Source organism: Microcebus murinus, chromosome X (genome assembly GCF_040939455.1).
Source record: "Microcebus murinus isolate Inina chromosome X, M.murinus_Inina_mat1.0, whole genome shotgun sequence".
NCBI lineage: Eukaryota > Metazoa > Chordata > Mammalia > Primates > Cheirogaleidae > Microcebus > Microcebus murinus.
The window spans coordinates 98253880-98325968 of NC_134136.1; the positions used below are offsets into that span (position 1 = coordinate 98253880).

At 40.6% G+C, this 72089-nt stretch overlaps 1 protein-coding gene across 1 annotated transcript; it reads left to right on the top strand.

Moving 5' to 3' along the window:
* Window positions 1-701: 701 nt before the first annotated feature.
* PTCHD1 (patched domain containing 1) lies at window positions 702-56835 on the top strand. The gene is made up of 3 exons (XM_012784610.3): window positions 702-1295; window positions 39261-39921; window positions 51396-56835. Exons 1-3 carry the CDS (start codon window positions 945-947, stop codon window positions 53048-53050), a joined length of 2667 nt encoding a protein of 888 aa, XP_012640064.1. The 5' UTR covers window positions 702-944; the 3' UTR covers window positions 53051-56835.
* The last annotated feature ends 15254 nt before the right edge of the window (window positions 56836-72089 follow it).

The window sequence follows — 72089 nt, forward strand, 5'->3', positions numbered from 1 at the left end:
TTTTGAGTGGACGTGCTCCAGACGCACACCCGGACCCTGTGGTCCCGCCGAAGCTGCAGTGTTGGGGGGTATTTTAAATGGCTCTTACTTGGGAGGAGGCGTGATTTCCACGTTCGAGCGTCTTCGCTCCCCACCCCCTCTCGGCACCAGCCAGTGCGCGCCACCACCTGAGCCTGGCGAGAGCCGGGGCGCACGCAGTCTTCAGCCAGCTCCTTTCCGCCGCTGGGGAGACTTGGCTCTCAGCGGGCCCGCCCGACGCCCCCCGCCCCCCTGGGAGAACTCTTTACTTTTTGTTTGGAAAATCGGGGCCATTTCTTTATTTATCTCTGGGTCTCCCAGGAAGAGGACAGAGGAGGGGAGCGTGAGCTCGGCGGGCCGGGACGGGGGAGGGGAGCGAGATGAGGGGAGGGGACTGGGTGTAGCCTGGAATTCTCCGTCCTCGTGTTCCTGGGCTGGCGCGCAGAGTCTCCCGGCGGTAGCGCCGCGGCCGCCGCCGCTCCCCGCGCCACCCCGTCGTTGGCCTCGGGGGTCGGGTGAGTGGGGTCATGACGCGCCGCGGGGGCTGGCCCGGGCCCCGCCCGCACTGAGAGGGGACGCGGCGGCGCGGCGCGGAGCCCCCCTGGCGGGGAGGCGGCGGGGGTTGGGGAGGGCGCACGGGGTAGGGCGGAGTGGGGGCGGCGCGGAGGCAGCCAAGCTGGGGGGCTCTCTGGGAGGGCGCGGCCCCGGGCAGGAGGGCGTGTCTCCGGCCCGAGGGGACCCTCCCGAGGCGCGGCGCGGGACTCCCCGATGGTGGTGCCGCGGCTCCGGGAGAGCTCAGGGTCTCGCCTCCGCCGCCGCCGCCGCCGCCGCCGCCGCGGGAGCCACCGCCGCCGCCGCCGCCGCCGCCGCCCGAGCCCGCGCCGAGCGTGCGCCTCGCCCTCCTCCCGCGCCCGCTCTGCTCTAGGATGCTGCGGCAGGTTCTGCACAGGGGCTTGAGGACGTGTTTCTCCCGGCTCGGCCACTTCATTGCCAGTCACCCGGTCTTCTTCGCCTCGGCGCCGGTGCTCATCTCCATCCTGCTCGGCGCCAGCTTCAGCCGCTACCAGGTCGAGGAGAGCGTGGAGCACCTGCTGGCGCCCCAGCACAGCCTGGCCAAGATCGAGCGCAACCTCGTCAACAGCCTCTTCCCGGTCAACCGCTCCAAGCACCGGCTCTACTCGGACCTGCAGACCCCTGGGCGCTACGGCCGGGTCATCGTCACCTCCTTCCAAAAAGCCAACATGCTGGACCAGCATCACACAGACCTGATCTTAAAGGTGAGATGAGGGGGGCGCGGGTGCCGGCAGCCTCCGCCGGCGCGGCAGCCGCGGCTGGGCTGGCTCTGCGCTGGGGTCCCAGCTGAGAGCGCCGCCTCTCCTATCCCAGGCGGTTGCCGCAGGGGCTCCCCTGCACCGCGCGCCCCAAGGCGGTCGAGCGGAGCCTCCCAGACTCCTGAGAAGGGAGCGTCCGGTCCGGGTCCGGCCCAGCCCTGGCCCTGTCCGCGTCGCCTCCGCCGCCACCCCGCAGTTGCTGCAACAGTTGGGGCGGCGGCGGCCACGGTGCTGTGCTCGGTGCGCTTGTTTTGGTCACAGTGGGCCTGGGGGGCGGGGAGGCTTTGGGTAACTGGGCCAGGAAGGAGCAGAACTAGAGAAGACATTCTAGAAAGTCCTGCTACTTGAGAACAAAATACTATGCCTGGAGGGGATCCTGAGATACCCTTCCCTGTCCCAGTTTTTTTTTTTCTCCCTCCCTCTGGTCCCCGGAGTGTTTGGGGAAAGGCTGCTGGGGCGGGTGGCGGTTGGAGGGTGAAAAGGAAGCTGAGGCGACATGGTGAGGAAAATGCCTCCCACCCACCCAGAAAGAAGTCCGGTCTGTGCCAAAGACAGGGGGGTGTCCTGCTGCCCTGTTCCCCCTGAACGAGGTAGCAATCTCTGTCTTCTGGGGTAGGAAATGATGTCTGTAATTCGCAGATATTTCATCTTTCACAGTAGCTCCTCTGCTCTGAAATGCAAAAACTTTGGGAAAAGAAGGAACTGATCCACTTTGATTTAGGTGCATTTGAGCGAGGGGGTGAGGGGAAGAGCCAGAGGGTGCGAACAGAAGCCATGCTGTATGGCCCAGAGAAACGCGCCGGAAACCAGCGCAGCTAGTTACAGAAACCGGTTGTGCCTTCAGCCGCCGCAGCGGGAGGTGGGAATTTGTTGTGAAAAGTGGGGTTAATGGTGGTATAACTTTCGGGAAGTTCCTAAGAAAAGCAGAGGAGTGAGGACTAGAGATGGAAAAGTGGAGATCCCAGGAGAGAAAAGTAAAAATAGGTGAGAATGTTCCAGCTGAACCCCCGTGGGGATTGTGGGGCATGTTTACTTAATGTTCTCTTTTGGGGAGGGCAGACGGAACGAGCCCGAGCTGGGACCCTCGGGCAGAGGCATGGAAGGTGCTGGTTTTGTGTGGTTCTCTGTCCGGATCTGGGAGTAGAGGACAGTTACATTTCTAGTGTACTTAACCCAAGGGGAATCTACCAGTGGACGCGGGGAACACTTTCCTCTTCTTTTCCTCTACAGGTAACAGTCTATCCCTAGAGACAAGCTAATTTTCCTCTATTATTTCCCTACCTCTGTTTGTTGACATGTTATCAATCAGCAATTAGTAATGAGGGGAATCTGACTAGGGACTCGATGGAATTAGGACCTTTTTACATTAAGTGGCTCATGATATTTTTAATGGCATACAAATCATCACACATTCACTTATCGCGGAACCTTAGTAACGTTAATCCTGAGATGTTTGCTTTTCTAATAATTTCACTTCCAACATCAGAGTGGTTTTTTTTCAGTACTTCAGTGACTGTATTTTGACACACAGATAAACTGTTCCAAATGCTTTCCCAAGAAAACATGTAGTGGATTCATTACAGGCTTAAGGAAACTATAATTTAGCCAGTCCTGACAGTTGGAAATGCCCCATCTTTTGATGGACGACCTACTAAATGACGTTTCTCTTTGTATTTTTTTTTTTAAAGTGATGTTTCCACTGGCTTTCCCCACCCGGCAGTCACCAGTTACATTCATTCTCAAGGTTAATGAGACATCAACAGGCACATTAAATCTCTTTTCAACTGGATTCCTTTTCCCCTATTAGATTTTGATCAGTTCAGGACAGAAAACACTATTATAAGTGAAGGCTGGAACTGGAGAGAGAGGCTGGCTTTGCCTCTGTGCCTAAAGGCAACTTTAAAGGACAGTGGTTTAATCAGTGGGTTCTTTTAAGAAATGAGATGGTTTTTCATGTTCTAGGTGTCTGGGTAAAATCAAAACCAAGCCTAATAGTGGTCGGAACTCATTTGTAGCTGATGACTCTGGTCAAATGAGTTCATACAGCTTATAAAAACCTTAACTTATGAAACCAGGGAAATTGCCTTTGCTTTTAAATTACATATCCATTTTTTCTTTCTGCATCCAACCCCTATTTTTGGTAGGTATATAGCCTAGGGCCAGGAAAATGGACCTTCAGTAGTCATGGCACTGTAAAGTGTGGGAGTAATTGCATCATTTTTTTTTTCATTTAGAGACATGATGACTTGTCTTTTACAAAAGGTGTCAGGAGTGAAAGAGTCACTGTTACTGCCGTTACTAGCGTTTTTCTGCCACTTCATTACTGGCATCGAGGAAAGCACTGACAGTTAACACTGTACACAACACCAAACAGACTCTGCCTGTTTTATGGCACTGCATTTGAAGTGAAGTGGACAGAGCTTAAGCAGGGTTTGAGGTTTTCTCAGGCGCCACTACAAAACTGGAGGAAGTAACTTGTAGGGTTATGTAGGGTGCTGCTTCAAGCATGAAGAATAGACCCATTCTTTCCTTATAATGTTTTGGGGTTGTACCTGTTCAGTAAAGGAGATCTTTCTTGGGATATTAGTCCAGCTACTTGCTGACCAAAAATAAACCAGGAAGGAGGGGTGATGACAAAAAATGAAAAAACAGTTTGACTTTTTAAAAATGTAATTGAGAGTATTACGGAAAAAAATTCTATGCTACAAAGTATTGTAATCACATCACTTGCACAAATTGTAATTTTAAGCAAAAGTGGGTGGGACCTAATGGTGGTAAGGGCTCAACCATTAATTTCTGAACCTCTTTAAATAAATGCTGCTCTTCAAAAGTTTTCATTTCACTAGAAAATTAAATTAAATTTAGCTCATTGTCTCTTTTAACGGAAAATCTACGATGTTCATCTCAGAGCATATTTCAAAGTAAGGCCTCACAAGCTTTTATAGATATGTTTCTTCGTGATCACCCAAATTGAAGTATAAGAAGTGATCCAGGCTATGACCAAAACAATACTTTATTTATTTATTTATTCCAATATCATCTGTATAGTGAAGAATCAGTATAGCCCAGTCATTATGATAATGATATCCCCTTTATGGCACTTTGTAAGTCAAAAAATACAGTATGTTTAAATACAATAAACTGGGAAAAAGTACTGTTATCCCATTTTATTGATGAGAAGACTGCTCCTTAGAAGTTAACTGACTTGTCCTTGGAAAAAACACAAGGACAGAAAGAACCAGAACTGGGACCCAGGGCTTTAGGTTCCAAGTCCAGTGCCCTATAATTTACTTTCATATGATAAACTACTTGAAAGATTTAAAATGTACATTTTTTTATCCAAATGAAGTATATTTGACCAAAGTCCCATCTCATACTGTTGTTCTAACAGTGGCAATTGGATCATAAGGACATTTTCTTGACTGATTCTGTCTGGTGTCAATTAAAATCTACATATAGAAACTCCAAATGCCAAAAGTAAACCATAAGATATTTGTAATTAGCAATATACAAAGATAGAAGATTTTACTGGAAAAGTCTCTGGATGGTTGAGTGTAACTGCTTCCTGTTTGAGTGCTGTTCATTGGCAGGCTGCAGGTAGATTCAACTCTACTGCCTCACACAGTCCGTGGTGCACAATAGCCTCTCAAAAATTACTTGTTGAATGGACTGTCCCTAGTTTACTCAGACATTTATGCGACGGGTAAGGAAAATTCCATAGAAACTACTTTGAAATGTATTTTTTAATAGCATTTTTATTTTTACAACTTTACCAGCAGTTTCTAAGCTTCTTTTGTGCAAGATACCATTCTTCCATCCTTGATAACCTCTGTGGTCATAGCAAAGCTTATCTCAGTTTTAAAATTGGGTAGGGGCACTTCCTTTGTACATCTGCTTCTTCAAAGGAAACTCAAGATGTTATATGCCAAACCAAGGCAAGGACATGTCCTCACTAAGCAAGCCTTCTTCCATTTACTAGGTAATCTCATTTTGTTCAAATATTGAGTCTGTTTAATTTAAACATTTTATGTTTAAATACATTAAGTTGCAGCTGGGCACCGTGTGATCCCAGCACTTTGGGAGGTCAAGGCGAGAGGATTGCTCGAGGCCAGGAGTTTGAGACCAGCCTATGCAAGAGCAAGACCCTGTCTCTATAAAAAGTAGAAAAATTAGCTGGGTGTGGTGTAGCTCTAACTACTTGGGAGGCTGAGGCAGGAGAATTGCTTGAGCCCAGGAGCTTGAGGTTGCTATGAGCTATGGTGCTTATTGCACTCTAGCCCAGGTGACCAGAGGGAGACCCTGTCTCAAAAAAAAAAAAAAAAAAGAATTAAGTTGCAAACAAGATGAATAAAATCTAACTTGGAGTTATTTACTTCAAGTTTTCCAAGAAGGGCAGCATAACTGCTAGCTCAGGATCACAACGACCCGATAGCTGAATCAAGATCCCAGTTTTTCCAAATACTGTCTCAACACTTTCAATCATTGCAGGAATCACCATCATTTCTTCCTCTACAATCTAAAGATAAGCAAATTTCAGCCTATTTTTGAGCTTAGAATGCATTTTTTACATTTTTAAAAGATTGTAAACAAAATAAAACAAAAACCAAGAAGACTATGCAGCAGAGACTGTATGTGGCTCACAACGCCTAAAATATTTAGTGTTCTTTACATTAAAAGTTCCTACACTGTATTCCAAAATTGAATTATTAGAGCAATTTTTAGAAAGTTAATACTATAAAGCAGTAGGTCTCAACCGGGGGTGACTGTACCCCCCAAGAAACATCTAGCAATGCCTGGAGACATTTTTGTTTATCGCAACTGGGGAGGGGGCATGAGCTACTGGCATCTAGTGGGCAGAGGCTGGGGTTGGTGCTAAACATTTTATAGTGCACAGTATAGTCCCCACATTGAAGAATTATCTGGCCCCAAATGTCAGTAGTGCCAAGGTGAAGAAATTCTCCACTTTATGTGTGGGGTTTTTTTTGGTTTGTTTTTAGGATTTTGTTTTAGCTAAACTGATTATGTAAAATTTTTAAAAATGTCAAAGAGAAGTTCATATCCAAAAATCTTATAGAACTTTCACTGGGGACAAATATTACAACTTCTGAGGTGATGCTCTTTTGGACAGTTGGGCAGGAGACCAGATTATCCAGTGTCATCTTTCCCAAGATGCAGTTATCTTGCTCTCTCCTATAGCTCTGTCCCCTGCCACCCACTGTAGAGGAACCCAAGAAACTGAATGCATTATAACTGCTTGAATGACAATACTGCTAAATTGACACTGGCCTTTGAGGCTTGTCAATTAGTTAAGTGCCATTATTGGCATGCCTGAAGCCCCAATCTGTAGCAGTTGCCCACTTAGGCCAGGGTACTTGTGACAGTTAGTGGTGACCTGCCGAGGAGGCAGGAGGCAGTGCTTTGTTGCCTATTCCAGCTGCTCTGCTTTTCTGAGTGTAAAATGACAATAGAAGAGCTTGCATCCAAGGAACATGGAATCAAAGAACCTTGGGTTTAAAAGGCTCCTTAAAGGTCATCTCCGCAGATGCTAATGCTAGAATCTGCTTTTAGCATCTCAGGGTGCTTTGTCTAGTGACAGGTGCTATGAAGCCTTGGGCAGTCCAGTCCCTTCTGTGAGTTATCCAAGTGGCAGAAACTCTTAGAAAAGATTGAGCCCAGGCCTGAAAGGGCAGCATTTATGCATTTGCTGGACCAGTCAATTGCTTTTTACACTTTATTTTTGCACTAGAGGAAAATTAAGGAGAGATTGAGATTGCTTTTCATTCTCCTTTCATTTCATAGGTTTGCATCCAAATAATCTAAATACAATCTCATTCTAAGGTTATCTCACTTTTAAGCATGTTTCATTTCTGTGACTAGTATGTCCAAATGCCCACCCTACTTGTCTCATTTAGATCTGGGGAACCAATCTTTTACTTCCCCATTCAGGTACACATTTGGGACAAGCTTTAGTTAAACTTCTAATTTAAGCTGAAATTTAAATATAAAGCCATAATGTGAGAGGAAGCCCACCTAATGACTCATGGTATCTTGATAGATGCCATATTAGAGTTAGGGAAGGATGATTATTTTTTTAAATGAACACAAAAACTGAACCTCTCAGGATTCACCAGACCTATAAACCTCAAAAAAACAGTTGAGCATTGAATTGGTGACTCCTTGAGAAGTAAGAGAAGGAGAAGTAAGCTAACAGAAGTTATTTGTTTTCTACCTGAGTGGTTGTAGCATCCTCTGGTACCAGAGCTAGGGAAATTCGACACCAGTGAGCTGATCAACTTTCACTTTGTGGAATGTGCCATCTGGTACCTAACTTTCGGGCTCAGTGTGAGCCCCAACTGATACTTGAGATAGGCTTAAAGCAGACCTTTGAAGTCACCTGCTTGGTAGCACATCGCAGCAAGCAGGCCTGCCTGCAGCACTGCCTGTGTCACCACGACATACCCAGAAGGCCACAGAAGTACTAAGGAATCCTGCCAGACTGATTTAATGACCAGCAGGGGGGGTGAGTAATCTCTAACCTTTAAAAGACAAGAAAAGAAAAAAAGGAAATCAACACCAGTTGTTATTTCATATGGGAAACCCTGAATAATAAGTCATGCTTTCAACTTCAGAATTCATATTTTGAACAAAAGGAGGCAATGAGGGAATAGAGAAGCTATTTTTATCTTCTTGCTCTCTAAGAAATCCTCTCAAGAATATTGTTTCTGGTATTTTGAAAGATCCCCATTGTTAGGTCTTCCACTTTAGGATTAACTCATGGGCTGCAAGTACAGTGTGATGCAGATTTACTCAAATGCAGTCAGTTATCTTGGGAGGTGATATTAGAAAGGTTAGTAGGGGAGTGTGGAAGTAAAGAGACTAGCAGGAAGCCAATCAGAGGAGTATTTATCAGGCAAGTGTCCATTGTGGGCAGCCTGGGCTCAGTCTCACTGGAGAACCCTGGGAGACACTGTAGAATATGTGTTCAAGAAATCTCAACTGTGGGTAAAGAAGCTGGATATTAATTCCCCAACTCTAGCCATCATTGGTTGATCCGGCTGCATATGGGAGTATTAAATCTCTGTCATTTTTCATATGCTATACTTGTCCCACAACTAGAATTTTTTTTTGAAAAAGAAAAAGCCTTGGGCACAGAGCTACCGGTGTTTGTATTAATAGTAAGTGACCTTGGCATGTAGAGGTAAGTATGAGCTGAGACTATATATGGGTGGGACCCTGAAAGCATCAACCCTAAGTGTCTTATACTCATCCCGAGTTATACATCTAGCAATTTAGGGATCAGATTTCTAGGAGATATTTATTCCTTCACTCAACAAGATGGCCATGACCTTGTCTGCATGAAGGTTACAGTCAAAAATGATCCAGCACAGATGTTTAGTTATTCTTGAGTTTGACAAGCACCACTGGATGCTGGTAAAGATGATTCCAAACAGGGCCTAGATGCCACCAGGAGGTGTGGTTTTAGATGCCAAACGTCCACATTTGAGTGGCACATATCCAACCATTCTTTCTTTTATGATTATGGAAGTCTGCAGGCCTCCATCTAATAGCCTCCATCTTTACACATCTACTTCTGTTGTTCTTCTCAGTAGAAATACCCTCCCTCCTTCCTTTAAGGTTCAACTTACATGCCTCCTACTTTATGAGGCTTTCTCAGATTCAGGGCTTCTTCTCTTCCTTAAGTCTATCTGGATTTCATTGGTATCCACATTGTTTAATGCTTAACTGTAGGCTCTTATATAATTTGCTATATTGTCATGTGATAATTTCTCTCCAGCAAGATCATGAACTCTTCAAGGGCATGAACAGTGTCCAATACTGCCACATCTCTCCTGGAGCCTAGCATAATGTGTAGTGTACAGCAGGTGCTTAATAAATTATTGCTGGTTAATGGCTTATAAGATAGGAAATGTACTGTCCCTCCGTACTGATTTGTTTTGGTCAAATATAATTTTGCCTGGTAGCATGATCATGTGATTTCTTTATATCTATCCTCATTTTTCATCCTTGACAAATCTTGGTTTCAAACTTGTCGATAAGCAATAAGCATCCATTCTGCTTCCAGATCTTGCCACTTACTTTACATGAGGAAAAATTCTTAGAAAACCAAACCCCTTGGGAAGGCGTGAAGTTGGCCTCAGTCCCCATTCAGTAGCACATTTCCACGTGGGAGGGTGAAGCACTCTGCATTTTCCAGCGAGCACCCTGGAAGTCAGCTCTCTACAGTACACATGGTCTTATTTGCTTGAAGTAAAGTCTCAAAACATTGTCCATACCCATACCCAAATGCAAACATGAAACACACTTTTAAAAAATAAAAAACAAGGCATTTTCCTGACCATAGCACCAGTGTTCAAGACCATTCTGATGTTACTTAGCCCCTGTCTTCTTAAGACGGAGCCCATGGTAATAGAAAGTATTGTTCAAAAAGGTGAACTTAAAAAAAATGATACTGGTACAAAATCAGCATGTTTCGGTGAATTTAATGAAAACACTAAAACTGCTAATTTTTTAGTATTAAAGGTGGAGATTCCTTTGCCCATTCTTTCTTGAGGCTCTCCTGCTGTCACTAACACCATGGCTTTGTCAGTTCTTTCTAAGTGTTTCAAGGAAAATACGCATCTCTGCTACAGAGCCATCATTATAAGCACTCAAAAAATGTTTGTGATATTTAGTAACCTTAGTTTTGTGAGGTTTGAACAGTTGGCTTTTGTTTTGTTCTTATTGTGGTATAGCACCTAGGCAAGTAGTCATACTGAGTAATGTTTGATTGCTCTCAGACTTTTTAACATGCACACACATCACCTGGGCATCTTGTTAAATACAGATTCTCATTCAGTGGATCTGGGATGGGACCAACAAGTCTACATTTCTAAACAACCTTTCAGGTGATGCTGATGCTACTGGTCATCAAGCCTCACTTTTTGAGTATCAAGGCTCATATTTAGCTGTTGTAAAGAGAACATTGGATTTGGAATTCAGAAAGCCAAGCTCAAGTCCCCATTCTTCTAAGTATGTGACTTTGGGCAAGTCACCCAACCTCTCTGAAAACCAGATTCCTCATTTGCACTGAGTGTAATAGCATCTCCTTCACCCACTTAAGATAAAGATACAATGAGATAAGGTATATGAAGGCACTGTGTAACCATAGTTTTCTGTAAGGTGTGTTATCATTATTACTATTTACTTTGAAAATTACTGTTATTTCCTCATGTGTGCCAGCTCTTTTGGAGCCATTATTGCCTGTTGAGTAAATACACATGTAGGCATTTTTTCTTCTTTGATCCAACAGGCAATAATGGGTGCTCAACCTACATTCTCAATACTCAGATTGCCAATTTGTTGGTCTTTAATGACTCTGTCTGAGTCATTATAGATGATTGGATTTATCCTACTGCTGAGCATCAGCTCCTCTTCTCGCAGAAAGTTCTTAGGCAGGCAGAGTTGTGGATAAGGATGGGTGCATTGCATTCCAGCTCATCAAGGTTGCTTCTCTGGGCTCAGAGCCTCATCTTCATGCTTGACAGGGTTTTGCACACAAAGGAAGCCTTCACTTCCTGCTCAGGGAAGTGCCTTTGGGATTAAAAGTTATGGGATCATGTGGGCTCTGGTTTCAAGATTCTATTCACCACATGGCACAGCACAGCATACCAAAAAGGGATTCTCCAGCAATTTAAGTGACAGAGTCAACAATTTTCTTTTCTTATTTAATTTACATGACTACAGTGTTTCCCTGGGAAAAATCTTGCCCACATAAGTAGATCTGCAAGCACTTGACAGGGAAGAGTGTCATCAGATCAGAACCATGCAAAGTGATAATTGTAAAGCCCTCGGAAATTGAAATATAAAATTTTGCTGACTGGGGATTTTGATGATTTAGATCAGTGTGTTTCCCCAACCACTCCTTCCCAAAATTTCTTTTTATAGGGTCCTAAAAGAAATCTATGATTATTTAGGCTCCACATCAAATCCACCAAAGAAGATTCCTCTGCCTACCTGGTTCTCTATGCCTGATCTCATCAAACAAAACTAACATCGGTGTAAGTAAAGGTTAGCAGGGCTTCTCAAACTTGACTGTGCTTCTGAATTCCCTGGGAATTTTTATTAACATGCAAATTCTGATTCAGTAGGTCTGGGCAGCATCGCTGAGATTCTGCACTTCTAACGAGCTCCCAGGGATGCTGATGCTGTTGGTCTGCAGACCACACTTTCGGTAGAGCAGTGGATTAGTGGACCTGAGGAACCTTGCTAAAACTTCGTGCATCCTGACTAATTATTCAATGCTACTTAATTGCCTCTATAAGCTAAAGCACTGGCTCTCCAACTTGAGAGGATAGCTCCTGGATGGCTTGTTCAGACACAGACTGTAGGCTCCACCCCCAGAGTTTCTGTGTCAGTAGGTCTGGGGTGGACCCTGAGAATTTGCATTTCTAACAGGTTGCCAAGGTGATGCTGTTCTTGCTAGTCCAGGGACAATACTTTGAGAGCCACTGCTATAAAGCATCCTAGCAATTAGCTGCCAGGACTAATTCCAAAAAATGCAGTCTCTCCCCATAGAAGCTGGACAACAGATACAAACAGGGTGCAAAAGTTATTTGTTCAGCAGTTATTTCTGAATGATGCTATCATGGCATATTTGAAGTTTGCAGTATAAGGCAGGCATATTGGACAGAAGGGTCTGCTCCACTGCCTGTCTCCACGTTTTTGAGTTCAGGAGAAAGGGGACGAGTGGAGGAAAGGACACCCTGAGGTGGAGATATCCTCCCTATATGCACACACTCACTATGAATTTTGTTGCTATTGTCACCACATACATGATTTCCAAAGCTTCTTTTCTTCCAACTATTTCCCATACAGGGTCATCTGCCATTTGCCTTTGCAGAAACTTCCTTTAAAGCAAACCAGAAAGCACAGCAGGCACAAATAGGAGCTACATGCTGCGTTTCTGAGACAGGGCCTCAGCTCTGTGGTTGTGTTAAAGAAAAAAATTACTCATAAGACTTGTTAAAGAATGGTAAGGCAGAGTTTATTCAGGGGGAACCAATGAGAGAGGTATAGGGACTACTGCAATGGGATTTTGCAGTAGGGAAGAGAGATCAGGCTCAATTCTGAATACAGTAAGGAAAAGTGGGAATTTATAGCTAAGGAGTAGGGTGGGGTCAGTGAATGGAAAATTACTAAGAAGAAACATCAAGGGTAAAGGGGGATTCTGGCTAAACTGACCTGACAGGATTCTTGCTGATGGCAGGCCAGAGTGATCAGATATCAACTGGGGCATGATGAGAGATGAGGAATTTGGTGAGATATCTTCAGTAATCAGACCCAAAGAGTAGGGGATTCTGGCTAAGTGCACTTACCAGAAGTCTTGCTAAAACTGGGTGATGCAAAGACAGATAAGGAAGTCTGAATGCCAAAGTGTACTTGGAAAAAAGGTTCAGAGGACCCTGACTACAGTTTGGTCAAGGAGAGTCTCTCTCAGTTGCGATGCATGAAGTGTCCACAGGGAGGGCCCTGGCAGCTATTGTTCAGTCTCAAATACTGTTTATATCAGTGCTGTTGAAGAGAGGTGAAGGAAAGCTGCAGCTAAAGTTCAGTAAGTACTGGTTTTAGCATAGTGGAATGAGCATTGCTTCAGAACCCCAAAGTTTTCTGTTTGAGGCTGTGAACTATTAATGTATTCTTGATCAAGTCACTTAACCTCTGTGAGGGTCTCAATTTCCTCATCTATAAAATGAGATCAGGAGTTATTATCATTGTAAAATCCACCCAGTCTTCTCCATAACAAAATCTGCCTCTCCAGGGGAATGGACTTACCAGAGCAAAATTCTGAAACTTTATCTTAGGTTCCTCCCCACTGTATCCCCTTTCAGCCTTCCTATCTTGCCTAAGGGTTTTAGGGGAGTCAACAAAGGCCAGAGATTCAGTGAAATATATTTAGAGCACTACAGCCAGGGAAGGGAGTAGAGGAGAGGGAGAAAAGACTATACTACTAGAGAAATACTTGTGAAGGTCACAGCCCCAAGGCACAGGTCCACTAAAAGACTAAGGTTTCACTGGCAGATTATATAGCATTTCATCTTTCCACATTTTACCACCACATCAACATGGCTCCAGTATAACAATAGTGGATCGCAGCTGAAAGAGTAATAAGACACTGACTCTCTCTGAGGAAGGGTATGACGGGAAGTCCAGAGTCAACAGGAGAGACAAAAATAAGGACAGTAGAGGAATTTGAAGCTTCTGGTACTACAATAAGTATTAAATATATATCAACTCCTAGATTAACAGAAATCCTCCCTGTCAAGTCCTCTTTACCTCAGTTCCTATTAACTGATACAACATGTCCAACTTTGGGGAAAAGAAAATTACAAGACATGCCAAAAGAAAAAATATATGTTGTCCGAAGAGACAAAGGAAGTATCAGAAACAGATTCAGATATGACACAAATTTGGAATTATCAGACAAGGAAATTAAAGTAACTATGATTAATATGGTAAGGGCTTTAGTGGAAAAAGTAGACAACATCAGGAATACACAGGTAATGTAAGTGGAGAGATGGAAACTCTCAGGATGAGTCAAAAGGAGATGCTAGATATTTAAAAAGCACTAACAGAAATGAAGAATGGCTTTGATGAACTTATAGCTGAGGAAAGAATCAGTAAGCTTAAATATAAGGTGATAGAAACTTTACAAATTGAAACACAGTTAAAAGTGTAAAAATAAAAACAAACAAACAGAACATCCAAGAATTGTGGGACTATATTATCAAAAGGTACAATATACATATAATTGGAATACCAGAAGGAAGAGAGGGAATGAAGCAGAAGACATATTTAAAGTAATAATGGACAAAAACTTTCCAAAATTAAAGACACCAAACCACAGATCCAGATAGCTCAAAGAACACAGAAAAGGATAAATATTCATAAAACTGCAATTAGAAATAGCATATTCAAGCTATAGAAAACCAAAGACAAAGAGAAAATCTTAAAGAAGCTAGAGGGAGGGAAAGAGCTTACATATAGAGGAACAAGGATAAGAATTACATTAGACATATCAGAAAAAAATACAAGTGAGAATAGAGAGAAACATATAAAGTGTTCAAAGGGAAAAAAAAACCTACTAACCTAAAATTCTATATCCAGCAAAAGTATGCTTCAAAGTGACGAAGATATAAAGACTTTCTCAGGTAAAAACTGAAGAGAATTCATTGTCAACAGACCTGTCCTGCAAGAAATGTTAAAAGAAGTTTGTTCAGGTAAAAGGAAATTGATGTAGGTCAGAAACTCAGATCTACATAAAGAAGAATGTTGGAGATGGAATAAATGAAGGTAAAATATTTCTATTTTTCTTATTCTTACTTAATCTAAAAGGTAACTATTCATTTAAATCAGTAATAGTAATCATATATTATATGATTATAACACAGATAAGTGAAATGTATGGCAGCCGTGTAACAAGGGATGTGAGGGAGAAATTGGGAATACTCTCTTATAATTGAACTACATGTGAAGCAATACAGTATTATTTTAAAGTGAACTTAGATTAGGTATAAATGTATATTGTAAGTGCTGGGGCAAACACTAAAATTTTTTTAAAAAGAGGCACAACTGATATACTAAGAGAGGATATTAAAAGCTCAATTAAAACCAGAGAAGGCAAAAAAAAGGGGGGGAAGAAACAAATGCAGGCTGGGCGCGGTGGCTCATGCCTGTAATCCTAGCACTCTGGGAGCCCCAGGCAGGCAGATAGTTTGAGCTCAGGAGTCCAAGACCAGCCTGAGCAAGAGCAAGACCTCGTCTCTACCAAAAATAGAAAAAATTGGCCGGGCATTGTGGCACATGCCTGTAGTCCCAGCTACTCGGGAGGCTGAGGCAGGAGGATGGCTTGAGCCCAGAAGTTTGAGGTTGTTGTGAGCTAGGCTGATGCCACGGCACTCTAGCCGGGGCAACAGAGTGAGACTCTGTCTCAAAAAAAGAAAAGAAAAGAAAAGAATGCAAAAAACCAGAAAACAGTTACCACTGCAGTAGATATTAATTCAGTTGTATCAGTAACCCCTTTAAATGTGAATGGTATAAATATAGCAAGTCAAAGACAGTGATTGTCAGAGTGGATTATGAAAAGACAAGACCCAACCTTATACTGTCTACAAGAAACTCACTTTAAATATAAAGATTCACATAAGTTGAAATTGAAGGGATGGAGAAAGATACCCCATGCAAATACTACTAATCAAAAGAAAGCTAGAGTAGCTATATTAATTTCAGACAAAGCTAACTTCAGAACAAGGAAAATTATCAAGAATAAAGAGGGGCGTTACATAGTGATAAAGGGATCAATTTTCCACGAAGAAACAATACTGACCATGTATGTTCCTAACAACAAAACATCAAAACACACAAGGCAAGAACTGGTAGATTTGACAGGAGAAATATACAAATCCAATATTCTAGTTGGATACTTCAACATTCTTCAGTCAGCAATTGATAGAATAAGCAAGCTAAAAATAAGTAAGGATATAGATGACCTTGACAGAGTAACGGAAATGATGTCTACTACTCTGGGAAGATTCATGATCAAAATTTATAAGAAGTGGCTTTACAGATGTGTAGAGATTAAACTAAAGAAGCAAAACATTGCAGACAGGAGACCCCTTTCTGCACTGGGGAAGCTGTTGTAAATCTGTAAGCAAGAGGTTTGGAATAGGACAGCTGCAGAAGGAGAAGGAAGGAGATAAGTTAGACCACCATTTTCCAAAATGTGTTCTGGGAAGATTCCCTTTGGTGCTGAAAAAAAAAAATCGAGCTATATGGCCAAGTAACTTTGGCATATAATACCAAATAATATAATATCCCCATATCAGATCCCCATATTGAATGTGCATTATCATATTAAAGGCTCTAAAAAATTCCTCTGTAAAGAAACCTATTTAACTCTATCCAGTTTAGCATTTTTCATATCCATTTGATATGGATACTTTTTACCTTTTTGATGACCCCTGTTAACATCCCAAGAAATTAATGTGCTTCAGAACAAACACTAAAATACTGACCCAAAAATATGGAGATGGAATCAGTATGACTTGAGGATCACTGGAAGTGGGAATAAATGAAGGGAAAAGGATGATGTTGGCTTAGGAGTTTCCCACTGGGTGAGTAGAAAGAGGATGATGCCGTTTAACAGCATGGTTACCATTACAGGAAACAGGTGGAAGAACAAATTTGGAGGATAAGATTCAGCTGTTGGATGTATACCAGTTGAAATACTGCCATAGCATTTATTTACAAATCTTCAGAAGGCATATGGAAATTCAGATCTGGAGTTTGAAAGAGGTGAAGTATTGATGTGAACTAGAGATTGGTCAGCATAAAGGTGACAAGTCAAACCATGGTGGTGTAATTTATTGCCCATGAAGAATTTATTATAATATGACAAGATCAGAAGTGCCAGAGACAGAGTCTTAAGTAATACCACATTTACAAATATGGAGAAGTAGAGGAGTCAGATAGACACTTAAAGCTAGGTCAAGAGGTAGGAGGAGAGGAGAGAGTCAAAATCATGAAAACATTATGGGAGAGAGAAAAGGTTTTGGTCAAACTACAGATATTTACTCAACATCTTTGTTTGCCAGGCACACATTAGGGAATGCATCAGTGAAGAAATCATGTCCATGCCTTAATGGAACCCACTGTATTCCCATAAAAATCTCAACATGCTTAACCATCTCAGATATTTTAAGTACTCCTTTGACGGTTTTTTTTTGTTTTTTTTTTTTTGTTTTTTTTTTTTTGAGACAGAGTCTCGCTTTGTTGCCTAGGCTAGAGTGAGTGCCATGGCGTCAGCCTAGCTCACAGCAACCTCAACCTCATGGGCTCAAGCGATCCTTCTGTCTCAGCCTCCCGAGTAGCTGGGACTACAGGCATGAGCCACCATGCCCGGCTAATTTTTTTATATATATTAGTTGGCCTATTAGTTTCTTTCTATTTATAGTAGAGACGGGGTCTCGCTCTTGCTCAGGCTGGTTTCAAACTCCCGACCTCGAGCAATCCACCCGCCTCAGCCTCCCAGAGAGCTAGGATTACAGGCGTGAGCCACCGCGCCCGGCTCCTTTGACTTTTTATTATTAACTTTAACTCTGCTTAGAGTTTAAGAAGATGAGGATTAAAAAGTAGCCATTGGCTATATCCTCTTAGAAGTCATTGTTGAGTTTCGGTTGAGCTAGGATAGATTCTAGACTGTAGTGGTTTGAGAAGTGAGTGGGAGGTGAGGAAATAAAGCTAGCAAGCATGAATTACTCTTTGAAGTATAGAGACAACAAATGTAAATGGTTCTTTAAAGAAGGGGAGATATGGCAGAAGTTGGAAGGGACGTGGGGTTAATGAGCCTTTTAAAAAAATACAGTATAGACATGAGCATATTAAAATTTAAAAGGCCAATGGGAAAGAATTAATAGCAAGAGTTTGGGATATAGGAGAAGAGGAGATAAACTATACTAGGAAGAAGGAGAGGAAAGGCAGAACCCAATGAAAGCAATTGACCTTAGAGAAAGGGAGAGTCATGACCTTGATTTTCAGAGGAGGGGAAGATGGGAACAGATACAGTTATTTATATGGGGACAGCAAGTTGAAGATAATTCCCATCTGATGACTTGGGTTTTCTCTGCAAGATAGAAAGCAAAGTCAGCAGCAGAAAGTGAATCTTGTCAAACGCTAGAGAAAGAACATTCTAATGTCTGTGGGCTTGGTGACCAATTGACAGGGAATGAGAAGAGACAAGGTACTGAAGTGGAAGCAATCTCATTTATGGAATTTGAGTACGAAAGGAAAGGGACAGTCTCTCTTTCCCATTTGTCTCAAGGTGGGAAACGTATAGAGAAGAACTTGAAGTGAGGCAAGTTGAGAGAGTTCACGCAGGATATATTTACATTTCAGAAGAAGAATATGGATTATAAGGAAGGAAAGTGTTAACTACAAGAGTTGTTTGACATTTGAACAGCTCATCAGAGGAGACCAAAATGACCTAGAATGGTTTAATAAATGTTAGGATGGTGTGACCCCCAAGGACCACACAACATTCAAATTCTATCACATATTTTAGTAGTTCTCAACCATGGGTACATATTGGAATCACCAGAGTAACTCAAACATAACCATGCCCAGGCCTCAAACCCATAGATTATCATTTCAGTGGTCTAAAACCAGGATGGACTACTCCAAATGTGGTCCACAGACTGGCAGCATCATCTTTGTAGATATCCACTGGGACCCTGTTAGAACTGCAGACTCTCAGGCTCCACACAGACCTACTAAATCAGAATCTGCATTTTAACAAGATCCTCAGTTGATTCGTATACACATTAAAGTCTCAGAAGTGCTGAACTAACCCATGGTCTAGAGTGGGGCCCAAACATGGGTATTTTTTTTTTTGAAGCTCCCTTAGGTAATTCTAATGTGCAATCAGTGTTGAGAACCACTGCCGGACAGACAAACAGATCATTTTTAAACTGTATTAAGCTCATGTGATAAAATCTCATCATATTCTACATGCACACAAAAAAGTGCCTGTAAAAACTGGTGAAATCCAAATAAGGCCCCCATAGTTAATAGTATTGTACCAAAGTCAGTTTTGTGGTTTTGATAATATACTATAGTTATGCAAGATGTTATCATTAGGGGAAGCTGGGTGAAGGGTACATGGGAGCTCTGAACTATATTTGCAACTTCTCATGAGTCTTAAATTATTTTAAAATAAAAAGTTAAAAAAACATTTTAAGCTAATAGAGAGCCTGCCTTAGCATGAGGAGCAGCTGTTCTCCATCATCATCTAAGAAGTAAACAGATTCCATCATTCTTTCAGAGGAGATTCATTGGAGGATTTAAAGCAGAGGGTGTTTCAGAAAAATAAATCTGGTGGCAGTAGACTGAAAGAAAGGAAAAAAAAGAAAAAAGGTAAGTTAGGAAGCTGTTTCTATCATCCAGGTAGATTATGAAGGCTAGAACCAAATCAGAAGCAATGAAAATGTAGGAGAGGATGGATTTGAGAGATTTTGGAGGTGCAATTGACAAGACTTGATGAGGGTTGTCAAGCGTTCTCAACCTTGGGTGTGTGTTATAGTCCCCTGGGTAGATTTTTAAAATACAAATGGCTAAAAGTCTGATATTAATCACCAAGAGATTCTGATTTAATGGTGTGAGGGTGGACCAAGGCATCTGAGCTTGTAAAGTTCCACAGGTGGTTCAAATGGGCAGGGTTGGGTGGGGCTGGATCAGAGGCTCAGGCTGAGGAAGTGAGAAGTGCAGAGCAAGCCTCACAGATTTTCAGTCAAGTGTGTCAGCAACCAGGATGAGAAGGAGGCAGCAAAAGTACAGCCAGGAGAAATTAGGGAAACAGTCCTTTCTCTTCCATTTGTTTGATGTTGGGAAAAATCACAAAACTTTGAGTTAAAATGTGTAAAGCCATAATCCTTGCAACCTAGCTATCTTCCCATGGCTTCCCATGGCTTATCTAAACAAATATATTTTAAAAGGAAATAAAACAGGTCAGTGGTTTGTGCCATCTAAACATAACTTCAGCTTATTTAAAGAAACACACAAACAACTTTCTTAACCCCAAATTTTGAAGTATATTACAAGGAAATCTTCAGCAGGAGGCTGGGCTAGAATGGGTTGGGAACACGGTGAAAAACTTTCTTTTTACCACTGTTAGCCACTGTGGGTATTCCGGAAAGCTGGAAAGCCCTTCCCAACTTGTCTTCTAACTGTTCCCATCTTCCTCCGCTAAATTCTTGTTTAGGGTTGGTTTGTTTTTGCTCCTGTAAGGCTTTTTTTTTTTTTTTTTTTTGGAATCCAGCCAAATGCTGCAACAGGTGCAGATTGCAGGAGTTCCTGCTGCCCTGCTGCAGCAAAGCTTCCTCAGCACTCACTGCTAATGACTGCTAATAGACCCCAAGATTCCATGGAAGGTGTTCTGAGAGCATGCACCCCGCCCTCAGACTCACAAGTGGGAAGTGGCCAATGGTTGATAGACTTTTACAGGGTGCTCTGCCAAAGCCACCATTCTCCGCCTCGTAAAAACAATCTGAGGCTTCCCTACGGAAAGCTGTTTATGCTGCCTGTTGGGATCTCTCTTTAGAAAGTTGTGTACAAAGCACCGTGAAAATGTTTCCACTTCAAAATGGTCTGCTCTTTAGCATTTCAGTTTTCCCCTTTAAGGACATTTTTGTTCTCCATTTTTTTTTTTAACTTAGAAAAGTTACGGGCCGGGCGCTGTGGCTCACGCCTGTAATCCTAGCTCTTGAGAGGCCGAGGCGGGCGGATTGCTCAAGATCAGGAGTTCAAAACCAGCCTGAGCAAGAGCGAGACCCCGTCTCTACTATAAATAGAAAGAAATTAATTGGCCAACTGATATATATATAAAAAATTAGCCGGGCATGGTGGCGCATGCCTGTAGTCCCAGCTACTCGGGAGGCTGAGGCAGAAGGATCACTCAAGCCCAGGAGTTTGAGGTTGCTGTGAGCTAGGCTGACGCCACGGCACTCACTCTAGCCTGGACAACAAAGCGAGACTCTGTCTCAAAAAAAAAAAAAAAAAAAAAGTTACGAAGCCCACTAGTACCCATTATGCATAAACACTTCATAATAGATGCTAGGGCCATCACAGATTTTAACAATTATTTTAAGTGGTTAATATGAGATGGAAAACATTAAGGTGGCATTTACAGAAATACTGCTGTTTCAGGTTCTTCTATTACATTATGTCTCAGCTTTCTCCTAGCTATGTTATTTACAAGGTAACAGAGTAACCCCTAAGCTCATCCATTTCTTAAACGAATCCAAACTTAGTTTGAGATCTGCAGGCTGGTTTATATTGCTTCTGATGAAGCTACTTCAGTCTGGAAAAGGAGAGAAGAAATGATAGACTGAGAATCTTAAAATCTCTTTATTCCTAACCCCAATATGCTATTCTTTCTAGAAATACATGTATTAATATATGCCTGTGTATTCCCTTGAGAGCTGGGCCAGAAAAGCATTGTCATACTGTTTTGTTTTTAAATTTCTACAGTATCTTTACTTTTATAGGCATAAAAGTACATGTACCCATTTTAACAATCATCTAATTCCTACATGTTCTTGTTCCTCATGTTTGTTTGTTTGCTTTTTTGATTGTCTTATTTTGCTTTTTTTATTCCCTGAGTCTCTGAGAACTAGCTAGTACTTTTGCTTAATCACTTCTCAATATTTAACTAGGTTTCAGGACATTCAAGGGGAAGCTGTTTAATGCATGCTAGTGATGCCAAGAAGATTGTACAAGAGTATGTTGGCATGTCCAGAACGTTTCTATCTTGAGTTTTGTGTGCCTACTCTTTGCGTGCACTGTGCTGGGAGTGGGGATGTAACAAAGAACAAGACTCAGTTCCTTCCTTCAAAGAGCTGAAAGAAGATGCCGTTATAATATGGCAAGTGATGAAACAGATGTGTCCACACACAGGGGATCAGGGCCTAATTTGTGTTGCCAGGGCAGGCTTCCTGGAGGAATGACACCTAAGCTGAGCCCATCATTTCTCACAAGTCCAAACTCTTAGAAGAGAGAGTGGGGGACTGCAACTTAGCTGCTCACTCTGCAGCCCTTTCTGAAACAGCCTGTTTCTTATTAGTGCTAATTTGCAACAGCCTCTCCCCCAAAATAGAAGACAGGGCTCTAAAAAGTACCCTATAGATCCTTCCTGCCTCACATCAAGTAAGTTACAGCAGAATCAGCAGAATATCAGATCTGGTAAACCTTGCTGTTGTACCTCCCACAAAAAGAGAAGTGCTACTTCTCACAAAGAATGCAATCCTCATATCAAAAGAAGAGGCACTTGCTCTATGACAATAACACCACTAGACAGCCAGGAAGAATATTGCATTTCTAGGTATTAAATTAAAACCATCATGCACTTCATGAATAGCAACTCCTGGGTGAAGGCGCCAACTACATTTTCTGATTGAGACGAGGAAATATTTCTCAGTAGACAAAAGAGTGCTGGGCACCTGTGATGGGCTTTTCTTCCAGGCATTTTATCTATATTGTCTCATTCAGGAATCAACAACACTACAAGACAGTAATCCCATTTTGATGATGGGGAAACTGAGGCTCCAGAAGGGTGATTTGCTCAGAGTCATCAGGAAGTGACTAACTTAGTTGGTTATGAACACAGATCTGTACGACTCCAGTGTCAGGCTCTTTCTAGCATGCCAGGCTGCCTCTGGAGCTCTTCTCTCTTGCAGTGTTTACAGTCACTCTCACTGATCTTGAATTTAGATATTCTTCTACAAATCAGTAAGGAAAAGTCAATACAGCCTAATATCCAAAGGAGCAAAAGGCTTGAATAGGCGCTTTGGAAAAGAAGATAGCCACAGGGCTAATAAGCTTGTTTAAAGGTGCTTAGTTTTAGTCATCATGGAAATGCAAATTAAAACCAAAATGTGCTATCAGTATTCAACCACCAGAATGATAAAATTAAAAAGACTGATAATACCAATTGTTGCTGGGGATATCGGGCATCTAGAACTCTCATACATTGCTAGTGGAACTGTAAAATGGTATAATCACTTTGGAAAACTTAAACTAACTATATGCCTACTCTATGATCCCAAAATTCCACCCCTGGGTCTATATACCCATTGGTGTGCTGGGGCTGCTTCTTACAGGCTCCTTAAAAAATGATTGGGTACATCTCTTCCTAACTCACATCCCCTTGGTAGCCTGCGACTAACCATGGTAGGAGTACGTACAAACATTTATAAACCAGAGCTATTTTTGTTAGGGAATTGATTGTTAAACATTTACCAACACAACACTGTATATACTAGAGAGAAATGAGTGCATATGTCCACCAAAGGCTATGTACAAGAATGTCCATAGTCATTTTATTTCTAAAACCCCCAAACTAGAAACAACCCAAAAGGCCCATCAACGGAGAATGGAAAAATAAATTGTGGGATATCTTCACACAATGGAATATTACACAGCAAAAATAAATAAAAATAACAAACTACAACAACATGGATGAATCGCACAGGGCACTGGTTGAATGAAAGACAGCAGACACAAAGGAGTACATACTACATGATTCCATTTATAGGAAGCTCAAGAACAAGCAAAACTAATTGAAGTTGACAGAGTCAGAAAAGCTTTCTTCTTGGGGGTGGAGGGGTATTGACTGGAAAAGGATATGGAGAGAACTTCTGGGTGCTGTAGATATTCTGTGTCCTGATCTGAGCAATATTTATGGGCATGTACATATAAAAATTCATTAAACTGTACACGTAAGATTTGTATATTTTACTGTATACAGATTTTATACCTTAATATCGAAGAGCATAGACACATAACACATGCACATTCTAGTCAGCCACCCTGTTAGTAAGGTGGAAGAGTCAGACTACCATCCTAGCAGTGCAGAGCATCCAACGATGGTGAGTACCAACAAGAAGAAAGGCAGCCTGAATCTTGGCAGACAAATCCGCTCAGTTTTACTGACATCCAACACACTGCCATCATGGAGACTTTCAACACCTGTACTGGCAGCAGTGCCGATGCAAGGAGAATTTGTCTCCATCAGCACATACTCCCCAGGCACATCACTGCCTGGGAAAGAATCCAGTGAACACATCAGCTGTCTCTCCCACACACCTACTGCCATAACAGCAGAAATCCAAAAATGTAAAGATAGGGACTCTCGTCCAACTTGGGCAATATTCCAGCATTTGCTGTCAACAGGGAACACTGAAGCCTGAGACCTTACCTGCTGAGATGTTCCAGAAGGATGCAAAGAGGCTTCTAACTATGTCTCTGAGCTTTTTTTTTTTCCCAAATAAAGTAAAAGCCAAAGAAACGCCTGTTTCCTTTATCATCAGCAAGAAGAAAAATGAGAGATCATGTCATCTCACAGTCCTCCATTCCTGGCAGGATGCAGACCTAAGCCCTTCTTGAGGAGTTATGTGTATTCTTGTCATCAATATACCCGGGACCCAATATGTGATTAGCTTTAAGCCTTAATGAAAAGATTGGACTATGTCCCAAATGAGAGGAAAGTACAGTTGATAGCATCAGGCCATCTATATTCATGAACTTATCAGGGCTTCTTGGAGAAATATTTATTGCATGCCTACTGTGTACATCATCAGAAAAATGTGTCCACCATCAAAAGATTGAGTATGAAGAGAAGCTCACAAAATCCTAATTTTACTCCCTAGGGGTTAAATTTTGTTTTATTTCCACATAAGACATGTGGAAGTTGGTTTTAGAATGCTTTAATGTTTTGAGAACATTAGGATACTCACACTTTTGAGTATTATTGGACATTGTCTTAATTTGGGTTTCCCCAGAAGCCAACCCTGAAACAAAAAAAAAAAAAACAAACAAACAAAAACAGTTTATTTGGGAGGTGAAGGGCAACAAGAAAGGGAGCAAGACAGAAAGGAGACAGAGCCTAAGAGGGCATATAATTAAGCAGGCCACTGCTGTGGGCAACTGGAGCACAATCCTATTGGGGACACTGTGAGAACCAGTTTAATACACGCTCACCTCAGAGTGATCCCACCCATGGGGAGGGAGCTGGGTATTTATAGGCCAACTTCCATCTGTCATTGGTTGAGGGATGCTCCCAAGAGGTGTTAATTCCCCAGCACTTCTGGCCTGCCAAGCAGATGGCAAAGTAGGCTCTCTGACAAAGAAGTGTGGGTGCTGGCATTTGAAGTCGGGCAGGTGTGCTCTCAAGAGATAAGGGCTATGAACAGGGTGCCAACCACATCTGCTACAGAGGAACTTGAAGCAATTGGCCAGGAACTTCTGTGCTTGTATGATCTATGACTGCACTTTAGAAGTGCACATACAGAAAAGGGAAAGGCCACACATAAGCTAAATCTGTGCATCTATAAATCTGCGATTGATAGCACATTAAGACCCAACCCTGGGAAATGCAGCCCAAATGTTTAATCAGTACCATGGAGCTGAAACTTGTCATCCAATTCTACTACCTGGCTTACTCCCTGGGCTAAGCTGTCCAGATCTATAAAAAACTAGAGACATAAACCTTTTGCTTCCTTCAAGCTAGCATGCCACTGTGGTTTAGACCTTTGCACCAGTGAACTAGTTATTGCATTAGTGTTTTGTTCCATCTCCCTGCCTCCACTCCCTTCACCCTTCCCAATCCAGCTACCCCACTTCAGGCAGAGTGATCTTCCCAAGACACAATTCTAATCATCCCCGGTCTAAAACCTTTCATTGGCTCCCACTTGCCTGCAGGAAAAAAAATCTGTCTTCCAAGTTCAATAAACAAGGCCTTGTGTGATTTGGACCTTGCTTGCCTCTCTGACTTTGCTCTCAGTTTATTTCCATTTCCCCAGACATGGTTTTTGTGCCCCTGAAATTTTGCCCATGTCATAGTTTCTGCCTAAAATACTCTCTCCTTCAGTTCCACACCCCTGGCCAAGCCTCTGCCCATAATTAACTTTTCCTCATTCTTAGGTCCTGATTTAGAAGTTGGTTCCTCCTAGACGTCTTCCCTGATGATCGCAAGGCCAGTGTGGGTACCCTTCCCTTAATACCCTCCACTTCTCCTATCTTAGAACTCCACACAGATTTTGTAATTGCCTCATTGCTTGTCTTTATCTCCCTTAGTTTGAATGCTCTGTGAGGGAAGAGCCCTATCTGTCTTGTTCACATGGATTGAGGTAAGATTCACTAATAGGTACTAATAAATTTCATTGAATGGATGAATGAGAAAAATCTTCCCTCATCTGGCTCCTGTCTCCTGTCCAACTTTGTATTTCATTGCACTCTTGTCGCTGCTACACACACCCCTACACCCCCCTCACCTACACACACACACATCCTACACACCAGCGTACTAGACTCTCCCTGTACCACAATGCACCCTATAGCTACTCCTATCATAGCACTATAATACTTTGCTTTGTGATTTGCCTGTGCTAACCAATTCTGAGATTCTGCCTGAAGTTCCTCCACTAGACTCTACGTTTCTTGAGGGTAAAATTATGTCTTAATGTTCTTTATCTATAAATTTCCAGGGCTATATTTCCCCAGGGCTATAATTCCCAGCACACTGTGGACACTTAATACATGTTGAGTAAATGGTTCATTGCTATAATTGGTGATGAGGTACAAAAGACTTTATCCGCATGACCTCTAATTCTCAACAAAGCAAAAAAGCTCTGGCCTTCCTACCTGCCTGGTGTCTGAGACCCATCATAGACTTCATATCTGTGAGCCTTGAAAATTTTCATTAGCCAAGTCAGCGAGCCACTGTCAGCATTAGAGCAAGATAGAATCATCCAGAGTGACATCTTTGGACATGAAAGCAATCTTGGCTCCTGGCTGAGCAGTCCACTTCCAGAAGCCACATGTCAGTGAGACAGCTGAGTGGAAGCCATCTGTCAATTTCAGTAGAGCTGGTGTGCTCAGGGAAGGTAGATGAAATGTTCTAAGGGTCCTATGCATGCACCCCACCTCTGTAGTAGCAAGTAAAACTGAGCTGTAGGATAGCTGAATCCTACAAAACATCAGAGCCTTGACATGGAAGAATATTGCAATGGTGGGAAGGTAATGTGGCTGGAAATGGTTAGAGACAAAGGAGTTTTTCCAAATTATTTTCCTGGAGGCCTTTATGATGACAAGGTAGTGTCAGGTGCAATATTCTAGGCTTCATCAGTAGTGATGGGGCTGCAAACCAAAGGATTGTCATCTTAGGTCCACTGTGAGGCATGAACAGATGAAGTTATATGAGTGCTTGCATCTTCTTAGACATCCATGGATAGAGGGACAGTAAATATCCTAGTTTGCTTGGGTTGGTTCCATTTTATGCTTGCTGTTCCTATAAGATTAACAGTGCCCTCTTGCGCTTTTCAAAAGTGTTTTCAGTTTGGATGATAAATTATATGGTCACACTACCCATCAACAACCTTAATAGCAGAAGCAAAATCTTCAAATAGACATGACATTGGATGATAGGTACACGAGATTTTTCATATTAGTCTCTAGACTTCTGTATTTAAAAAAAAAGCTTTTCAAATAAAAAAGAAACCCCCAAAAAACAAATACACATGAAAAATTCAAACTACCCTATAATTAAGTATAGCACATAATTATTTTAGTCCCCAATTGCCTACCTAAATTGTTTCTCTGCTCTTACATTTTTTAGATTATAGTCTAACCATATTCATTTGTCTAATGAGACCAACCAGTTGTCTGCAGCATGTAAGCAACAGGATCAAATTCAATGTCATCTGTTTATTTAAGATGTAAATTATATGCATGTAGCACGGTGGCCTTTGGGTACAAATGAAATATCATTCAATGTCACCAGAGAAAATATAAATCAGCAAGAAGGAACAAACACTGAGGGTTCAGTCAGTACATCTTTGTTGGGCTCCCTTCATGTGCCAGGCACTACTAGGTGCTTAGGATACAGGATTGAGTGAAACAGACAAAGTCCCTATCCTCATGAGCATATATATTCTAGTGTTAAACTGCCTTTGGGGAGGGATTATACCCAAGTCCTGTAACACCCCCAACTTCAATCTGATCTTTTCAGTAAATCCACACACTGCCAGGCCTTTTTACTAATATTTTCTGTAAATGTTTGTTTTGTTTTTTCTTTTCCCTTGTGTGTAAGTCTGGGTGGGGCGAGGTTAACACAGGAAACATACGTGATGCAAAGGATGCTATCTGGACTGATGAAAGTCTTGTCTCTTTTCACATCTGTTTTCTTTGGCTCTAGCTGGTTGAGCATGCTTGTCATTGGTAATGGGGTTGTGGCTTCTCTCTGAGGTTTATGTTGTAAATATCTGGCATTCACTGGGCTTCACTATTCAATACAGGTCAGAGTCTTGTTGCTTTTCCTAGGCTGCATTGTCACGTTTGACCCCTATGCTGTGGGCTGCCCATGCTTAAGCTTCATACCAGAAAGCAAATTTATCAATATTGAAATGCCCAAAGCAGAGAGATTAGAGGATTTTACCAAAGGAACTCCCACTGGGGGACAATCTTCTGAGCCTAGGATTTAAATCTGGGCTGATCCACTTACTAAATTTGTGACCTTGGGCAAGTTATTAAAGCTTCTTGAGGCTCAGTTTCCTTACCCAGAAATGGGAGTATGATATCTACCTCTCTTAGTTGCTGTAAGGATTAAATGAGAGGATAGATGTAGCATTTTTTGCACAATGTCCAACACTTAGTAGGCACTTAATACTTTTTGGTTTCCTTCTTTTACTCCCACCATCTTTACCTGCCTGCACTGGATTCCTTTACTTGTTGTGCATGGTAATCTAACTAGGGGGCTAACCTGAAGAAGATGGGATCGTTTTTTAGGCTGGGAGCTTATACTGGAATTAGGAAGTGCCAACTTTTAAGCACATACTATCCTATCCAGCTATTCTCTTCAAATATTTATACTGATGCATGCTTCTAACCCCACTTTACCCATAGTCTCTCATCAAAGATGTGAGCAAAAATCTGTCACCTTTACATTTTATTGAATATACTTTTCAAGAACAACTGAGGAAGTTCCATTATTTAAATGTAAAAAAAGTTGGGGTGGAACAAGGCAAAACAGAAGATAGAAGCGGGGTTTTCTGTTTATTTATTTATTTATTTATTTATTTTGCTATCAAACACTTACTAGGTAAATGTTATGTGTCAGAGACTACCAAGCAGTTTACATTCAATTTTTCTTGTATCCTCCAACAATCCTAATGAGATAGTACTATCATTGTCCCCATTTTACAGATGAGGAAACTGAGGCACGGAGATAGCCATTAAATAACAGCTTCGTGTCCAAGATTATTCATCTGCTAGGTGCCAAAGCTGGGATTTGAGTCAGGCAGTCTGTCCCCACAATGCCAAACTATGTCACCAACATCAGCATCTCCCAGAAGGGTCAAGGCCTTAGCAAGCTGAATCACAGAAACTATCACAGCTTGACCTTTTGCTCTCTATAAGACCTCTCTTTAGAACAGGAAATGGAGGGCAGTGGCTGAAATGCTGATATGATTTTTAAGGGCAGTAGCTTTGTATGAGAACCTTGAGAACACAGAAAAATTATTGTTGGGAAAAATGCACTATCAGGTATTAACGCTCTTTTATGAATGACGTCAAGTACTCATTCTTATAAGGCTCATGGTCCATCATTCGGGAGAGCCATTACCATGTCATTAGGTGGAACTTGTTTCTTGTTTTGTTTTTTTTTCCATCAGCCATAATTTTCATTATTCTCAAGCTCAGTGCCCATAAGAAGCTTAGAAAATCCTTTCAAGGAAAAAAAATTGCCAAAGAGCTCATCTGGTGGAGACACATATTCATAATTTTTTAGATTTAATGGCGTTATTAATTATTCACAGTTTCAGATATTTCACAGATATGGCTTATATGGCATTTTGACTTTTGGTTTCTTTTCTTAAGCTGGAACTACTAAAAGCATGAATTACAATTGCATGTGGGAGCTTATACCCAAACGTGTGCAGCTCTGTTTTTGTTTGTGGAAAAGGGAATAACTGGATAGATTTGTGAGCTCCTTCCTAGCCCAAAAACTGCTGTCTGTTTTCTACAAGTCTTCCCTGGTACCAACAAATTATCTCTTGGAAACCAAAAAATGTTTCTGATACCCACTTAGGTTCTGACAAGAATATTGGGGAGGAGGGGCCAAGAGAGGGAAAGAACAAACAGTCATTGAAGGTCAATTAGGTAAACCACATGAAACTGCCACTATTGAACCACTTTGTAACCTAAAGAAATGGCAATTTTATTTTATTTATTTATTTTTAAAAAAATTTTGTTTTTTGAGACAGTGTCTCACTCTGTTGCCCGGGCTAGAGTGCCATGGCGTCAGCCTAGCTCACAACAACCTCAAACTCCTGGGCTCAAGCCATCCTCCTGCCTCAGCCTCCCGAGTTGCTGAGACTACAAGCACAGGCCACCATGCCTGGCCAATTTTTTCTATATTTTTAGTTGGCCAATTAATTTCTTTCTATTTTTAGTAGAGACGGGGGTCTCGCTCTTGCTCAGGCTGGTTTCGAACTCCTGACCTTGAGCGATCCTCCCACGTTGGCCTCCCAGAGTGCTAGGATTACAGATGTGAACCACTGCGACCAGCCAGAAATGGCAATTTTATACGGTTTGGCCTAATACTAAATGGCAGGCCAGACACCTTTTATCTTATCATAATGACCCTATGTGGTAAGGATTATCCCCATTTTACAGATAATGAAACTGAATTAAATGCCTAAAGTCATTGGCTCAATTTGGATTCCCCCAGAAGCTGACCTGGAGTCAAAGACTCCATGAAAGTGGTATATTTGGAAGACAATCCCAGGAAGCACTGGGAAGAGAATGGCAGCATGAGATAGGGAAGGGAAGCAGTCAGTTATGGGGACATTGTCAAGCCATTTGCCCTGTGGGCAACTGGAGCCTAATCCTGTTAGGGAACTCTGGGAAATAGTGAGAAATACATGCTGCAGGGTTACCCACCTGGGGCGACATGTGAGCTGTTTATACACAGACTGTCTTTAGCCATAGGTCCAGGCTGCTTGGGACTGAGATAGTATGTTAATACCCCAGTATTTCCACAGCAGACTGGAAATAGGGCTGGTGAGCTAAAGTGATAAGGGCAAAGGAATGTAGGCAGGGCCCAGCTGTGTCTGCTACAGTCCCACAGCTAGTACTAACAGAGGTAGGATTTGAACTTGTGGCATTCTAATGTCACGACCCACAACCTTTCCAATAAAGCACAAGATGTTGTCAAATTGGGAAAGATCTGGGGTCCAGGGCAATCAGGAATCAACTCTAGGTTATGTTTGGACAGCCGTAAGACCACTAACCAGAGGAGATATTATCCATGCTTCCTGCTATATGATAACATAATTACATTTGTGTAGGCCTCCGGAGTTTACAAAAGGCATGCATATCCGTCATCTCATTTGGCCCTCATCATGCCCATGAGACAGACTAAAGTCCATTCACTCATGAGATTATTATGTTCATGTGTTTAACCCACAGCTAACTTGGTATGTGTTCCAGGCACTGTTCTAGGTAACAGAGACGTAGAGGTGGACCAAACAGACACAAGTTCCACCACAGCAGAACTCATATTCTAGTGGGGACAGCAGAATAAAGAAACAACGATCAGTACTTTCTTCCCAGTGTTCAATAACCATCTTGTATCATTACATGTACTCTTTAAGAATTTGGAACTAATTGATGGGCACAGAAAGAAATAAAAATCATTGGAAGTCAAGAAGGGGGGCGTGGCCGGGCGTGGTGGCTCACGCCTGTAATCCTAGCACTCTGGGAGGCTGAGGCAGGCGGATTGCTCGAGGTTAGGAGTTCGAAACCAGCCTGAGCAAGACCCTGTCTCTACTAAAAATAGAAAGAAATTAATTGACCAACTGAAATATATATATACAAAAAATTAGCCGGGCATGGTGGTGCATGCCTGTAGGCCCAGCTGCTCGGGAGGCTGAGGCAGGAGGATTGCTTGAGCCCAGGAGTTTGAGGTTGCTGTGAGCTAGGCTAATGCCACGGCACTCACTCTAGACTGGGCAACAAAGTGAGACTCTGTCTCAAAAAAAAAAAAAAAAGAAGGGGGGATGGGGAGAGGAGGAAGGGAGGAATAAAAACCTACCTAACAGGTATAGTGAACAATGTTCAGGTGAAGAGCACACTTATAGCCCTGACTAAAGCATTATAAAGCTATCTATCTAACAAAAACATGTATACATTTATACCCCCTTAATATTCTGAAATAAAAATATTTTTTTTAAAAAAGGAAACAAGGAAACCTTTGATAATGTCCTATCGTGATCGGGGCCATGAGAAAATTAGAACAAGAAAAGATGATGGTGATGCCAAGGACTGCTACTTTTTTTAAAAAAAAATTAGGGATGCAGTCAGGGAAGATGATTGCATTGATGCAGGGAAGTAAACGAAGTGAGGACACAAGTTTTATAGGTGACTGAAGGAACAACATTCTAGGCAGAATCAAAAGCCAGACAAGCAGTGTGATGTGAGAATCGTAAGACACTAGTCCGGAGAGGTCAGCAAGTACACTTTCTCACGTCATTGGCCATAGTCAACACTTGAGTTTTTGCTCTGAGCATAATGGGGAAGCCTTGGGAGATTTAGAGCAGAGAAGTGGCATGTTTTCATAGATTAATTTTTTGTTTATCTCTAAGTCACATGACCATCAAGACCCAGAACCAGGGCTAAAATTGAAGCCTTCTGACTCCTGATGCAGTGCTCCTCCCACTCGGGTCATTCTCTAGACCTAAATGTCCTTGGCATCCTGCTTTTCCTGTTCTTTGCAATGGCTATTTGTGTTCTCCTAACCAAATCTTAAGACAACTGTTGCCTGTTCCCTGCATACTTGGCACTTTCCTTTGCAGTTTGGCCCCTCAGTCAGCTTTAACATTCTCCCATTTCTCTGAGCATCCAGTCCTCTTAGAGCTAGCCAGCAAAACTCATCACCCACAAACTTGCTCAACTAAAGTTTAAGCTTGACCATGAAATCAAGTGAGAATTTAGAGAATTAAAAAATAACCACTATAATCAGAAAGTTTAACTTTACAGATTCCCAGGCATCTTCACGATCTCAAGGATTTTTAAAAAATCAAGACCAAGTGAGATTTTCTCCCAGACCATGGAAATAAAGACATTATTGGACCTGTGGTTCACTGTATTGTCTTTCTCATCTGGACCAATATGGAATGAGGCAGAAGTTGCAATGAGATATCGCTATTGCATTTTCTTTCACCATCATTATTTTTTGTTTCTAAAATCTGAAATTTATCTGCTTCAAATCCAAAGCTGCTTTGTTTTTTCAGCCAAGGCTGCAAAGACAAACTCAGCTTGTTTGGGGAATTACAATGTGGGGCTGCCTTGGCTGCTTTTCAGTGTCAACACCCCCAAGAAGAGTGTTTACCCCCCTGTAAGAATAAGGAGCAAAACAGAAGCAGTCCACTCCCCCAGACTCGCACTGGCATTGCAGTATTGACAGAGGTGACCATTTGTCTTTTGTCACTGGAGCAGGTCAGCATGACACCAGGCACACTTGTGCAGAGGAAGCGTGTGGATAGATAGTCACTTGTTTGGCTACATCCACAGCTTAAATTTGGTGTCCTCTGAAAATGTAATGTTTCAAAGGCAGAATGATATTTCTGTTCACTTATTAAGGGATGACTAACTTGCTTTTGGCTGCACTACAAATGAATCATGGTAACAATCCCCAACTTGCGACTTCTGGTGTTCTGATGTAATGCATTTCTATTAAAAGAAGAGGAAAGAGAGTGGGTGAGAGTGAGATCATGCAAAGGCAGAACATAATACCAAAGGAGTTAGCGTAATTTATGAACTGCAGCGGCCAGATCCATCCACTTCAAGGTATTTTCTTGTGTCCTGGGTGAGGATACCTTGCCAGTTAGTACCTAGCCATTTACAGTTGCAAAATATAGATAGACCCAGAACAAGACCTGGGATTTGGAGGGATTCAGTGAAGAAAACATTTCATTTAGGGGTGAAAAACAGATATTCCTTGAAAGCATTCTTAAGCAATTTTGATGTAGTGTCACTTGGAAGGTAATATTTGGGGGCAAATGATATAAGTTAGGAAGGCAAACCACAGTCTCCTTTTTTACATTTTTAAAATGTATGCAGCTTCTTTGGGAGTAGCAGAAGCGGAGGTGGGAATGTGAGACAAGGAAGGGAAGGCAGCCCATAAAGGGGGCATCATCAGGCTAACTCCCACTGGAGGTGACTGGAGCTCCATCCTGCTGGAACCTGGGGAACCCACACCTTCTCCGAGTCTTCCCTAGCACATGAGATTCCTGGGGACTGCTTGAGACTCTTCCCAGAGAGTATTAATTGCCCTGCATGGGCAGAGTGGCCATCCTGCCTTCCCTCTTCTCTTTTCAACAAGAAACAAATACAAAAGAGCTGAAAGGTATTGTATAAGATCCTCTAAACCCACAGGTATTTTTCCTATGTTAGTCACCACTCAGGAGCAGAGACTTCCTTCCTCCCAGATCCCTTCTGTACTCTCCTCTGCAAGGTGTCCCTGCTGTCTTCTGAGGAAGATCTGAGTGTGCCAAGGAGAGGCAGAGAGGAAATTAGACTCTGGCCTGTCGTGACCGGCAGCCCACACTGGCTTTGTCCCAGGCTCTGGCAGAAGGGGATTATAAGAGCCAGTGCCTCCCCAGAACGAGAAATCACTCAGAGAAGGGAATCTTTTTTTTTTTTTTTTTTTTTTTTTTTTTTTTAGGAAACCTATTTTCTTTACCCTATTTTCCATCTGGGTTTCATCACTATCAGGTCTGTCGTTGTCCTAAAAAGAACGTCAATGTTTTGGAAAAGCATACCTCAAGCAGCTGTAATAAAATCTTAAACTGATATTTATAAAGTTAACTTTCTCACCCAGTATCTGATTGCATAGTTTGTGAATGTCACTCATCTTACAGTTATGTAGTGTTAGACCTGGAAGGGTTTGTCCTTAAAGATGAGCTAGATCAATACCTCTTTTTTACTGATAAATCTGAGACCTGAAGTCTCAGACCTAAAGAAGTAGAGTGACATTCCTAAGGTCTCTGACACTTCAAAGGTAAGTAGCAGAAGCCATACTGGAAGCCACAACTTATTACTGGATTCGTTGTATCCATGGCCTTTTTTCTTAGTAAGCCTGTCTTTGAAATGGTTTAGTTAGTAATTTAAGAGGCTGGATGGTGATTAAGAAAAATCAATAAACTCAAAATCTATCCCCTTCATTACCTATTAATATTATCATATAATATTGCCATCTGGAGATGTGGTTTGGCTGTTTGGATTATTTCTGGTCTCTCTTATTGGATCCCACACCTCCACATGTGACCGTCCCACGGCTCAGTCATACCTACCACTAGTTATTTGAACCAGGCAGGCTGACTCTTCTCTAAATTCTCTATGTCCTCACTACTGAATTTGTGTTGGTCCAGGATAAGTGTCCTGCTGTGGCGTAAGACCTGATTTAGGATCCTGCATCTGCCTTTTACTTAAACTCGGTCGTCATAGGTGAGTGATTAAAATTCTTTAGGCCTCAGTTGCACCAGCTGTAAATTGAAGACAATCATTTAACCATTTTCATAGAGTCTTTGCATTGAATAAATTTTTACAACTGTACAGAAAGTCCTACTATTATCATTATCATTCTCAAACTGAAGGGTGATGAGAGCAAAGCAGCTAATAATTTAAATGATATGTTCAGGGCTTTGGAATGAATCTCAATTTAACGTTCGGTCTGGCCTCTTTCACAGCAAGTACAATAATAATCAAAACTGTTCTGATCAGAATTGACATTGGATTGGGCTTTACTAGTACAAAATGCTTGGCATTGTTTACTGTTAGGATATTTCCTTTGTTTTGGACATTGTACCTCATGATTCTTCCATGCAAGAGTGCAAGCACACTAAATTCAGGGAAATTATCCTATTATTGGCAACATAGAGGATTTGATGAGTACTTGTTGAATGTGTGTTGGGTGAATCATCTAAAATCTATACATAGTGATAGAAACACGGATTATATGTTGATTTGCATGACAGATTCAGACCGCACCAAGGGTGAGGACTATTACTTTGTGTCATTTTTCCCTTTTTTTGAGAAGAGAGTCTCTTACCTAGTTCAATATTAAACTTGTGTGGATTGTGGTTGTCCATTTTGCGTATTATCTGAAGCATAGCTTTGATCTCTGGCTTCCTTTTTCCCCTGTGAATATATCTGGTACCATAGTTTAGAACATCTACTAATGTTTCTACTATCCTGAGTGGGGCTCCTGTAGGAAAGTCAGGGCTTTCTAAAACCCTATATGGGTAGATGTTCGGGTAGCATGTGCAGTCTGTCTGTCCATGACTTTGTGGATGTCCAAGAGTGGACTGTGTGTGTACTAGATATAGAGTCATAAGAACCAAAAATCAGAACGGAGCTATCTCAGATGTCACAGAAGGGAGTACGTCTTAACTCTCCTTTCCCATGCCTCTTATTATCCTTTCACCTCTTATCCCACAGTAGAATCCCACAGGCTCCCCCTGCCAGGTGGGTGGCCTCAGACAACACTCCCTCTCTGACTGCTTTGTCACTCTGTATCACCCTGCCACTCAGAAGCAAGAGTGACACATGTTCTGCCCACCACTCCATCAGAAAGTCAAGGCAGGCGTATCTTACAGCAGCTCTGGTGTTAAGAAACCTTCCCTCTCTCAGACTTCAATAAGGTTCTCATTCTCCTATGGTCTGGTGGTACAGGGGTTAACATGGTGTCTGTTTTCTTCAATGTATGGTCTCAGGGGTCATAGCAGTAGATCTGCAGAGTTGGCAGATCACTAAATAGTTTACAACTCCCCACCCAGCAGGGCATGGTCAACTTAGAGAATGGATGGAAAATATCCCCTTGCTATAATTGGGTTCAGCCCTGTGGCTTAACACCATCTTATTTGGCAATCTTTTTCTCTTGACATATTTAGTAATCACTCTAAGGAAGATTTATTACACTGCTCATGGGAACAAACAATGCACTAAATATTACACATATGCATGCTTTCAATACCACTCCTTTTCTAGCCTCTTTTGAATCTTTCCCCAAAGTCTTTCTTTCATCTCTTATCAAAACTCTCTTGTCTTTAAATTCCTTAGTTCTTCTCCTGTCCAAAATAACCTTTTACATTTTGGAAAATTTTTGTAGTTAGGAGTTCTTTTAATCAAAATTCACTGGACCATGCTTAGAAAAGAATGGATAAAAGCACACTTTCACAGCTTAAAACCATTGAAGACATTTTGCTCACCATTAGTCCCAAAGCATCAAAACAAACGATTAGCATATGTTTAGGGTTGTGAAAATAGCCCCTTAGGTCTCCTTGTGTGTGTAGCTATATATTAATATATATGAAAGAACTCAAAATATTTCAGCCAAACATAATACAGTAAAATGTTTTATGAACCTAAATGTTGGTACCCATGAAGAGATGTGAGGGAAAGAGGCACTAAAAATTAGGATTAACAACTCATGCTCTGTGCTAACAAAAAAATTTTGACAGCCGGTGCCCTTCAGATATATTTTTAAAAGCATAATATCCCACTTGCCCAGGCACGTGCAGAGCAAAATGTCTTAACAAATAATCTATCTAGAACAGAAATCTGAGAAAATTTATCAGGGTCATGGAGAGTCTCAGAAGATTATGAGCTGTAATGGCACAGCTACAGTATGGCTACTCTGTGTATGTTAAATTCTATTTTCTTTACATAGGAAATGTTCTTCATTCATCAGACACGCAATAATGGCTATCTGTGCTTTTGGGAGAGCCCACACAGTGCTAGGCACAATCCTAGATACACTCATTTCCTTAACACTCAACTACGTGTCTGCCACTGGCCTCATTTTCCAGACTGGCCACATTTTACACAGAGAAAGCAAAGCCACCATGAGGACAAGCAGCTGGCTAGTTGATACAGTTAAATTAGGGACCTGTAGCTACTATTGAAACAGTAACACAATGCCATTTAAAAAGACAGCTCTCTCCAGGCCTCAGTTGTCTCATCTGTAAAATGAACTGTTGAGAGAACTTCAGGTGTGAAACCCTGACACATGGCAGTAGGTCATTTAAGTCCCTTACTGCCTCCCTACATTGCCTTGTTTTCTTATCTTAGACAGATTACACATATTCCTACTTGTGATTTTTAGGGGTGGGGTAGTAAAAGCACAAATTCAGGAATTAGTTGCTGGCAAGAACCTTCATTCGGCTACTGGCAGTGCCAACCTAGAGGCGTATGGTGAGGAGCTAAGAGCACAGGTTCTGGAGCCAGACTGCCTGGTATAGCCCAGCTCTGCCTCTTACCATGTGTGTGACCTTGGGCAAGTGACTTGGGTTTTTTTGTCTCAATTTCCTCATCTGTAAAATGAGGCTAGCACTTGTAACTACGTTGTAGTTTCTGATAAGGATTAAATGAGTTAATCTGTGTAAAGGGCCTACAACTGTGTCTGGCATGTAGTAGGGGCAGTTAAATTAGTGCTTGTGTTCTCATGTGCACTTTGATGGCAGGAATACAGTACCTGGGCAAAGCAAATTCAACATGGGGCAACATGTAGAATAAATCCCATTGTTCTCATTTCGCATGATTCCCATGTATCCCAGCCAGGCTCTTACAGTTACAGCTCTCTTCCTTCCTACTATGCAGACAAAGAAAACCAAGGAATACAAGGACCCTCAAGGTGAACCTCTTGTCTTTTATGGTAGAGAGTGATTGAATTGGATGAGAAGATCATTTGGCTGCCCTATAAATCAGCAGCAAAGGATGGAGCTGCAGAGGACCTCTGCATTTGGAATTGTACCTTAGTTCACTTTTTACATTACATTTTCAAGAGGGAGACTGAACAGGGGACCTATATAAGATTTCCAAACACTATAGACCAATTGGATCCCAAATAAAGACCTTGTGGAAATAATGCTGGTGCTTTAATGTAGCACTTTTCAAACTTTAGCTGCATCTGAATTCCCTGGAGGACTTGTGAAAACCCAGATTCCTAGGCTCCACCCTCCCCCACACACAAGAATTTTCATTTCTGACAAGCTCCCAGGTTGTGCTGATGCTGCTGGTTTAGGGGACACACTGTGAGAGCCACTGGTCAAGTGTGTGTTTTGCATCCCTACTACCTATTTCTGATCTAAGATTGTAACATTTAATTTGAACTCTTTAGCTTAGAGATGGAATGAATGACTCCCCCCTCAAAAAACAAAAAACAGAAATATTCAAACCCACAGAGCTAATGTCTGTCTTATTAACATCTAATTTTTGGTAATAAACATTTTCATTTTTTCCCAACAGTTGCATGCTGCTGTGACCAAGATCCAGGTTCCAAGGCCTGGTTTTAATTACACGTTTGCCCATATATGTATCCTGAATAATGATAAGACTTGCATCGTGGATGACATAGTGCATGTCCTGGAAGAGCTAAGGAATGCTCGGGCCACCAATCGGACCAATTTTGCTATCACATACCCAATCACTCACTTAAAAGACGGGAGGGCCGTGTACAATGGGCATCAGCTTGGGGGTGTCACCGTGCACAGCAAGGACCGGGTGAAATCTGCAGAGGCCATCCAACTCACCTACTACCTGCAGTCAATCAACAGTCTCAATGACATGGTGGCTGAGAGGTGGGAGTCCAGCTTCTGCGACACTGTCAGACTGTTCCAGAAATCCAACAGCAAAATCAAAATATACCCTTACACGTCCTCATCACTGAGGGAAGATTTCCAGAAGACCAGCCGTGTGTCAGAACGTTACCTGGTCACCAGCCTGATCCTGGTGGTCACTATGGCCATCCTCTGCTGCTCTATGCAGGACTGCGTCCGCAGCAAACCCTGGCTAGGTCTGCTCGGGTTGGTGACCATAAGCCTGGCCACTCTCACTGCAGCTGGGATCATCAATCTTACTGGTGGGAAATACAATTCCACCTTCCTGGGAGTCCCTTTCGTCATGCTAGGTAATTACCACCCTTTATTTTTCTGTTTCCTCCTGCTGGTGGTGCTGTGTGCCTAAGAGGCCAAGACTAGCCATCTAACAACTTCGTTTCATTTATAGTGTCCTCATTTTGCCAAGAAGTCCTGCAACCAATTCTGTAAAGTGCCGGTCATCAGCAAGAGGCAACCTAATCTGGTAAACGTACCAGAAATCCAAAGTTGTGGGTTCCAGCCCTCATTCTCCATGAAGTAGCTGTGTGATATTTAGCAGATATTAATCTTCTCTGTGCCCCCATGTCTTAGGTTGAGCTTCCCCAGAAACAGACCTTGAGACAAGGATTTGGATACAAGTAGTTTATTTGTGAGGTGAGCCCTTGAAATCACCAGTATGCGAGCGAGGAAGTGAGACGGGAAGGTGGACAGTTGAGGGTATGTTCATGAACAGGTCATTGCTGTGGGCACCTGTGGATCCATCCCACTGGGAACCTTTGGGAGACACTGTGAAACACACTTCAGAGAGGTCCTCCCTGAGGGGTGAGGAAGCTGGGCTATTTACTCAGAAACCCTGTGATTCATTGAGGGCTACTCCCCAGGGTAGTTTACTCCCCAGCACTTCCCAGGGAAGACTGAGCCTACTCTTGCAGCCAGAGAAAGGCCACAGGTGACTCTGTAGTAATAAGTCTTCAATAAGTTCAAGAATGATGAATGGATGGATTGGGCACTAATTGTGTCTCCTACTCTCAGTTTCCCCACCTTATGAAGAGAGTGGATATGAACATCACACAAAAGGATATGATAAATATACAAGAATTTTGAAAGTAACGTGTGAGACATTAGTAGGAAGGTAACTTTTTTCCTATTCTTCCTATGAACTCAGAAGAATATTTTAAAATGACAGTGACAGTTACAGTGTGCTTCCAGTGTATTCACTCTGGGGGGGGGGGGGCTGCAGGAATTCCCTGATAGAGATAATGGTCAAAACAAAGCCATCGTGGTCATAACATCAGTTGCTCTGTCCATCTGGTATCCAAGATGGCATGCCCAGCAAGCCTGATGGCAGGGTTTCTGTGGGCCAAGTATTCAAGCGGTCAGCTTTCCCTCTTTTCTGTGGCCACCTCTCATCAATTCCTTTAGCAAAATTAAAATGTCATTTGGAATCAGATACTAATATGACAAATGAAGTGGCATTTTTCTTTGACTGAGAAATACCATGGTTGAGTTCATTAGTATGCCTTATGCCCTGTTTTGGAGTAGTAGAAAAGACAAGAATTTCCTCGGGAAATCTCAGCTGTGTTATGGTTAAATGATAACAAGCAGGGCTGGTGGAGCTGTAAGGCCAGAGAATTACATTCTGCCCTCGATGTTCTGTGGCCTGTGGGAGTTGAGACCTAGTCAATAAACATATAACTAGTAGCTTTTGTGAAAAGTTGGGCACTATGAGGAGACTGAGCAGTCTGAGAATTTACTCGAGCAGTTTACTTGTCACTACTGAAAACAACAGAGAAAGAGCCTGCTATATTTCCTCCTGAATCCAGTCTGTTAAAAAAGCAACATAACTGGCCTCTTTAAAATAACCTCAAGACCATGTGGGTTGATTGTGGAATACAAGGTGGTTCCTTGAAGAGTGAGTAGGACTGAGTATTAGTAGCTTCCAAAAAGGCTTGAGTCAAAGTGTCAATTAAGATGTTTTGCCCATGATTAGTCACATGCTTGAGTGTTTGGGGGGTTTTTTGAGGGTTTGTTTTTTTTTTTAGCTTTCAATTTTCAAAATGCAGTGTTTTTTGTTATCGCTTTTGCAGGAGGAAGACAAACACGAATAAGAAAAGGGTGGGGAACTGAAGGGAGATAGTAAGTAAGGTTCTTAAGGTGAGAAAAAAGGATGTCGGAGCTAGAAAAAGGACCATCGGTGCTGGTTTTATGACATTCCAGGTTGCCAGTGAGCCCAAAGCATATTAGAATACATAAAACTTCTTAAAAATTAATTATACTAAGTAAAATGAAATTACAATATTTAAAACTTCTTAAAATTCATTTTATTAAAGAAAATAAATTACAGTATTTAAAACTTTTTTTGTACCTTTTAAAGAAGTCTTAAATATTATAAGTAAAAGTCAACACAAAAAGACTTTGCCAGATAGTATTGATGTAGAGAAGGAGGTAAGAGATGGCAGGATGAAAAGATGCTGTTAGCAGGGGAGTGTCTTTTAAAAACAAATCCAGAAATAGTAGTGCCATAACTCCACAGAGACTGGATATCACTGAACTTTACGTCAGAGTTCAATTGAGAAAAATCTGGCATTTGCAGTGAAAGAGACCATGCACCGCAGGTGCCCAATACGCCCTTGTTTGCAATTTGTGAGGAATGTTACATGCATTGATTTGACAGCAGTTTTCCCTGCTGACGATCAGTGTGCAACCTTTATATTTTCAGCCCAAAGAGTTCTCAAATTACTTAGTCACAACATGAAAGGAAGCTACATGTTTTAGTAGCTAAGGCCCATTTGCAATAAATATTTTGCACCATGTAATGAGTGCTTATATGCTCATAAAGCTAATAGTGCCTGGATTTAAGATGGTTGCCCTTCTGTATTTCTCAGATAAACTCCTCATTCTTTAGAGTTTGATTGTGAAATGAAATATAAGCAAGAACAGGTTCACAAATGATTCATTCAAGGCCGATGTTTAATTCTGGTTTTTTGATGACCAGTTCTAAAATGCCAATAAATATTTCAAATGACCAAGAAGAAATGCTGTGCTAATGGTTTTGCACTGGGTCAATAAACTGTTTGTCCAGTATTTAAATTTGCCTGTCTGTAACATAAAATGGCTACACTTAACCTAAGCAGATTTAAGCAAAACTACTTGATTAGTATGTTATATAAATACAATATCAAATTAAATAAAAATATATATATAGCCTTATTTAGAAGGAAAAGTATCTTAGAGTCTCAAATGCAGACATTTCCTTGGCTGTCAATAGGTCTATAATGTGATAAACATCATAGATTTAAAATTCAACAAACTAAACATACTCAGTGTGATTCTGGTCACATAAGGCCAGATTCAGCCAAATGCCAAAATGGCAGTAGATTTAGAATGGAAAATTTTAAGACCACATGTGTCAAGCGGTATTAACCTGACAAAATTCCAGAAGAGGAAAGAATTTGGATAAACTCTAAGAGTTCACCATAATGGGATGTGACTGTGTGTTTCTAGCCAAGACGATACGTGACATCTCTGGCAGCAAGAATATATCCTACACAGATGAATCATTTTGGCAATGATGTAAGCATAGATACATCATGATTTAGAATGTTTTTAATCAGTGTTGTGCATATTAGATGATCCCACTTCTGCCAAAACCTCTGTCCAGATGAGTCAGATCAATTTATTTAGAGCTGAAATCCTAAAACGTCTACATTATTAAAAATGCTCATTGACATTTTTTAGTTACTATAATTTGGAGTAGAGTTTATTTGCTATATACCCATTATCATGCATAAAATAATGTCCCTTCTTTCCAAACTACATTGATATCAAGTAGTGAAGTACTTGAATTACCATTTGTAAACATATGATACTCATCATTTTAATCTGTTATGGAGTTTCCTTAAAGAATGAGGATTTATGTCATTGATTTCTAGTTGGGCATGATTTAAGAAATTGGCATAGGTTTTGTATGTGCAAGCTCTCCTTACAGTCTTAGTATTTCCACAGCTCTGCTGATAAGACAGACACAAATCAGGAAAGGGATGGAATGTTAGAGAATATAGAAGGGAACAGAAGGAAGGTTTTATTCCCTCTGTATCTGGAAAGTTTGTTGCTTCATGTACATTGTGTGCAGCTAAAAAGGGAGGACTGAAGTCATAGTGAAAGATAGTTTCGATATTACTAGTTTCTACTTTGTAATCTTATTTATAAGGGTCACTTTGCATTTATCAAGATACAAGAGCCCTGGAGATTGGATGAGATAATAAATATTCTTTGTGCCCTTTTTCACATGTTTGGGGTTTTGAGGTCAAATGTCAGGTCCAGGGTGCCCTCTTTCTACCTGCTGAATTATCCACCCAGGCCACTTAGAGTCAAGGATGTGAAAGGAAGAAAGAACGTGGATTAGTGTTAAGAAGAGAATAATAGCAGGGAAATTTGGCTGCTTTCAGCTGTATATTCTAAGATTATCTGTATTTAGTAGAAACCAGGAGAGAAATCAAGTTCAGTTATTTAAGAATTTATTCTCATAGGATCCCACTTGAAATATGATGCACTGTATGGAACTTATAAAGGAGGGGCAAAAATTCTTGGTGCAAGAAATTTAGTTCCAACTGGAAAACTGGAACTCTTAATTATTTTTGCTCTAAACTTAAGCAAACCTGAAAGGTTTTGCTTTCCTGATGAGTATTCTGATACATTCCTAAAGTCATGAGAACATGGGGGAAAAATCACCCAGCTAATAATAAATTTAAAACCATATGAAATTGCCAATATCTAACCATTTTTGACCTATAAAATTGGTACCAATATCTGGCTATTTTTGAACTACAAAAATGGTAATTTTGTGTGGTTTGACCTAAAACATTATTGTAAAAATCCATTCCTTGCAACAATATGACAATCTGCCTGATGGAGAAGAAATATATTAGAGTGCTGTGAAAATACTCTGCTTAGATATAAATCAGGAATAGGTTCAGTAGTTTCTAGGGAAAAAATTGGTTTATAAGGGGTTTTGTGTGCATTTTGGGTATATCTGGTTTAAAATAAGAGATATTTTATTTTATAATATTTTCAAAGTTTGTTTCTTAAATATCTTTTTTTGTGATGGCCCATGGTCATTATGGGACTAATTTACAAGGAGATTGTATAATCTAGTTTTTTGATTAGTTCTCAGCCTTTTATTTTTATGCTTCATCAATCATATTATGGTGAGGGATGGGTAGAGATAAATAGGTTTGGGAAGATGGAACAAAGCAAGTTCTATTGTTCTATTCTTAACCATAAAGTAAAAGAAGAACAGGACTGAGGATGCAGGTCCAGAAAGGCAGACCTCAGGCAGAGGCTTTGTCTTTGACTCAGGACCCCTAGGTTTCCTCTGGGTGGTCTATCTAAGGAATGGAGGAGTAGCAGACCCCATAAAGGTCAGGCAGCAGGAAACAACATGAGGACACTGAGTTAAAAATAGAACATGAGGAGAAACACCTAGTATCTACATTTGGATTAGAATCCCAGAAAGTCACAACTGGGCAGCCTTGACCAGATGGGTCTACAGGACCTCACAACCCATGCAGATTCATAGTCATTGTCAAGGAAACCCTGCATTTCACCTAGGTTACTTTGTAAGTCAAGAACCAAAATATAGACAGATGGAGCCCAAAAGATGGATTCTATAACCCTTTCTTTGCTATAGCAGCACTAACATTTCCGTGCTCATCAGGAAAATAATTACACATTAGCCTCTATCCATCTCGTGTGTGTGTGTGTGTGTGTGTGTGTGTGTGTGTGTGTGTGTGTGTATAATCTGTGTGCATAATATATATTATATATCACACTAGCTATATTATATATCATATGTAATATATGTCATAAGCCCATGTTATGTATTTATATGTATGCATATAATACATATATTCTGTAAACATATTTCATAATATATGCAATGTATTTATAACATATATTATGTAATATATATTGTTTGAATGTTTAAATGCTATTTCTCTGTATATATGATATACTATATATTCAAACATTTTATATGTAAATATATAAAATATGTTTGAATAGGATATTCCATATATACATATGTTTATATATTATATCTGTTTTCTACATGAAAAGATATTATACAATGACCATAGCATATATATGGGCCACATTTATATACACTGGTTTTATATAGTGCATGTACACACAAAATATCTAACTACCTTATCTTTAAACAAGGAAGGGCTATTAGCAAATTCATTTCGGGGGGGGTTGCAGCTATCTAGTGAAGAAAAATCATTTCTAAGGTTAAAACCCAATGCTGTGATTAAAATTATCAAAATATGACAATGCTCTAGTACAAAAAATAAGATATGTGTATCCCCCCTGATATGACATCTGTCTTTACTTGAGTAGAGTACACCTTTACTCTTAACTGTGAGACAAAACAGGCTGTGATAAACCAAACAATTCAGCTTAGAAAGTAAATGTTTATAACTGGCAAAGTGTAAATGTAACCCACTTAATGAACTTCTCCCTGAAAATAGATGTTACTCAATCCAGACATAATATATACTTTAAATTTCTTCTCAAAAAACTTCAAAATCATGAATTTATGTGGATGTCATCAAAAAACAAGCATTTTATAAACATGAGCTACTTGGTGAAGCTCATCTAAGAATAAAATATGTTTTAAGCAGATTTTGCTCATGCATTATATTCTATGGATTTTCGAGAAGAATGTAGTAATTTTATTTCCATCTTTGAAATTTGGTACTGCCCAGGCATGCTATAAATGGCTTCATTGACTCATGATATTAAATGTTTTTACACTGAAATTGGAAGATCATCCATCAGCAAACCATCCCATTTCACTTCCTCATCCTCTCAGTAATTCCTCATTTGAGGAACTAAGGATGAGCAAATCTTGCTAGTGTGGAAAGGATTAAAATTTGAGTAGTATCTGAAGGCCAGCCTCTGTTTATGGCTATGTGTACTGGGGAAGGTGGAAGAATCTGGACCTGAAGAAGAATCAGACTTATAAAATCCAGATGTACAAAGTAGATCAATTTGCCTATGATTATTCATCAACAAACAACAACAAAAAACCCAAATCACCTAGAATGTCGCAAATATGATTCACTTTACAACTTTACAGAGGCATATCTACTGGGTAAAGTTAGGTTAGCTTTCAACTATTTGTTAATGGATTCTTGCCTTACTGAATTATAAACAACCCTGAAGGCTTTGGTCAAGCCCCAGAAAAGGGTCTGGATGAGAGTGAGATTTAATCTATGAGTGTGCCTAAGAGTCACCCTATGTGACTGGAGGATTAGCCACTTGAGTTTTTTTCCACCATCAGTGTTATTTATCATCTGTGCTTATTTTCCTCTCCATTGGCTCCAAAGCCTAAAAGTTAACTGCACATTCAGATGTAAACATTCTTTGCAAAAGAAGAAAAATTATTAGCCTAAATCCTTTAGTATTTGATTTTAATAGATAACAACCCCTAAATCTGCTGCTAATAAAATTAATACAGCAATGTCCTTTTTAAAATCATACTCCTAGTATAAATTGTGTCTGAACATTGGTGAAGCACTCTATTGTCCTTAACCCAGGCCCTGACTAAAAGCCCACATTGCCTCAAACCATTCACTCATGAATAATTAGAACTTGTACCTGTGTGTTTGTGTGTGTATGTGTATGTGTCTTGACATGTACTGGCATGCATGTGTTCATATGCATGTAATAATACAGACATGCAGTATAATAAAAATAGAAACAAACATCTTGAATGTGCATATAAAAGATAAGCAAATGTGCTTTAAAGGCCTCTTTATCTTCAAAATTTGATAGAATCAGTATGTACTATTTAACAGTTCCCTTTGGCAACTCTTCAGCCTTATACTGTGACTGAATCTCCTGGATGTTGCATCATCCAGAACATTCCTTGGAATGAGGGTGTCAGGATGTGGAGTTTCCTGACATCCTCGCTTTGATACAGTCTTGTACTTCCAGGTTTGGGACTGTGACCTGCCCCTCTGATGATGAGCCATGACTCCCATTACCACTGTAGGGCCCCTGGTCACCAAGGTCAGATCTATTTGGAACTTCATATCTAGGTAGCTCCCCCTTCCCATAAGCTCTGCTTCCAGGAAGTCCTTGGGAACAGAGTTGGGCCCCTGGAGATGGGAAATTGTCCCTTGCCAAAGTGATGCTTTCAGTCAGTGACATAGGCCCTTTGGTCAGACTTAATAGAGAAGCGTACAGAGCTCATAGTTCATAGAAAAAAAAATTAAGCTAGAGCACAAAGAAAATAGTAATACTTTTGCTTTTAAAGCACTTTTTAAAAATGGGGGAAACAGTAGTTAAACCTCTGGAAAATATCTTCAGTCCACATGCAATATCTGTTTGCCTACATCTGTAAGATTTGGCTTGGAGTCCTTGCTGGACTCCAGCTCCAAAGTTAGGAGAGTAATGGATGATGGTGATGCTAAAGAAAGGAGCCACCTGCTGAGAGAGGAACATAAAAAGGAACAGAACCTAAGAAAACCTTACTTCTCTGCCTTTCCTTGGCTCTGATGGGCCCAGTTTCTGGAGTGGCAGTAAAAGATAAGGCCAGGGCTCGCTGGAGGGAAAATCATAAAGAAGTTAGTATCTGTGAAATTCTCCTACCTACCATTTCCTCTTCATTCTCTCCCCATTCCCATTCTCTGTCCCCTTTCCCACACCACAGGGAAGCTGCTTCAGTAGACCACTGTCCCAGAGGAGTTTGCATTTAAAAGGATACCCTTGAAGGCCAAAACCAAAGGGAATTCAGCTGTAATTTGGTGGGGGGCAAGGTATTCTTCATGTTCTAGGGCTCCTGGAATGTGTCTTCCCTGTATCTAGGCCAGGAAACAGAGGTCTGTTGCCCTAAAGGCTTTTCTTTAGGGCAACAGACTGACTTCTTTAGCATAAATACCCAGCTGTGAGCTGGGTCTAGTGCCAGCCAGGCACTCCAGGCTGTTAATCCCTGAGAGGCATCTACAGCTATGTTGGCACTCATTCCTCCCTTGAATGACTAAGCTTCAGGAAGGAGGCCCAGTTATGGCATCAGCAGTTGTCCCAGAAATCCCAAGGGGTTTTATAAGACGACATACAACTCCAGTTTGGGGTTTAGGGTATAGGAATCTGCTAGAGAGGTGTGGCTAGAGAAACAAAAATCTGGCCTATCAGGAATGGTGGTTAGGGCCTTTGGAGGCAAGGCCAATGATGTCTAGCAACAAATGCTAAATGATCTGGTAGAACAGATTCTTTCTCAGAGCCTCCTCTGGCCTCTGTGGATGTCTGCACACACACAAACATCTCAAGCAAAAGGACCAAAGAAAGGTACTATTTCCAAAACCCCTAAGAATAAAATTAGAATTCTATTTGGAGCTGCCCCCGAACCCAGAACATATGCAAAAAGTCAGGACTCAATACAAAAGATCAAACTATAGAAGGACAAGGCATTTAAAATGCAGCAACAGAACTCAAGAGACAAGCTAACAGCCTACTTGCACCTTTCCTTGAGTTTGATTATTTTCATTCTGGACCCTGGAGCCTCACTCTTGTCACCTAATAGCTCTGTTAATTCAAATTTATTTTCTCAATTAGCTTTAAGATTGTTCAACGCTAGGTAACAAAAATGAATTCTTATTGTATTTTTCCAACAAGAGTAAGGGCCAGATAATATCATTATAAAACATCACACTGATTTTTAAACAGACCGCAAAATAGACTTAATTTAAATTCTACTATATGACTAATTCTAATTCTGCTATATGTATCCTCATTTTCTTACCATATTTAATGACTCAGTACTAAAGCTCTGTTTTAAAATATATATATTTCTGGCAAGTAAATACTGTAAAAAAAATTCATTTGCCACTTACAGTGACCCCTTGAAGTGTGATTTGCCCATCAAAGTTTACTTTGTCTACATGGTCCCAGATAAAATAGTCAGTATTGTTTCCCCAGGATGCCAGTGCCTTAGAGGCATTAATTCTCTTTTTACTCTCATTGTCAAGGGATCAGTTACTATTAATAAAAGGTCAGTTGGTCCATCTTGAGAACACAGTGGAAACAGATTTAATAGTTTTCCTTCCCAAGACTAGACGTTAACTACCTAAAACATAATCAACAACAGGATGCCAGGATGCCAGTCAATGAGTGTACTTTTTACTTTGTGTCTGGGGAGTTTAGGTGCCTCCAATTTAATAGGGGCCACGGTGCTAGTTATCAAATTGACAGTCTTGACCTGACCTCTAAAAGTGGCTGTAAAACGATGCCTAGTAAATTAAGATAAATGCCAAATCCCTCTGAGCAAACAGCCCTATATCATTACTATGAAATGGGCATTTGGGTTTGAGGCCAGGACTTCACAATAAGAATATAAATACCAGCCTGGGCACAAGGGAAGATGTGTGCTTAGTTATTGTACACACAAGATAACAGTGACTCACTTCATTCAGCATTATGCTTGGCTGGAGATTTTAAATTTCTTTTTAAAAACAAGACTATTGTACCACAGGGTAAAGATTTTATTAACCTCAGTAATAGGATTTGAATATGCCAAGGCGTGGAAGCAGAAAATTAGATCTGCTGATCCCATTGCCAAGACAGGGGTTATGGAAAGCTGCCATGGATCACTTGGGTGGGCTTTCCAATGTTTCAGACACCTGAAAACCCAGGAAGGTGCAGCAGCGAAGTGTCTAGCACCTACAAGAAGAGGAAGTAGAAGTTGTGCTAGACCAGGTCCCAGGCAGAATGGAGTCAGAACAAGGGCACTTATTTTACCTCTGCTATTCCAGTTTTGCAGGAATACTAACCAGGGAGGCAAAGGAACTAAGCAGTTAAGGAAAGAAGGTTACTGACCTGGCTCTCTCCCACAGAGGCCACTGCCAAATAAATAGTGCAGAGAAGCCAGCAAGCAGAGTCATTATGAAATGTTATCTATGGACAACCAAAATTGGTCAAACAGATCCCTAAAGACAAAATACAAGTCATAAACCTCCATCCTGAATTCTAATTTTTATCAATAGCCAAAAGAGTTCATATGAATCTTGTTCCATCTATATTTTCTCGCATGTTTCTTCTTCAATCAAACTTGTTCCTACTTATTTTGCTTCCTTCTTTCTCAGACTTATTGCTTCCTGCCCTGATATTTGGGGAAGCAAAAAAAAAAAAAAAAAAAGAAAAAGAAAAAGAAAAAGAGGCTGTGATTTAGTTTCCTGTCAAGACTCAAATTAAATACATTGCCTCTTTCTCACTAAAGGCCTCCACTTGGCCAATTTTAAATAAGGTGACAGGACGTTAACTCAGAACTCTCTGCCCACTACCTTCCTCTGTAGTGACCCCCAGCCAAACCTATGGGGATGGAAAGTAAAATGATGAGTGTCCAGACATCTTCTCTGGAGCATTCCATCAACCAAACTGTACCAAAAACCCTAAGCTATCAATGTATATAATCCCCAAGAGACATAGGCATAAGTCTACTCATCTTTCTATAGGCAAAAAAGTTCATTCAGCTTTCTTAAGCCAGAAAACAGCAAGATCTTTGCTCCTCTAGCTGCCCTTTACTATCCATTAACATTTATCATTCACCAAAACACGAGTCTATCTCCCTATAGGAGAAATAATTGGCATTTACAAACCCGTCACCACTAGGGCTGATTATATTTCCCTTGACCCAGTCAACCCTCATGATCAAGTTGGTTCCCCTCTTAAAAAAAAGATTATTTCTTTAAACTTTTGTTCTGATCTTTTTCTGCCCTCTCAGGTCATGGATTATATGGGACCTTTGAAATGTTATCCTCCTGGAGGAAAACAAGAGAAGACCAACATGTTAAAGAGAGAACTGCAGCAGTCTATGCGGACTCCATGCTCTCCTTTTCTCTCACCACTGCCATGTACTTGGTCACCTTTGGCATAGGGGCCAGCCCTTTCACAAACATTGAGGCAGCCAGGATTTTCTGCTGCAATTCCTGTATTGCAATCCTCTTCAACTACCTCTATGTACTCTCGTTTTATGGTTCCAGCCTGGTGTTCACTGGCTACATAGAAAACAATTACCAGCATAGTATCTTCTGTAGAAAAGTCCCAAAGCCTGAGGTATTGCAGGAGAAGCCAGCATGGTATAGGTTTCTCCTGACGGCCAGATTCAGTGAGGACACAGCTGAAGGTGAGGAAGCGAACACTTACGAGAGTCACCTATTGGTATGTTTCCTCAAACGCTATTACTGTGACTGGATAACCAACACCTATGTCAAGCCTTTTGTAGTTCTCTTTTACCTTATTTATATTTCCTTTGCCTTAATGGGCTATCTGCAGGTCAGTGAAGGGTCAGACCTCAGTAACATCGTAGCAACTGCGACGCAAACCATTGAGTACACTACTGCCCAGCAAAAGTACTTTAGCAACTACAGTCCTGTGATTGGGTTTTACATATATGAGTCCATAGAATACTGGAACACTAGTGTCCAAGAAGATGTTCTAGAATACACCAAGGGGTTTGTGCGGATATCCTGGTTTGAGAGCTATTTAAATTACCTTCGGAAACTCAATGTATCCACTGGCTTGCCTAAGAAAAATTTCACAGACATGTTGAGGAATTCCTTCCTGAAAGCCCCCCAATTTTCACATTTTCAAGAGGACATCATCTTCTCTAAAAAGTACAATAATGAGGTCGATGTAGTGGCCTCCAGAATGTTTCTGGTGGCCAAGACCATGGAAACAAACAGAGAAGAACTCTATAATCTCTTGGAAACTCTGAGAAGACTTTCTGTCACCTCCAAGGTGAAGTTCATCGTCTTCAATCCATCCTTTGTGTTCATGGATCGATATGCCTCCTCTCTGGGAGCCCCGCTGCACAACTCCTGCATCAGTGCTTTGTTCCTGCTATTCTTCTCAGCATTCCTGGTGGCAGATTCTCTGATTAATGTCTGGATCACTCTAACCGTTGTGTCTGTGGAGTTTGGAGTGATAGGTTTCATGACATTATGGAAAGTAGAACTGGACTGCATTTCTGTGCTATGCTTAATTTATGGAATTAATTACACAATTGACAATTGTGCTCCACTGTTATCCACATTTGTTCTGGGCAAGGATTTTACAAGAACTAAATGGGTAAAAAATTCCCTGGAAGTGCATGGGGTAGCTATTTTACAGAGTTACCTCTGCTATATTGTTGGTCTGATTCCTCTTGCAGCTGTGCCTTCAAATCTGACCTGTACACTGTTCAGGTGCTTGTTTTTAATAGCATTTGTCACCTTCTTTCACTGCTTTGCCATTTTACCTGTGATACTGACTTTCCTGCCACCCTCTAAGAAAAAAAGGAAAGAGAAGAAAAATCCTGAAAACAGGGAGGAAATTGAGTGTGTAGAAATGGTGGATATTGATAGTACCCGAGTGGTTGACCAAATTACAACAGTGTGATAGTGTCTGCTTGGTATATTTGCACCTTAGGTCTTATCAAGAGCAAAGAGGTTATATTAATGAAACAATTAAATTCAAATTTGTTCCTTTTTTAAAGGATACTAAACAGGCATTGCCAAAAGAATAAAAGGAAAAAACAAGGAGGGAAGGTGGGAATGGCATATTTTCAATCTTTAAAACAAAAGATTGTTATGAGAATTTACACACATACAGAGAGATTTTTAGGAGACTCACAGTCTCTTAAACTAAGATCAAATAGAAGAAAGCTTATTAACAAGCAGGATCCTATTTTATCCACACTGCAGATAATGCTGGTATTGTGACAAAACCTACTGATTGAAGGGTCAACTGCAAAGGCAGAAATAGCTTTAAACATTGTTCAAACAATAAGGCTTCCAGAATGCCTGCACAGCAGTAGTTCCAGTCATGGTCTGTGGTTTGAAGTCCTAGCCACCTCACCTAGCTCCCTGCCACCCAAGGACACATTTGTGAAAGTTCTGACCAGCAAAAAGCAAGCCAGAGCCTTGAAAACAGACATGTGATAGGGTGGCCATCACCCTTGGACTGAAATTGAGTTACCATTAAATTCACCCAGGTGAGGGAGTTTTGTTGTCTAGAATGAATTTATAATATTCCCCCATTGGTATACTTTTAACATTTGTATAGTTTGGTTAATACACCTTGAAACCAATGACAGCTCCAGCATTGCAGACTTGGTGTGATTATATTTTGTAATAGCTTGTCGCTTGTCACCAAATAAGCCTGCTTTATTAGTAACAAACAGCTCTCGGCAGGAGGGACAGAGGACCCAAAACCACACAGCCAAATCCAAATACCTGGCATGACAGAGGAAAAGTAGGTGTATACTTAACCCAAACACAGTGTCTCTATTTTGACAAAAACAATAGCCAGCTGGTACAGCTGTTTGTGGTTTGGCCCAACATGCATTTTTTGCATGGATGCCCAGAAACATCTGCCCGCATATAGTTGAGGAAAGAAAAATGAACGCTGAAATAGTTATTTGCTATAGCTTCCAACTTGTAGTGCAAGTCTGCTTTTGCTTTGAGACATGCCTGTTCAGAGGCTTAAATGGGGAAGAGGGAAATATTTGGTAATTCGAAGTGCTAACACTGAGAATCTTTGTAGAAGTGCAGGGAGATGGCCCAAAAGGATATAGATTAGATGGAAATGGCTGGGGAAAGTAATCACCAATGCTAATCTATCAATGATAGCAGTCAAACTTTCCTGCTAAACTGGCTGCACCTCACCCTCTTTGTCCCCCTACACACCTTTTTTGGTGCCCCCTCTACTTCATCATAGCAAGACTCTTCTGTACATTAAGAAGCCTAGATGCTTATACTGTTGGCTTCTAGTGTCTATAGGGGGATGGTTCACAGATCGAAACAGAAATGGTTTGATCTGAAGAAGCTGTGTATGTTGCCCCAAATCCCACCCCCTGTATTTCTTTATTAAAAGTGAAGCTAAAGCCTGGTTACATTTGAAGCAGATATCTACAATATTTTTCCCTTTTAGAGATGTAGCTTATTTAGACATCTATAGTGGTAAGCATGTCCCAAAAGCATCTTACCTTTCTGGACCTTAGCAGACATACTGTGCAACTTCCTCATCCTCCACAGAGGAGGAAACTGAGACCTAGGAGAACAAAGTGACTCATTCAGGTCACACTACTGGAGGATTTCCATCATTTTAGCATGCCGAAGACAGGGCAGGCCAATTTTAGGTTTTCTTATAAGATGGCTATTACTCCCCTCAACGTAAATTTCTAAGGAAGAAACCTAAGACATTATTGGCCACAGGGAAGACTTTTTTTAATGCCTGGGATTAAATTATGTGGGATTTAGGTTGGCCATTATCTTTTGAAACAACAAAAAAAGTCCAAATGATTCAGATGTAACCACACCAAGTGCAAACCTGTGCTTTCTATTTCATGTATTGTTGTCCACATAGTTCTAAATACATGTGCAGGAGATCATAGCTAGTGCATTACACACTTACTCAGTCTCCCCTGCAGACACACTAAACAATCATACCAACATGTTATGCACTCAACTAGATGATAATAAGCTTTAATCTGAGGACAAGTACAGTCCTCACAAAAGGGCAAGTTTGCATAATAGATACTCGATCAATTCTCTCTCCAAGGAGCCTGCAACTAGGCTATTATTTATAAAACACAACTGAAGAGGGGATTGGTCTTATTCTTAAATCACATGTTGTTAAATCATTTTCTGAACAGTGTGTTCTAAATCAGTCATTGATTTAGTGTCAACCACGTGGAGCACCTCAGCTTAAAGCGACTCCACAAAACTGACACAACACACACACCAATTAAATGGATTTTGTTGAGAATTTAATCATTCAATTTGGTCAACCAGGATGACTTACTGTGGAACTTTGTTCTATGACAGATAGTAGTTTTCCAACTTGATTGAGTCTCTGTACACCCTGGGATATTGTATTTTTAAATGAAGAGCATTTTCAAACTTGTCAACTTCGCTTTTCAGCACTTGAAATTAAGGCTTATGGAATTCTGACTGAAATGAATTTTTCTATTGGGGGACTATGCATGCCAAGATTTATCATTTATTGTTCGATAATTATTTATTTGTTAATATTGATTATTGATTATTGCTCTGACAGCATTGGTTTAGCCCCACTATGGAGAAAACACTTTAGAAATAATTCAGAATCACCTCCTCATAAAATTTAAGTCTTTACTTCATCAAGTTTTACTTTTTGAATTGCTATAAAGAGGGAAGGAGTGATCCCAGCAAACACTTGAAGAAGTTTTTTTTTTTTCTTTCCATTAATTCCAACCAAGACATTAATGTCCACTTTACCAAAGACACCTATTTGGTTGGTTTTGAGTTGGTATTTGTTGTTTACCAAAGAAAAATATTCCATTCATCAAAAATATTTCTCCTGGTCAACTAAAAAACCGTGATACTTGGGCTTTCTTGGCCATTCATAAGGAAAATGAAAATGTCAGGGTAAGGGTGATATTCTCTCATTTAGTGAAACTCAGCAGAAAATACAAATTCACAAGGAACTTGGGGTTTTTAAGAAAGAAAATGGTACTTGAAATAGGGCATTATCGTTTAGTCCTACAGCAATGTTCCAATAAGTAGCATCCGGGCTCTTCAGGCTAAAAGAAATACAGTTTGTTCCAGAGAGAAAATAAGATAAACCCTCATGAAAATTCCTCTCCATTGTTCCAGCTCATAAATTTTGTTTTGTTTGGGGTTTGGGGTTTTGGGGGGTTTTTTTGTTGTTTGTTTTGCTTGGGTTCGGTTCGTGATTTTTGTTTGTCTGTGTTTGCTTGTTTTACTTCTGCCTTTCCTACCACTTATGCCCCCTCAATTTTCAGTCAGAAGTGAGATAATAAGATGCCATCCCCCATGGCCACAGTTCTTTATGCAATATACTGCTCTAAACAAGCCCCTTGGTAACCCTTTTGTTTTAACTAACCACTACCCAATTATAAGTGGCATTCTGAGACCACATGCCACCACTTTTCTCCAGCACCAGTGACAGAGCTTGGCTGTGTCCATCACAAGAACAGGTAGGATGGGCCTTGGGGGTGTGGCATGAGGCAAAGCCTTCTGAACACAAATGGTATGTTCCTCATAATGGCTTTATTACTTTGGATCCTATTAAAATACCCTTGCAGCTTGTATTAATAGTAGTGTTTGACTTCTGTAACTCTCTGTTTTCTCATCTGTAAAATGAGGATAATAACAGTAAATATCTTTAAATTCAACAAATGCTGAGTGCCTAATATTTCCCAGATGCTGTTCTAGAGACTGGGGACAAAAGAGTGAACAAATCGGATTTTAAAAATCTGCCCTTGTAGAGCCTACGTTCGAGTGACATTGCAAGTTTACTGGGAGGATTGAGTGAGATGACATTTGGAAAGTACTCGTGGCAAGGCCTGACAAAGAGAAGAAACTCAAGACATTATTATTTTTAATTCATCAATTTCACACAGTAGCATTGGGGCTCGGGTTATAAAACTACAAAGAAGTAGATTTGGGTCCAAGATTAGGGCTATACAAAGATGAAATGAGTTGCTACAGAAGGTACTTAATTCCCAGTCATATTAGGACATTCAAAATTAGGCTGGATTACCACTTAATGGGGCAACTGTAATGGTGGTGCAAACCTTGGATGTTGGGGTTAGACTATGATCTTTGAAAAAAGGATATACGTGCACTTGGGCTTGGGAGTAGGGGGACACATCACTGATAAATAACTATGCCTGGCTTGTCTGACGGAATCTGAACATTCCCTTTGCATAATCTGCTTTTAAGTTTGTGCTGAATAAAAAGCACCAGGTATTTGAGGACATAAAGTTACTATTTTTAAAAAGAATGTTAAAGCTGCAATACAAAGAAAAATGTTAAGTTAGTACTATAGTGGATTCGCTGGCAAAGAATTGGGAATGGATGCAGTCAACACATTGCAGAGTTCCTCCCTGTGGTGGTTACAACTGTTTATTTCTGTTTCATGCCAGTCCAGGAGAAAGCAAAGAGGAAAGTGAATGAGCTAGAATCTGTTCACCTGAATAAGCAGTGTCAGAATGTCCTCCCCAGCCTGCCTCTCACCTGCCCCCTTTCTGCCCAGGTGATCTGTTTGAAGTCCTCTTTGATATCTATGAGGGTATCATGCAAGGAAGAGGAAGTGAGGTGACCAGAGAGCTATGGCCTCTGCAGATTTTTGAGTTAGATTAAAATTAGCACCACCTGATTAGGAGCCTAGCTGGTGGGGAAAGAAGCCTTCTTTTCAAAATACAAAGAAAACAATGTGTACCAAGGAGGCAACCTGCAGAGAAACCTTGGTGGAAGGAGTGATGTTCCTGTGGAATCAGCTTCTTCTCCTTCCAGAATGTTGACACCAAATTAATGTTTGGATAGAATTAAGCCTACCCCCTTTTCTTTTCACATGAGAAAACTGAAATCTAGAGAAATGAAATTATATTCACAGAGCTAGTTAGAAGCAGATATGGGACTACAATTAAAGTCCATTTCCTAGCCCCAGTTCTTTCTCCATTCTTCCACTTTACTGCCAAATTCTATGTATCTAAATTATGAGGTTTTAACCTGAGGATCATTAATGAGTTGGTAGAAGGGGAAACTCTAAGCTCCCTAAAATTACATTATATGCAAAAACGTGTATATGTTCAGCATGTGAATTTCCCTGAAGAGAGAACTCATAGCTGTCATCAGATTCCAAAAGAAGTCTGTGACCTAAAAAGGGTGAAGAACCACTGTCCCAAATAAAGACCTCATTGGGAGTGTGATCCTGGTGTCCTCATTTTGGCTAATGGACAATCAAGAACATCTGAACCATCTTTTCTCCAAGGAGCCAAAAAATGCTTCCAAATATCAGTTTCTTTGTGCCAAACCAAGTGCCTACTTCTATTCATTTATTCTTCATTCGTTCCTTCATTCATCCATGTGCTTATTTATTCTGCAAACGTATTTTCAAAGCCAATTTATGTTCCAGCACCAGGTAAATGTGTTTTCTAGGGCAGGATCAGGAAAGACCCCTCTGCATTGTGCTCTTGTTGGCAGAAGGAATACAAGGTTGCTACCACATTCTCACTGTTACAACAAAATATATATAGCCTCAGAATTACAGTAACCAGCTCCCCCCACACATACACACACAGAGGGTGGCGGACAACAAAGCCAACATGTAGAAGCGTTCCCTGTCAAAGAACCAAGGGAATAGCAGCCTATTTCCGGGTTATATAGTCACATGCTGCTTTGCAGCATCATACCACATACTTGGAAGGGCTGCTCCCAACTAAGCCCTACTCTGAGATGTCTACACCAGGCATGTTTGCACACACTTGTAGCAGCCTACTTGCAAACAAATGTGAAGAGAATAAATCTCATTTATCTTGATAATATTTGTAGTGGGCAAATAAGCAATCATGGCCATGGACAGATGGGTACATTTCAGGAAAGGTGTGTCTTGGACACAGATATTTAGAAGCCCAGTTCTCTTGACTCCTAAGCAGAAGCTAAATATAATAAAGATTGATGGAGGAAGTTGGAGAATAAATGACTGTACTGTAGCTGCTGGCTCTACTTTTTCTGGTATAACTTCAGCCACAAATGGAATCCACATGGGTTGAGGTAAGGGCAAAGCTGGGGGAATCACTGCTTGGCCTTCTCTGAAGCACAAAGGAGGCACGAACAGCTGATCAGTGCCACTTACATCATCTTTTGCCCTGCCATGATAATGGAAGCCTTCTATTGAAATAGAGGAATATTAGCTCCACTTTGTAGCATCTGATGTGAGGTTGGAGGACTTTGTTCATTGGGATCTACAAATTGCTTTGTCTAATTTCTACAAAGACTCAATCCGTTTCCATTACCCACTCCAGGTTTATGCCTGAGAAAATTCATGAGATTCTCCTTGGCAAAACAGTATCCTTAATTTTCTAGGATGAACCTTGAACATGTTTGACTCAGCCTTTCAAATTTTTATTCTTTCAGTTAACATCCTGCCAAAACTGCCTTTGCCCACTGTTCCAGAATCACCAAGGCAGTTACCATAATGCCTCTCAGGGCTGTAGATGACTGGACAAAACTGCTAATGACCCACTGGCTCTGCTTCACACACACACACACACACACACACATGCACATGTACACATGAACACATACACAGACATTATGTACACATATATGTGTATATAACACACCTATAGCAATTGGACACTCATATATACACATACACGTGTACACACACATATAGCACAGACACATGTGTGCACACAAACATGCACACTACTTTTTACAATATGCCTGACACTTTTGAGGCACATTAAAACATCTTGGCAGGCCCAGCCCTGTCGCTCTGTAGGGTTTGGCGGGCCAAGGGCTTCAACTGTTTGCAGAAAAACATTTAAAAAAAAGTTACCTTCCCCTTCTATGTTTCCTGTGCATGGGCACATCTGGAGCAGCCAAACAATTAGACTTTAAAAAAAAAGAAACCTGGGTAAGTGCATGTGCCTTGCAACTTAAAAATTGCTAACGTATAGTTTCATAGTGGGAAAACTGTATTTGTTGGAATAGCAGAGACCCCAAACCACAGAGACCTCTCCCAAGGTCTGGAATTGTGAAATGTTATTTAGAATCTTTGCTTGGTGATCCAGAGAAGGGGAAAATGAGTGGGGAGGAAAGAGGAAGGACATACAGGGTAGAAATCTTAGGAAGGAGTGGGCATTTTCCATTTGCCCTAGTATCAGTTTGATGAGAAAATCAGTATATGTCATCCACCTCAAGGAAAGAAGGTGCCATCTAGGAAAGCCTGGTGATAGGATACATCATTTTAGGAGAAAATCACACAACAAAAGAACTATCTAAGACCAGAAACTTATACCTAACACACACCCCCACAACCCTCACACACATAAAGTTGGGAAGTGGACATTAAAAGGAGCCCTAGTGAAGTGCCCCCCAGATCAACATAAAACCATACTGGGAAAAATAATATAGTCAAACCCTGAGTTTGAGAAAGTGTGAGTCATATCACTTTTTTTTTTTTAATTATTTTTTTTTATTTTGGTATATTATGGGGGTACAGATTTTAAGGTTTCAATAAATGCCCATTTCCCCCCCTCCCCCCAAAAGTCTGAGTCTCCATCAGGCATAGAGTCTCCATTTAGGCATAGAGTGTCACAGGAAAAAAGTAATTATTGGGATGCTGAAAACAATCAAATCTGTGAGGAATGACTGACTATATGAGTTGAGAATAAAGGAATTGTTTAGATTCTCTATAAGATAAAGATATAGAGAGTGAATCTGTACTTTTTTGAATAAAGTAAAAGGACCTCACATTTTCTTTTGAATTATTCACCCATAATTCTTCCTCAGTAACTTAGAATACAATCAGGTTCTCTACTATTCTTTATGATCCCATAATTCAATCACCCACTATTTGTTGTGGATTTATACTCTAGCTTAGAACACATGAGCAGAATTATTGAATGGTAGGCCCAAATGAGGAAATTTCAGCCTGGCTGTAGTAATTCCTTGGTCAAATTCTCTCATTTTTCTAAATGTCCAAATATTTCAAAGCTGTAAAAAGTACATCTATATAGCCAATGCATTTTGGTTTTTAACATTAAAGATAAATCTCTGCCAATAATTATTGACAAAATAGTCACATTAGTTAAATGTTCTTTTGAAATCCAATTTTAGTAGGTGGAAAAACAAAAGGGAATAGAGGATATAGCCAATATTTATAGTGATGTTGGAAAAGATCCTCACCCTAGACGTAAAATAGTTTAAATATTAAAATGTGACCCCTCTCCCATTGTCATTGCTAGTAAAAAGTTCCTGAGATTGCACATTATTTTTATAAAGTTTGGGGCTAGGCCGGGCGCGGTGGCTCACGCCTGTAATCCTAGCTCTCTGGGAGGCCGAGGCGGGCGGATTGCTCAAGGTCAGGAGTTCAAAAAACCAGCCTGAGCAAGAGCGAGACCCCGTCTCTACTATAAATAGAAAGAAACTAATTGGCCAACTGATATATATATAAAAAATTAGCCGGGCATGGTGGCGCATGCCTGTAGTCCCAGCTACTCAGGAGGCTGAGACAGAAGGATCGCTCGAGCCCAGGAGTTTGAGGTTGCTGTGAGCTAGGCTGACGCCATGGCACTCACTCTAGCCTGGACAACAAAGCGAGACTCTGTCTCAAAAAAAAAAAAAAAAAAAAAGTTTGGGGCTAAATCACAATAATTTTTAAAGCTGAAACCGTGGCAACAGATCATAAAACCACAGCTTCTCAATCAGAATAACTATTAATGCAGAAATCTTATCTATTTCTCAAAAAAAAAAAATCCCCCATAGTTGTGTTGTGTTTCCCAGTATTTTAGTTGTGTTTCTTCACAGTAGGTAAATAAGTGATTTTGGTAATAATAAATTATTTTTAAATTAGTAAAAATATCCAAATGCTAGGTAGAGCATATTATTAGTTCAGCTTGGTCATTTTTGAGACAGATCAACATAAAACCATACTGGGAAAAATAATATAGTCAAACCCTGAGTTTGAGAAAGTGTGAGTCATATCACTTTTATCCATGACAGGCAGCTCCTGCTTAGGTGGAATTTAACCAAAACTTACCCAGAACAATTTCCCACAAAGGGTTAAAATACTTTCTAGCAAGAAGCATTAGTAAACTATAATTTTTACCTAAAGTCAAGAGACACGCACACCTTTTTTGGTGCCCCTCTAGTTCATCATAGCAAGGCCCTTCTGTATGCTAACAAGACTAGTTTATACTGCTGACAGGAGAATGGTTCATGGATCTAAACAGAAATGTTTGATCTGAAGAGGCTGTGTACACTGCCCCAAACTCCTGCATTTCTTTATAAAAATGAAGCTAATACCAGGCTACATTTGAGGCAAATGTCTACATTATTTTTCCTTATTAAACATGGTTAAAGAAAATCAGTGGAAAAAAATGACCAACTCTTTCAGAAAAAAATGGCCTATATTTTATACTACTTGAGTTTCTCTGATGCCTAAAATATGTATTTACATCATCCCAAACATACACAGAAACAAAATCAGCAGGGAAAACCATCCTACTGATCATTGGCAATCCCACAGTTCCTCTCCATCTGACCAGCTTTCACCAGAGGGCAACATTTCATGCTTGCACATGGAGTTTATAGATTGTATAAACCCCCAAACCACTTACCACACTAAACCTGAAAAATGGCTCATGCCAAACACATAGAGTCCTTAGTTGACTATCTTTTCATATTAAAATCCCATCTTCTAATGAGGCATACTGTTTTCAATCTTGATATCAAATTTCAAATGTAAAGGAGATTTCAAACTTATTGCTTCCAGCTTTTCTTTTTCATTCATTTATTTTTAATTAACATATACAAATTGTATATATTTCTGGGATACAATGTGATGTTTTGATATATGTATGCATTGTGGAATGATTAAATCACACTAATTAATATGTGCATCACCTCACATACTTCACTTTTTTTGCTTTCACTTTTTCAGACATGTTTCTAATCCTCTAACAGACACACACCAAAGAATACAATGGCAGTGTACAAGGGAAATATCTCCAGTTTGATTATTTTTTCCTTTTCTTTATTTTTTATGTCCAGATATTTTAATGCTCTTTAAAAATAATTAGTATGTGTTCTTTTTTGTTGTGTTTGTTTTGGTTTTTTTCCACATGAGCAATCAAAAAAAGCGTATATGACTCAATATCCTACAGAGATTTGGGGGTTTTTGTTTGCTTGTTTAACAGCAGATGTCTTCTTATAAAACCTTGCATATGGTGCCTTCGTTGGCTTAACAGTCACAATGTTAACACCTCTGTCTCTGGAGAAAGGAAAGAAAAACCCATTTCCTGGCCTTAGTTTAAAATATAATCACAAACGGGATAATAAAATTATAGCAGGAAACCCCCTACATGTCTAGGCTTATAGGAAGTCAACAGAGGCCTAAGAAAAATATGTTTAGCACCTTCTTTCTGCATACTTCTGGTTTTCCATTTGGCATTTAGGGTTGGGGGAGAGGAAATGCTGGGTCTATTGGTTGTAGGTCAACACCTGTATGGAGAAGGAAGAGAAAAATCTGGGAGGGGAGTAACAAAGCAGTATATATGCACAGGGTGTTAAAGCAATTGTTGGGGGTTGGTGGGTGGATGTTCTTTTTTAGTTCATTTCACAGGGCTAACTGAAAGAATGAGTGATTATCACTGTTGCAAAGAAAATTATATGTTACAGGTACAAAATTACAATATTGATCTCATAATGTAAAGGATTGAGATGATTTCAGATTTTGTCTCAATAGTACTGAGCTGGAACCCAGCAGCTGGGAACAGCTAAAGGAGAAGTCGCACCCATACTCCTGTCTGTTAAAAGTCCTTATTTAACCCATTTCCATGGAAACTGAAATCAGATCTCAGGCATGCGTGCGTGCACACACACACATATACACACCCCCCCCCCAAACTCTGGACATCCTTCCCGTGTGTGTGTGTTTGTGTGTGTATGTGTGTGTGTGTGTAAGCATACACAGGATAATTTCTGCATAGACAGTCTCTCATCAGTGATAACTCTCCAACAAATGGCCAGTGATCCAGGCTGACTTCCTTTTTAAGAAGCCAAACCTGTAATATGGATGAAAAACCAAGGTTAGAAAAGTAAGTATATCATACTTTGCTACCAATTCCTTGGGGCATTCCATTTCATAACTGTATGTTCAATTAATTTAGCTAACTGGGAAATGTTTTATGGTGAGAATACATCCACAGAAACTAAATTTAATCCCTTGGATTTTTGCCCACTTTGCTTTACTCTGAAGCATCGACATTTCCCTAAATAGCCCAGAAAATAAAGGCTAAGAGAAAGTGAATAAGTCCGTTTTAATTTTTCAACATATTCTTGGTTGAGTTTCTGTCATAAAGCCAAAATATATGTGCACATTCCAAATTTATGGAGATATTTTATAATAAATGATTCCATCTTATTCCACATCTCCCTTGAAGACAGGCCAACACCAAGTTGCTGCCTATAAAAGGGCACTGATAAAACCTAAAGTAAGGTTGGAAGAAAAATGAATACTGTCCCTTTCCACATTGCTCCAATGAAATCTTCAGGAAACCTGGATGCCTTCTATACGTGGACAATTTTTGATAGGGAACGCTAGGTTACTTCCTATTTCTATTCCTTTATTCTATGAGAAAAGATAAAAATAGGATTTCTTTTTAAAGAACTTTCACTTTAAAATGGACTCTAGATGATGATTTTGGATCTTCAGTTAGGTTATTTTACCATACCCCTTTGCAAAATTGATGAATGTTGAAATTCATAAACTATTTTGCTTCCACTGTAATCTAAAGTGGGATAAAGACCTGTACGTTTCAGCTGTCAAAGATCAACAGGACAATAGAGTCTAATGTTAAATCTAAGTGGTTTTTTTTTTTGTTTTTTTTTTGTAAACCTCACTGCAGCATATTCTCATTTGTGCTTCATACTTGAATAAGGAATAGGTAGTCTTGGAAAAGGATGAGGGTGCTGCTGACAGTGTGTAGTACAAACTGCAGGGAGGGAAGTAATAGTTACATTTTATAAAATGGAAATATCATCTTAGAAAATTAAAAAAACAAGAAAATTAGAAAATTGATAAAGGGTTAAAGTTTGTATTCAAAATCACTATAAGGGGAAAAAAAATCACTATAAGGGGGCAATGACTTTACTTTATAAAATGGAAAAGTCATTTCTTAGAATTAAAAAATAATCAATAGTGAAGAGCGAGTGGTGAGTAAAGTAAAATTTCTCATACTAAGGCATGGTTCAAGATGCCCTGTCCTAAAGACTTCATGGCACAAGAGTAGCATATTTGACTCCAATATGCCCTGTCCTCTTAGGGGAAAGTGCTCTCTAGCCCCAGGTATTCCACTGAGATGTCATCTCATCATCTGCATGAAAATCTTCATTTCTGCAGTAAGCACCACTGATTCATAGAACATAAAAAACAAAAAACCTAATAAGTCATAGCACTTAAACCACCAAGTTCAAGAACATCCATTGGGAAGGAACCCTAAAAGAATGTGTAACAAGTACCCATCATTACAGCTTGAACAGAAATACAGATGTTAAATCTGTAAGAATGCTGAGTCCCATGAACTATAAACCATCTAATAAAGGATCTCAGGCTGTTATATTTGTCTGCATTTATATGATCAAGAAATGTACGCTTGTTAGCAAAAGGGGCCCACTCAATTTTTTACTTGCTCTTGCATTATAGAAAAATTATTTTAAAATTACCAAAAATACCCCCAAAATCTGCAACTAGCGCTGAATGTGGTTAATGGGCCTTGGCAACTGAAGTTTTCATGGCTAAAAAGTAAATTTCAGAAAAATCTAATAGTATTGAATAATTTCTGTACCTATACACACTAAGTGCAATGAAAACTTGTACTAACTATAGTTGCACTCTGAGATTTGTATCCCATCTTTCCTATTGTGGATGTGAAAAAATGGAAATTCAGCAATGTTATAAAATACAAATTCATGATATATTTTTACTTTTAGTCCTTTTAGAGTCTGGGAAATTCCTTTCCATTATTAAAGGAATGGAAAATCTTAACTAGAGAAAATATTTTGATAATTATATTAATTTGGATACTTTTTCCTCTCTCAAGAAATGCTTCTCTCCATCCTTTATTCTTTTATTGTTTCAGATGACTCAAAAAAAATCCCTAGACTTCAGCCAGTATGGCTGAAGCTATAAGCTAAAAGCTCCCCAAACTTTTGAAGCTAAAAGCTCCCCAAACTTTTATAATTGTAAGCACTCCTGGATTCCACTAAAGCAGGGGTCCTCAAACTTTTTAAACAGGGAGCCAGTTGATTGTCCCTGAGACGGTTGGAGGGCCGTTGGAGAGTGTGGCACACATTACACACATGCGCACTGTGGGCCTGGGACCAAGTCAGCAGCTAAGTAGGACAGGCAGCGGCAGCAAAAACACCAGGTGGGCTGGATAAATGTCCTCGGCGGGCCACATGTGGCCCGCGGGCCCTAGTTTGAGGACGCCTGCACTAAAGGGTGACTTATATAGTTTCCAGATAAATTGTATCCTAAAAATTGTAGAATTATGCACCAACAGTTAAAAGACATAATTACAAGTTGAAATATTATGACACATTGTGTAATGTCATACAATCAAATGCAGTGTTTAGTAAATAGACACCTCTGTCATTTTGTATTTATTTATACAGATTTAGAAATAAAGCACACAACTAAAAACAATTATGTATCCCTTATGCATTACTTTGATCAGGCAAAGGAAAAACACAACAAACATCACTGCAAAATGTTTGGCCATTACACAGCATTAAAAATAAGGCAGATGCCGAGCTGAACATTTACTAATGTGTGATCTGCTAGCCAAGAATCTTCTTATTTGGGTATTATAACTAAGGCATTTTTCAGAATTTGATTCATAAATGTCTTGTATTTGTTATTGGCCTAATAATGAAGGTGATAAGTGCTTCAGGGTGGGTCTCCACCAGAATCAGACTGGGAGAAAAGATGTATGTGCAAGTGGTTTATTTAGGAAGCAATCCCAGGAGCACCAGCAGGGGAGAGGGATAAAGTAAGGAAGACAATAGGGGATGTGTTACTGAACAAGTTATCTCTTTGGGTAACTGGACCCCCAATCCTACTAGAGACTTCTGGGAGATGGTTGTGGAACATGCTTCCGAGTTCTTCCACCTGAGGAATGAGGAAGCTGAGGTATTTAACTTCCACTGCCATGAGACGCTGGATGAAGTCATTAACTCACCATTATTAACTCCTCATTAATTTCCCAGCACCTCCAGCCTGCCTCATCTGTGACCTGAACAACAGACCTCAGAGAAAGAACTGCAGGTGTTTGCAGTATATGCTCTTGTCATATACTAAAATGGTAAGTGTCAAAGGATATGCACAGAACACCAGCAATGTCTGCTACAATGAGGGGTATTATTCAAGATATATACACAGACACTGAACATTCTTGTTTAGTTTTTGAAGATACTATGGGTGTTGGGGCTGTAGGGACCTAAGCCAGGACTAAAGGCAGGTAAAGGCATAGTTGAGGTCTCCAGCAGAGTAAGACCATCAAGAGAAAACTAAAAACTGGTTAAGGATACGAAAAACAAAGGCCATAGGCATTTTTCAGAATTTGATTCATAAATATCTTGCATTTGTTATTGGCTTAATAATGAGGGTGATAAGTGCTTTGGGCTGGGAGAAAAGATGTATATGCAAGTGGTCAACACAGATAAAGCCCATGGCCCATGTGGAACTCTGGAAGCTAGGTCATTTTGAGGTATGAACAGGATTAAGAAACCAAATGACTGGAGAAAAACCAGGGTGTAGTGTCAAACCAAGAATAGCTCTAATTCTAGGTTTATCTTTTTATGTACAAGAAGCTTCATATCCAGTTGTATACTGATAAACTTTAACACCTGGCTGTCTGGGGAAGAGAAGTGGCATAGCCTATTCCAAGCTCTCATGGTTTAACAACTGGCTTGCAAAATTCCTAAAAATTTAACAATTGGCTTTCACAAACTGACATGCTCCAGCTCCAGCACACCACTGCCTATATCTCTCCACCCAATATCTAGCCACTTTTTAAGGTTTGAAGGGCTAATGACTGACCACTAAAACATACCCAGGTCCTAATGTTGAAGGTTATGCCTGTAACTACCTCCATACCAGTCTGGGTGGGTGACACCACTAATTTGAGTCTTGGGGATATTCAGTAGAGGCTGACCTCTTGGCATCCTCTGATTCTCCACATTGTTGTCTTCCTCACACCTTTTGAAGTTCCTTGGGTCTGGAATTATGATTTTGGCAGAAGTGCCTCTGGGTCAGATTCTGGCAGACCTTTACCCTCTCCTGCACACTGGCATCTATAATGTGTCTTTTCCATTCTGTGCCAATTCCAAAGGTTTATCCTCTATTTGCTCCATGCATTTATGAGTAAAATTAAATTATACTCATATCCAAAGGCAGAAGAACCTATACCTGTCATGAGTACTTAAGTTAATAATTATATTGTATCACAGTCATGTGTTCATCCCTCTTCTAGATATCATAGTTAATGTATATTAAATTATGTCTGCCCTAAGCCATGAGCAAAATGTTGCACATGCAATTCAACAAAAAGTCATGTTCAGTTCATACATCTGGCTTTCTCCCCACTCAGAGTTCAGGGATCCCTATATAACCCCATCAAATCCTAACATAGGTCATTGTCGACCATCACTATAAGAAGCTATCCCTTCTCTGCAAGCAATAGCTCAACAACTAAACAGCATTGATTGGCATTTACTATGACCTTCATATTTTTAAATTAGTATTGCCTCCCAAGTGATTTATATCACCTAAAACTTGTGTTTCCTTAAGTATCAAGTGTTACATTTCTACAACCTCCCTGATAGCCACACAAGTTCTGCTCTGGATTCATTCTGAATTCTGTTCCAATCTCTTGGTTGTTTTTTCTGTGTTCAAAAAGAAAGGTAGATCCATTTTCAAAGTAAAATATTCCCCTTCTTCTGTCTTTTCCTGGCTGTAAATAAATTTAAAGTTCATCACTTGTCACCAGGGAAATACAAATTAAAGCCATAATGAAGGAAGTATGGAAGCAGTGGCTCATGCCTATAATCCCAGCACTTTGGGAGGCTGAGGTAGGAGGATTGCTTGAGGCCAGGAGTTTGAGACAACTCTGGGCAACACAGCAAGACCTTATCTCTAAAACAAATAAATAAACATTAACTGGGTGTGGTGGTGTGTATGCATCTGTAGTCTCAGCTACTCTGGAGGCTGAGGTGGGGGGATCCTTTGAGCCTAGGAGTTAGAGGTTACAGTGAGCTATTATTGCACAACCATACACCAGCCTGGGTGACAGCGAGACCCTGTCTCAAACAAAATAAAATAAACAAACTAAAAAACCACAATAAGATACCATCTTATTTCAATTAAAATTGACATTATTAAAAAGTCAAAAAACAATAGATATTAGCATGGAGCAGTGAAAAGGGAAAGCTTATATACTGTTGGTGGTACCTTGTTGGCCCTCTTCACTGCTAAGGTAGCAGATTTGAATTGACTTCTGTGCCCATATTTTATGACAAAGAACTTCTTAATTATATCAATTGGAGAATTAGAGTAAAAAGGAGTATAAAGTTCCAGTTATCTGTACATGCTTCTCTGGAAATTCTAGTATTCAGAAGGCATCTCAAGGAAGGAACTTCTCAGTGGCTTATAATTCATTGTTTTTATAGGGCACCTTTTCATAGTAGCTGCCCCTTGGCTGTAATCAAAGTTATGATTTTAAAGTCCTTTGTACAATTTCATGCTCTTATCTGAGAACTGGTAGCAGGAAATAGCAATGTGAAAAACAAGAACTTTTCAATGTAGTTCCAACATTTCTTCAAGAGGTTTTCAAATGGAAGCATTTCTTTACTATTCCCTGATAAGTTTTCTCTTGGAAAAATTGTGAGCTATACAATATTTCATTTTCTACTACAGCACATCCCATCCTTCTGTCCATATCAGCCATATGGTACTTCTTATTAGCTGAAGAAATGATCAGACAATAAAAATTGGCCATTGTACAATTGGGAATACTGCCTAATATATTTTTCCCAAGTACACAGTCTTGGTTCTAGGTAGCAAGAATGTGTCGGCTTTAACATTTCCTAGCATCTTAAGTCCCAAGGCAACGTATCTAAGCCCTCATCTTCATCTTAAAACTAAATGGAGTTCCAGGGACAGTAATAGGATTCAAGATGGCAGTCTGCCACTTAGGAATCACCATTAGATTTGAGTACCTAGGCAGGCAGGAAGTAGATGAGATTACGGGTCGGGGAGATAAAGGGAAGAGTGGAGCACCTAATCTGTATTTAAGTGAACTTTATTTTCTTAACACAGTATTTTTTCTCATAAGATGCTTGGTTATTTGGAGCTGTCATATATGGCTATCCTAGAAATAGTCAATGAAAAGAATATACACCTTTCTTTTAAAAAATCATGTTATAGAGAAGAGAGCCACAATGGCTGACTAGAGACATCACTTGTTGGACTGTACTGGCTGGAAGGTAGAATGCTGGACAGAGTAGAGCAGAGAAGAGTTGCAGCTCAGGTATGGATCACAGAGAGAGACAACAGAGACATCTGGGGACTCTACAGAGAAAAACTGTGAAGCTGAGAAAGAAAAAGATAGAGAGAAGATAGCAGTGGGGATCAAACCCAGAGAGTCTCAGAGCCCAGTGAAAGGGTAAAGGAGTTTCCCCTGCCCACCTAGGTGCCTTCGGTGAACAGTGGGACACAAAGTGTATTGAAGGTAGTTCCACTCTCCATGAGCCTAGGCACAGTGGCTAAATAGGAATAGTGGGGTGAACCAGGGAACTCTAAGTGTTTGGGTATCCATAAGAGACACCCCATGGGAGAGTGCCATGAGAGACCAGAGTGCCAGCTTTCTTACACCTAGACACTTTCTCCTCTGCACCTTCCTTATTCACAGCATTAGAGAAAGTAATCTGAGCTCCAGCTGACTAGTAGCCATGAGCCCTCACCCACCCATTGCAACTGAGAGAGTACTCTGAATCGAGAAACTTACGAATGACTGCCTCTCTATGGCAGGTGGCCGCTCCAAGCTGAGCTCACCACAGAGAGTGGGGCCACCACAATTTGAGAGCTTCCTGCCTACCAGCATTTTGTGAGATTACACGCTGGTGGCTTAGACAGGCAGATCAGACGTGGTGCCCCCGTCACAAGAACGGTGCAAGGAAACACAGGGGAGAGGTCTTGGTCCTGGACTTGGGTAGCAAGGAAGCCCTCACAGACACATCCCATGGGAAAGTGCAGAGGGGTGCTGAGGAATGGGGATCTGTGGGCGCATACCCACCCCGTGCCCCCGCTGGAGAACAGCCATATTGGATAGGAGGGTCGCACTCTGAGAAAAATAACCTAGCCCCTGGTTCCCATAGTAACTAAATGCCTTGGCACTGGCTGAACAGGAGCAATGGCCCCTCCCCCTACTCATTACAATAAGGAGTGCAGCTTGAGCCAAGAAATTGGTGAGTGGCTGCTTCTCTCCAGAAGGAGTGTGTCCCTGGTTGAGGCCCCTGTATATACAGAGGCCTACTACTTTCCCTTTGGGGTCTTGTGGTAGAGCACTAATGCACAATTGAAGAACCCCCTACCTGCCAGCATTTTGCCAAGATGCATGCTAGTGGGACTGAGGGAAAGTTCAAGAGCCAGTCTTGAGTGGTTAGGGAACTCATAGGGACTGTATTGTGGGGTTCCAGTGAGCAGCCATTAGGGAGGACACTAACCCTCGTGCTAGTGCACAAGGAAAGAGCATGGCTCAGGACCTTAGTACTCAAGCCTTTAGAACTCTCTCTCAGGAACAGCCTTCCCAGTTTAGAGCACTTGCCCTGAACCTCACACCAGCATCTCCCCCTAGCAG

Excerpts from the sequence above, each read along its gene's own strand:
- PTCHD1 (XM_012784610.3), top strand. The coding sequence starts at position 945 with ATGCTGCGGCAGGTTCTGCACAGGGGCTTGAGGACGTGTTTCTCCCGG. Across the intron at positions 1,296-39,260 it reads ACACAGACCTGATCTTAAAG|TTGCATGCTGCTGTGACCAA; the intron begins GTGAGATGAGGG and ends TTTTCCCAACAG. Across the intron at positions 39,922-51,395 it reads AGTCCCTTTCGTCATGCTAG|GTCATGGATTATATGGGACC; the intron begins GTAATTACCACC and ends CTGCCCTCTCAG.